The sequence below is a fragment of the Pristiophorus japonicus genome, chromosome 23 (genome assembly GCF_044704955.1).
Source record: "Pristiophorus japonicus isolate sPriJap1 chromosome 23, sPriJap1.hap1, whole genome shotgun sequence".
NCBI lineage: Eukaryota > Metazoa > Chordata > Chondrichthyes > Pristiophoridae > Pristiophorus > Pristiophorus japonicus.
The window spans coordinates 13,661,947-13,734,035 of record NC_091999.1 but is presented as its reverse complement, the minus strand read 5'-3'; positions in this window follow the sequence as shown (position 1 = coordinate 13,734,035).

The window sequence follows — 72,089 nt, the reverse complement described above, 5'->3', positions numbered from 1 at the left end:
CAGTGTGTGTGTGTGTGTGTGTACATCACCAGGTCAGTGTATGTGTCCATATCACCAGATCAGTGTGTGTGTGTAAATCATCATGTCAGTGTGTGTATAAATCACCAGGTCAGTGTGTGTGTGTGTGTAAATCACCAGGTCAGTGTGTGTGAATGTTTGTGTGTGATTGAATCACCAGGAAAGTCTATGTGCGTGCAAATCACTAGGTCAGTGTGTGTGTTTAAATCATCAGGTCAGTGTGTGTGTGTAAATCACCATGTCAGTGTGTATATAAATCCCCTGGTCAGTTTGCGCGTGTGTAAATCACCAGATCAGTGTCTGTATAAATCACCAGGTTAATGTGTGTGTGTAAATCACCAGGTCAGTGTGTGTAAATCACCAGGTCAGTGTGTGTGTGTGCCTGTGCGTGTGTTCATCACCAGGTCCGTGTGTGTGTGTGCATAAATCACCAGGTCAGTGTGTCTGCGTATAAATCACCAGATCAGTGTGTGTGTGTGTGCAATTCACCAGCTCAGTGTGTGTGTAAATCCCCAGGTCAGTGTGCGCGTGTGTAAATCACCAGGTTAGTGTGTGTATGTGTCTGTAAATCACCAGGTCAGTGTATATGTGTGCATATCACCAGATCAGTGTGTGTGTAAATCACCAGGTCAGTGTGTGTGTGTGTACATCACCAGCTCAGTGTGTGTGTGTACATCACCAGGTCAGTGTGTGTGTGTAAATCACCAGGTCAGTGTGTGTGTAAATCACCAGGTCAGTGTGTGTGTGTGTAAATCACCATGTCAGTGTGTATATAAATCCGCTGGTCAGTTTGCGCGTGTGTAAATCACCAGGTCAGTGTGTGTGAGTGTTTGTGTGTGATTGAATCACCAGGAAAGTCTATGTGCGTGCAAATCACTAGGTCAGTGTGTGTGTAAATCACCAGGTCAGTGTGTGTAAATCACCAGGTCAGTGTGTGTGTGTGTGTGCGTGTGTTCATCACCAGGTCCGTGTGTGTGTGCATAAATCACCAGGTCAGTGTGTGTGTAAATTCCCAGGTCAGTGTGTGTGTGTGTGTTTGAAAAATCACCAGATCAGTGTGTGTGTGTGTGTGTGTACATCACCAGGTCAGTGTATGTGTCCATATCACCAGATCTCAGTGTGTGTGTGTAAATCACCATGTCAGTGTGTGTATAAATCACCAGGTCAGTGTGTGTGTGTGTGTAAATCACCAGGTCAGTGTGTGTGATTGTTTGTGTGTGATTGAATCACCAGGAAAGTCTATGTGCGTGCAAATCACTAGGTCAGTGTGTGTGTTTAAATCATCAGGTCAGTGTGTGTGTGTGTAAATCACCATGTCAGTGTGTATATAAATCCCCTGGTCAGTTTGCGCGTGTGTAAATCACCAGATCAGTGTCTGTATAAATCACCAGGTTAATGTGTGTGTGTAAATCACCAGGTCAGTGTGTGTAAATCACCAGGTCAGTGTGTGTGTGTGCCTGTGCGTGTGTTCATCACCAGGTCCGTGTGTGTGTGCACAAATCACCAGGTCAATGTGTGTGTAAATCACCAAGTCAAAGTGAGTGAGTGTGTGTGTGTGTGTGTGTGTGTGTAAATCACCAGGTGTGTGTGTGTGTACATCATCTGATCAGTGCGAATGTAAATCACCATGTCAGTGTGTGTGTAAATGACCAGCTCAGTGTGTGTGTGTGTGTGTGTAAATCACCAGGTTAGTGTATATGTGTGTAAATCACCAGGTTAGTGTGTGTCTCTGTCTGTACATCACCAGGTCAGTGCATGTGTAAATCACCAGGTCAGTGTACGTGTGCATATCACCAGATCAGTGTGTGTGTAAATCACCAGGTCAGTGCGTGTGTACATCACCAGGTCAGTGCGTGTGTAAATCACCAGGTCAGTGCGTGTGTGGAAATCACCAGGTCAGTGTGCGTGTGTGTGTAAATCACCATGTCAGTGTGTGTTTAAATCACCAGGTCAATGTGTGTGTAAGTAAATCACCAGATCCGTGTGTGTGTGCGTAAATCACCATGTCAGTGTGCATGTAAATCCCCTGGTCATTTTGCGCGTGTGTAAATCACCAGATCAGTGTGTTTATAAATCACCAGGTCAGTGTGTGTGTGTGTGTGTACATCATCTGATCAGTGCGCATGTAAATCACCATGTCAGTGTGTGTGTAAATGACCAGCTCAGTGTGTGTGTGTGTAAATCACCAGGTTAGTGTGTGTCTGTATCTGTACATCACCAGGTCGGTGTGTGTGTAAATCACCAGGTCAGTGTGTGTGTATAAATCACCCTGTCAGTGTGTGTTTAAATCACCAGGTCAGTGTGTGTGTGAGTAAATCACCAGGTCAGTGTCTGTGTAAATCACCAGGTCAGCGTGTGTGTGTAAATCACCAGGTCAATGTGTGTGTAAGTAAATCACCAGGTTAGTGCGTGTGTAAATCACCAGGTCAGTGTGCGTGTGTAAATCACCATGTCAGTGTGTATGTAAATCCCCTGGTCAGTTTGCGCGTGTGTAAATCACCAGATCAGTGTGTGTATAAATCACTAGGTCAGTGTGTGTGTGTAAATCACCAGGTCAGTGTGTGTGTGTGTATAAATTACTGGTCAGTGGTATGTGTGTGTAAATCACCACGTCAATGTTTGTGTTAATCGGCAGGTCAGTGTGCGCATGTAAATCACAATGTCAGTGTGTGTGTGTAAATCACCAGGTCAGTGTGTGTGTGTAAATCACCAGGTTAGTGTGTGTCTCTGTCTGTATATCACCAGGTCAGTGCATGTGTAAATCACCAGGTCAGTGTGTGTGTGCATATCACCAGGTCAGTGTGTGTGTGTAAATCACCAGGTCTGTGTGTGTGTGTGTGTCTGTAAATCACCAGGTCAGTGTCTGTGTAAATCACCAGGTCAGCGTGTGTGTGTAAATCACCAGGTCAATGTGTGTGTAAGTAAATCACCAGGTTAGTGCGTGTGTAAATCACCAGGTCAGTGTGCGTGTGTAAATCACCATGTCAGTGTGTATGTAAATCCCCTGGTCAGTTTGCGCGTGTGTAAATCACCAGATCAGTGTGTGTATAAATCACTAGGTCAGTGTGTGTGTGTAAATCACCAGGTCAGTGTGTGTGTGTGTATAAATTACTGGTCAGTGGTATGTGTGTGTAAATCACCACGTCAATGTTTGTGTTAATCGGCAGGTCAGTGTGCGCATGTAAATCACAATGTCAGTGTGTGTGTGTAAATCACCAGGTCAGTGTGTGTGTGTAAATCACCAGGTTAGTGTGTGTCTCTGTCTGTATATCACCAGGTCAGTGCATGTGTAAATCACCAGGTCAGTGTGTGTGTGCATATCACCAGGTCAGTGTGTGTGTGTAAATCACCAGGTCTGTGTGTGTGTGTGTGTCTGTAAATCACCAGGTCAGTGCATGTGTAAATCACCAGGTCAGTGTGTTTGTGTATATCACCAGGCCAGTGTGTCTGTGTAAATCACCAGGTTAGTGTGTGTCTGTGTCTATACATCACCAGGTCAGTGTTTGTGTATATCACCAGGTGTGTGTGTGTGTGTAAATCACCAGTTCAGTGTGTGTGTAAATGACCAGGCACTTTGTGTGTGTGTAAATCACCAGGCTGTGTGTGTGTGTAAATCACCAGGTCAGTGTGTGTATATGTTAATCACCAGGTCCGTGTGTGTGTGCATAAATCCCCAGGTCAGTGTGTGAGTAAATCGCCAGGTCAGTGTGTGTGTAAAACACCAGGTTAGTGTATGTCTCTGTCTGTACATCACCAGGTCCGTGTGTGTGTGCATAAATCCCCAGGTCAGTGTGTGAGTAAATCGCCAGGACAGTGTGTGTGTAAATCACCAGGTCAGTGTGTGTGTGTGTGTGTACATCACCAGGTCAGTGTGTGTGTACATCACCAGATCAATGTGTGTGTAAGTAAATCATCACGCCACTGTGTGTGTGTAAATTAGCAGGTCAGTGTGTGTGTGTAAATCACCAGGTCTGTGTGTGTGTGTGTAAATCACGAGCTCAATGTGTGTCTAAGTGAATCACCAGGTCAGTGTGTGTGTGTGTGTGTACATCACCAGGTCAGTGCGTGTGTAAATCACCAGGTCAGTGTGCGTGTGTAAATCACCATGTCAGTGTGTATGTAAATCCCCTGGTCAGTTTGCGCGTGTGTAAATCACCAGATCAGTGTGTGTATAAATCACTAGGTCAGTGTGTGTATGTAAATCACCAGGTCAGTGCGTGTGTGTGTATTAATTACTGGTCAGTGGTATGTGTGTGTAAATCACCACGTCAATGTTTGTGTTAATCGGCAGGTCAGTGTGCGCATGTAAATCACAATGTCAGTGTGTGTGTGTAAATCACCAGGTTAGTGTGTGTCTCTGTCTGTATATCACCAGGTCAGTGCATGTGTAAATCACCAGGTCAGTGTGTGTGTGCATATCACCAGATCAGTGTGTGTGTAAATCACCAGGTCAGTGTGTGTGTGTACATCACCAGGTCAGTGTGTGTGTGTAAATCACCAGGTCTGTGTGTGTGTGTGTGTCTGTAAATCACCAGGTCAGTGCATGTGTAAATCACCAGGTCAGTGTGTTTGTGTATATCACCAGGCCAGTGTGTCTGTGTAAATCACCAGGTTAGTGTGTGTCTGTGTCTATACATCACCAGGTCAGTTCGTGTGTAAATCACCAGGTCAGTGTAGGTGTGTACATCACCAGGTCAGTGTTTGTGTATATCACCAGGTGTGTGTGTGTGTGTAAATCACCAGTTCAGTGTGTGTGTAAATGACCAGGCACTTTGTGTGTGTGTAAATCACCAGGCTGTGTGTGTGTGTTAATCACCAGGTCCGTTTGTGTGTGCATAAATCCCCAGGTCAGTGTGTGAGTAAATCGCCAGGTCAGTATGTGTGTAAATCACCAGGTTAGTGTATGTCTCTGTCTGTACATCACCAGGTCCGTGTGTGTGTGCATAAATCCCCGGGTCAGTGTGTGAGTAAATCGCCAGGACAGTGTGTGTGTAAATTAGCAGGTCAGTGTGTGTGTGTAAATCACCAGGTCTGTGTGTGTGTGTGTAAATCACGAGATCAATGTGTGTCTAAGTGAATCACCAGGTCAGTGTGTGTGTGTGTAAATCACCAGGTCTGTGTGTGTGTGTGTAAATCACCAGGTGAGTGTGTGTGTGCGATTAAATCACCAAGAAAGTCTATGTGCGTGCAAATCACTCGGTCAGTGTGTGTGTGTAAATCACCAGGTCAGTGTGTGTAAATCACCAGGTCAGTGTGTGCGTGTGTTCATCACCAGGTCAGTGTGTGTGTAAATCACCAGGTCAGTGTATGTGTGCATATCACCAGATCAGTGTGTGTGTAAATCACCAGGTCAGTGTGTGTGTGTGTGTGTGTACATCAACACGCCACTGTGTGTGTGTAAATCACCAGATCTGTGTGTGTGTGTGTAAATCACCAGGAAGTCTATGTGCGTGCAAATCACTAGGTCAGTGTGTGTGTGTAAATCACCAGGTCAGTGTGTGTGTGTGTGTGTGTACATCACCAGGTCAGTGTGTGTGTGTGTACATCACCAGGTCTGTGTGTGTGTGTGTAAATCACCATGTCAGTGTGTGTTTAAATCACAACGCCACTGTGTGTGTGTAAATTAGCAGGTCAGTGTGTGTGTTTAAATCACCAGGTCAGTGTGTGTGTGTAAATCACCAGGTCTGTGTGTGTGTGTGTAAATCACCAGGTCAGTGTGTATGTAAATCCCCAGGTCAGTTTGCGCGTGTGTAAATCACCAGATCTGTGTGTGTGTGTAAATCACCAGGTGAGTGTGTGTGTGCGATTAAATCACCAAGAAAGTCTATGTGCGTGCAAATCACTCGGTCAGTGAGTGTGTGTAAATCATCAGGTCAGTGTGTGTGTGTAAATCACCAGATCAGTGTGTGCATAAATCACCAGGTCAGTGTGTGTGTATATTACCAGATCAGTGTGTGTGTGTGTAAATCACAAGTTTAGTGTGTGTCTCTGTCTATACATCACCAGGTCAGTGCATGTGTAAATCACCAGATCTGTGTGTGTGTGTGTGTGTGTGTGTGTGTAAATCACCAGGAAGTCTATGTGCGTGCAAATCACTAGGTCAGTGTGTGTGTGTGTAAATCACCATGTCAGTGTGTGTTTAAATCACCACGCCACTGTGTGTGTGTAAATCACCAGGTCAGTGTGTGTGTGTGTAAATCACGAGATCAATGTGTGTGTTTGTGTTAATCACCAGGTCAGTGTGTGTGTGTGTAAATCACCAGGTCAGTGTGTGTTTGTAAATCACCAGGTCAGTGTGTGTAAATCACCAGGTCAGTGTATGTGTGCATATCACCCGATCAGTGTGTGTGTAAATCACCAGGTCAGTGTGTGTGTGTGTGTACATCACCACGCCACTGTGTGTGTAAATCACCAGGTCTGTGTGTGTGTGTGTGTAAATCACCAGGAAGTCTGTGCGTGCAAATCACTAGGTCAGTGTGTGTGTGTAAATCACCAGGTCTGTGTGTGTGTGTGTGTGTTTCCACAAACTGGGGATTTCGTTCTTCAAACTGAGGATTTAGTTCCACAAACTGGGATTTAGTTCTTCAAACTGGGGATTTAGTTCCACAAACTGGGGATTTAGTTCCACAAACTGGGGATTTAGTTCCAAAAATTGGGGATTTAGTTCCAGAAACTGTGGATTTTGTTCCACAAACTGAGGATTTAGTTCCACAAATTGATGATTTCGTTCCAGAAACATAGGATTGATTTCCACAAACTGAGGATTTAGTTCCAGAAACTGGAGATGTAGATCCAGAAACTGAAGATTTAGTTACACAAACTGAGGATTTACTTCCACAAACTGGGGATTTAGTTCGATAAACTGGGGATTTAGTTCCGTAAACTGGGGATTTAGTTCTTCAAACTGAGGATTTAGTTCAATAAACTGTGGATTCAGTTCCATAAACTGAGGATTTAGTTCCACTAACTGAGGATTTGGTTCCACAAACTGAGGATTTAGTTCCACATACTGGGGATTTAGTTCCATAAACTGGGGATTTGGTTCCACAAATTGAAAATTTAGTTTCACAAACTGAGGATTTAGTTCCACAAACTGGGTATTTAGTTCCACAAACTGAGAATTTAGTTCCACAAACTGAAGATTTAGTTCCACAACCTTGGGATTTAGTTCCACAAATTGAGGATTTAGTTGGAGAAACTGAGGATTTAGTTCCATAAACTGAGGATTTAGTTCCACATACTGGGGATTTAGTTCCACAAACTGAGGATTTAGTTCCACAAACTGTGGATTTAGTTCCATAAACTGGATATTTAGTTCCACAAACTGTGGATTTAGTTCCACATACTGGGGATTTAGTTCCATTAACTGGGGATTTGGTTCCACAAACTGAGGATTTAGTTCAATAAATTGTGGATTCAGTTCCATAAACTGAGGATTTAGTTCCACAAACTGCGGATTTAGTTCCACATACTGGGGATTTAGTTCCACATACTGGGGATTTAGTTCCACAAACTGGGATTTAGTTCTTCAAACTGAGGATTTCGTTCCACAAACTGAGGATTTAGTTCCAGAAACTGAGGATTTAGTTCCAGAAACTGGAGATGTAGATCCAGAAACTGAGGATTTGGTTCCACAAACTGAAGATTTAGTTCCACAACCTTGGGATTTAGTTCCACAAACTGGGGATTTAGTTTCACAAACTGAGGATTTAGTTCCACAAACTGAGGATTTAGTTCGAGAAACTGTGAATTTAGTTCCATAAACTGAGGATTTAGTTGCAAAAATTGGGGATTTAGTTCCAGAAACTGGGGATTTAGTTTTTCAAACTGAGGATTTAGTTCAATAAACTGGGGATTCAGTTCCATAAACTGAGGATTTAGTTCCAGAAACTGAGGATTTAGTTCCATAAACTGAGGATTTAGTTCCATAAACTGAGGATTTAGTTCCACAACCTTGGGATTTAGTTCCACAAACTGGGGATTTAGTACCACAAACTGAGGATATAGTTCCAGAAACTGGAGATTTGGTTCCACTAACTGTGGATTTAGTTCGTCAAACTGAGGATTTAGTTCCACAAACTGAGGATTTGGTTCCACAAACTGAGGATTTAGTTCCACAAACTGAGGATTTAGTTCCCCATACTGGGGATTCAGTTCCATACACTGGGGATTCAGTCCCACAAACTGAGGATTTAGTACCACAAAGTGGGGATTTAGTTCGAGAAACTGGAGATTTGGTTCCATTAACTGAGGATTTAGTTCTACATACTTGTGATTTAGTTCCACAAACTGAGGATTTAGTTCCACAAACTAAGGATTTAGTTCCACAAACTGAATATTTAGTTCCAGAAACTGAGGATTTAGTTCCACAAACTGAGGATTTAGTTCCATAAACTGAGGATTTAGTTCCACAAACTGGGGATTTATTTCGACAAAATGTGGATTTAGTTCCACAAACTGTGGATTTAGTTCCAAAAATTGGGGATTTAGTTCCAGAAACTGGGGATTTAGTTCCAGAAACTGGGGATTTAGTTCCACAAACTGGATTTAGTTCCAGAAACTGTGGATTTAGTTCCACAAATTGATGATTTAGTTCCAGAAACTGAGGATTTACTTCCACAAACTGAGGATTTAGTTCCACAAACTGAAGATTTAGTTCCACAACCTTGGGATTTAGTTCCACAAACTGGGGATTTAGTTCCACAAACTGGGGATTTAGTTCCACAAACTGGAGATTTAGTTCCATAAACTGAGGATTTAGTTCCACAAACTGAGGATTTAGGTTCCATAAACTGAGGATTTAGTTGCAAAAATTGGGGATTTAGTTCCAGAAACTGGGGATTTAGTTCTTCAAACTGAGGATTTAGTTCAATAAACTGGGGATTCAGTTCGAGAAACTGTGGATTTAGTTCCACATACTGGGGATTTAGTTCCACATACTGGGGATTTAGTTCCATAAACTGAGGATTTAGTTCCATAAACTGAGGATTTAGTTCCAGAAACTGGGGACTTAGGTTCCATAAACTGAGGATTTAGTTGCAAAAATTGGGGATTTAGTTCCAGAAACTGGGGATTTAGTTCTTCAAACTGAGGATTTAGTTCAATAAACTGGGGATTCAGTTCCATAAACTGAGGATTTAGTTCCCGAAACTGAGGATTTAGTTCCATAAACTGAGGATTTAGTTCCACAAACTGCGGATTTAGTTCCACAAACTGAGGATTTAGTACCACAAAGTGGGGATTTAGTTCCAGAAACTGGAGATTTGGTTCCACTAACTGAGGATGTGGTTCTACATACTGGGGATTTAGTTCCACAAACTAAGGATTTAGTTCCACAAACTGAAGATTTAGTACCACAAACTGAGGATATAGTTCCAGAAACTGAGGATTTAGTTCCACAACCTTGGGATTTAGTTCCACAAACTGGGGATTTAATTCCACAAACTGGGGATTTAGTTTCACAAACTGAGGATTTAGTACCACAAACTGAGGATATAGTTCCAGAAACTGGAGATTTGGTTCCACTAACTGTGGATTTAGTTCGTCAAACTGAGGATTTAGTTCCACAAACTGAGGATTTAGTTCCACAAACTGAGGATTTAGTTCCACATACTGGGGATTTAGTTCCACAAACTGGGATTTCGTTCCAGAAACTGAGGATTTCGTTCCAGAAACTGAGGATTTAGTTCCAGAAACTGAGGATTTAGTTCCACAAACTGAGGATTTAGTTCCATAAACTGAGAATTTAGTTCCACAAACTGGGGATTTATTTCGACAAACTGTGGATTTAGTTCCAAAATTTGGGGATTTAGTTCCAGAAACTGGGGATTTAGTTCCAGAAACTGTGGATTTAGTTCCACAAATTGATGATTTAGTTCCAGAAACTGAGGATTTAGTTCCAGAAACTGGAGATGTAGATCCAGAAACTGAGGATTTGGTTCCACAAACTGAAGATTTAGTTCCACAACCTTGGGATTTAGTTCCACAAACTGGGGATTTAGTTTCACAAACTGAGGATTTAGTTCCACAAACTGAGGATTTAGTTCGAGAAACTGTGAATTTAGTTCCATAAACTGAGGATTTAGTTGCAAAAATTGGGGATTTAGTTCCAGAAACTGGGGATTTAGTTTTTCAAACTGAGGATTTAGTTCAATAAACTGGGGATTCAGTTCCATAAACTGAGGATTTAGTTCCAGAAACTGAGGATTTAGTTCCATAAACTGAGGATTTAGTTCCATAAACTGAGGATTTAGTTCCACAACCTTGGGATTTAGTACCACAAACTGAGGATATAGTTCCAGAAACTGGAGATTTGGTTCCACTAACTGAGGATTTAGTTCCCCATACTGGGGATTCAGTTCCATACACTGGGGATTCAGTCCCACAAACTGAGGATTTAGTACCACAAAGTGGGGATTTAGTTCGAGAAACTGGAGATTTGGTTCCATTAACTGAGGATTTAGTTCTACATACTTGTGATTTAGTTCCACAAACTGAGGATTTAGTTCCACAAACTAAGGATTTAGTTCCACAAACTGAATATTTAGTTCCAGAAACTGAGGATTTAGTTCCACAAACTGAGGATTTAGTTCCATAAACTGAGGATTTAGTTCCACAAACTGGGGATTTATTTCGACAAAATGTGGATTTAGTTCCACAAACTGTGGATTTAGTTCCAAAAATTGGGGATTTAGTTCCAGAAACTGGGGATTTAGTTCCAGAAACTTAGGATTTAGTTCCACAAACTGGATTTAGTTCCAGAAACTGTGGATTTAGTTCCACAAATTGATGATTTAGTTCCAGAAACTGAGGATTTAGTTCCAGAAACTGAGGATTTAGTTCCACAAACTGAAGATTTAGTTCCACAACCTTGGGATTTAGTTCCACAAACTGGGGATTTAGTTCCACAAACTGGGGATTTAGTTCCACAAACTGGGGATTTAGTTCCACAAACTGGGGATTTAGTTCCACAAACTGGGGATTTAGTTCCACAAACTGAGGATTTAGGTTCCATAAACTGAGGATTTAGTTGCAAAAATTGGGGATTTAGTTCCAGAAACTGGGGATTTAGTTCCAGAAACTGGGGATTTAGTTCAATAAACTGGGGATTCAGTTCCATAAACTGAGGATTTAGTTCGAGAAACTGTGGATTTAGTTCCACATACTGGGGATTTAGTTCTTCAAACTGAGGATTTCGTTCCACAAACTGAGGATTTAGTTCCAGTAACTGAGGATTTAGTTCGAGAAACTGTGGATTTAGTTCCACATACTGGGGATTTAGTTCTTCAAACTGAGGATTTCGTTCCACAAACTGAGGATTTAGTTCCAGTAACTGAGGATTTAGTTCCAGAAACTGAGGATTTAGTTCCACAAACTGAGGATTTAGTTCCATAAACTGAGAATTTAGTTCCACAAACTGGGGATTTATTTCGACAAACTGTGGATTTAGTTCCAAAATTTGGGGATTTAGTTCCAGAAACTGGGGATTTAGTTCCAGAAACTGGGGATTTAGTTCCAGAAACTGAGGATTTAGTTCCACAAACTGAGGATTTAGTTCCATAAACTGAGAATTTAGTTCCACAAACTGGGGATTTATTTCGACAAACTGTGGATTTAGTTCCAAAATTTGGGGATTTAGTTCCAGAAACTGGGGATTTAGTTCCAGAAACTGTGGATTTAGTTCCACAAATTGATGATTTAGTTCCAGAAACTGAGGATTTAGTTCCAGAAACTGGAGATGTAGATCCAGAAACTGAGGATTTGGTTCCACAAACTGAAGATTTAGTTCCACAACCTTGGGATTTAGTTCCACAAACTGGGGATTTAGTTTCACAAACTGAGGATTTAGTTCCACAAACTGAGGATTTAGTTCGAGAAACTGTGAATTTAGTTCCATAAACTGAGGATTTAGTTGCAAAAATTGGGGATTTAGTTCCAGAAACTGGGGATTTAGTTTTTCAAACTGAGGATTTAGTTCAATAAACTGGGGATTCAGTTCCATAAACTGAGGATTTAGTTCCAGAAACTGAGGATTTAGTTCCATAAACTGAGGATTTAGTTCCATAAACTGAGGATTTAGTTCCACAACCTTGGGATTTAGTTCCACAAACTGGGGATTTAGTACCACAAACTGAGGATATAGTTCCAGAAACTGGAGATTTGGTTCCACTAACTGTGGATTTAGTTCGTCAAACTGAGGATTTAGTTCCACAAACTGAGGATTTTGTTCCACAAACTGAGGATTTTGTTCCACAAACTGAGGATTTAGTTCCCCATACTGGGGATTCAGTTCCATACACTGGGGATTCAGTCCCACAAACTGAGGATTTAGTACCACAAAGTGGGGATTTAGTTCGAGAAACTGGAGATTTGGTTCCATTAACTGAGGATTTAGTTCTACATACTTGTGATTTAGTTCCACAAACTGAGGATTTAGTTCCACAAACTAAGGATTTAGTTCCACAAACTGAATATTTAGTTCCAGAAACTGAGGATTTAGTTCCATAAACTGAGGATTTAGTTCCACAAACTGGGGATTTATTTCGACAAAATGTGGATTTAGTTCCACAAACTGTGGATTTAGTTCCAAAAATTGGGGATTTAGTTCCAGAAACTGGGGATTTAGTTCCAGAAACTTGGGATTTAGTTCCACAAACTGGATTTAGTTCCAGAAACTGTGGATTTAGTTCCACAAATTGATGATTTAGTTCCAGAAACTGAGGATTTACTTCCACAAACTGAGGATTTAGTTCCACAAACTGAAGATTTAGTTCCACAACCTTGGGATTTAGTTCCACAAACTGGGGATTTAGTTCCACAAACTGGGGATTTAGTTCCACAAACTGGGGATTTAGTTCCACAAACTGGGGATTTAGTTCCACAAACTGAGGATTTAGTTCCACAAACTGAGGATTTAGGTTCCATAAACTGAGGATTTAGTTGCAAAAATTGGGGATTTAGTTCCAGAAACTGGGGATTTAGTTCTTCAAACTGAGGATTTAGTTCAATAAACTGGGGATTCAGTTCCATAAACTGAGGATTTAGTTCGAGAAACTGTGGATTTAGTTCCACATACTGGGGATTTAGTTCTTCAAACTGAGGATTTCGTTCCACAAACTGAGGATTTAGTTCCAGAAACTGAGGATTTAGTTCCACAAACTGAGGATTTAGTTCCATAAACTGAGAATTTAGTGCCACAAACTGGGGATTTATTTCGACAAACTGTGGATTTAGTTCCAAAATTTGGGGATTTAGTTCCAGAAACTGGGGATTTAGTTCCAGAAACTGGGGATTTAGTTCCAGAAACTGTGGATTTAGTTCCACAAATTGATGATTTAGTTCCAGAAACTGAGGATTTAGTTCCAGAAACTGGAGATGTAGATCCAGAAACTGAGGATTTGGTTCCACAAACTGAAGATTTAGTTCCACAACCTTGGGATTTAGTTCCACAAACTGGGGATTTAGTTCCACAAACTGAGGATTTAGTTCCACAAACTGAGGATTTAGGTTCCATAAACTGAGGATTTAGTTGCAAAAATTGGGGATTTAGTTCCAGAAACTGGGGATTTAGTTCTTCAAACTGAGGATTTAGTTCAATAAACTGGGGATTCAGTTCCATAAACTGAGGATTTAGTTCGAGAAACTGTGGATTTAGTTCCACATACTGGGGATTTAGTTCTTCAAACTGAGGATTTCGTTCCACAAACTGAGGATTTAGTTCCAGAAACTGAGGATTTAGTTCCACAAACTGAGGATTTAGTTCCATAAACTGAGAATTTAGTGCCACAAACTGGGGATTTATTTCGACAAACTGTGGATTTAGTTCCAAAATTTGGGGATTTAGTTCCAGAAACTGGGGATTTAGTTCCAGAAACTGGGGATTTAGTTCCAGAAACTGTGGATTTAGTTCCACAAATTGATGATTTAGTTCCAGAAACTGAGGATTTAGTTCCAGAAACTGGAGATGTAGATCCAGAAACTGAGGATTTGGTTCCACAAACTGAAGATTTAGTTCCACAACCTTGGGATTTAGTTCCACAAACTGGGGATTTAGTTTCACAAACTGAGGATTTAGTTCCACAAACTGAGGATTTAGTTCGAGAAACTGTGAATTTAGTTCCATAAACTGAGGATTTAGTTGCAAAAATTGGGGATTTAGTTCCAGAAACTGGGGATTTAGTTTTTCAAACTGAGGATTTAGTTCAATAAACTGGGGATTCAGTTCCATAAACTGAGGATTTAGTTCCAGAAACTGAGGATTTAGGTTCCATAAACTGAGGATTTAGTTCCAAAAATTGGGGATTTAGTTCCAGAAACTGGGGATTTAGTACCACAAACTGAGGATATAGTTCCAGAAACTGAGGATTTAGTTCCACAAACTGGGGATTTAGTACCACAAACTGAGGATATAGTTCCAGAAACTGAGGATTTAGTTCCCCATACTGGGGATTCAGTTCCATACACTGGGGATTCAGTCCCACAAACTGAGGATTTAGTACCACAAAGTGGGGATTTAGTTCGAGAAACTGGAGATTTGGTTCCATTAACTGAGGATTTAGTTCTACATACTTGTGATTTAGTTCCACAAACTGAGGATTTAGTTCCACAAACTAAGGATTTAGTTCCACAAACTGAATATTTAGTTCCAGAAACTGAGGATTTAGTTCCACAAACTGAGGATTTAGTTCCATAAACTGAGGATTTAGTTCCACAAACTGGGGATTTATTTCGACAAAATGTGGATTTAGTTCCACAAACTGTGGATTTAGTTCCAAAAATTGGGGATTTAGTTCCAGAAACTGGGGATTTAGTTCCAGAAACTTAGGATTTAGTTCCACAAACTGTGGATTTAGTTCCAGAAACTGTGGATTTAGTTCCACAAATTGATGATTTAGTTCCAGAAACTGAGGATTTACTTCCACAAACTGAGGATTTAGTTCCACAAACTGAAGATTTAGTTCCACAACCTTGGGATTTAGTTCCACAAACTGGGGATTTAGTTCCACAAACTGGGGATTTAGTTCCACAAACTGGGGATTTAGTTCCATAAACTGAGGATTTAGTTCCACAAACTGAGGATTTAGGTTCCATAAACTGAGGATTTAGTTGCAAAAATTGGGGATTTAGTTCCAGAAACTGGGGATTTAGTTCTTCAAACTGAGGATTTAGTTCAATAAACTGGGGATTCAGTTCCATAAACTGAGGATTTAGTTCGAGAAACTGTGGATTTAGTTCCACATACTGGGGATTTAGTTCCACATACTGGGGATTTAGTTCCATAAACTGAGGATTTAGTTCCATAAACTGAGGATTTAGTTCCAGAAACTGGGGACTTAGGTTCCATAAACTGAGGATTTAGTTGCAAAAATTGGGGATTTAGTTCCAGAAACTGGGGATTTAGTTCTTCAAACTGAGGATTTAGTTCAATAAACTGGGGATTCAGTTCCATAAACTGAGGATTTAGTTCCCGAAACTGAGGATTTAGTTCCATAAACTGAGGATTTAGTTCCAGAAACTGGGGATTTGGTTCCACTAACTGGGGATTTCGTTCCACAAACTGGGATTTAGTTCTTCAAACTGAGGATTTCGTTCCACAAACTGAACATTTCGTTCCACAATCTGAGGATTTAGTTCCACAAACTGACGATTTAGTTCCATAAACTGGGGATTTAGTTCTTCAAACTGAGGATTTAGTTCCACAAACTGAGGATTTACTTCCACAAACTGAAGATTTAGTTCAATAAACTGGGGATTCAGTTCCATAAACTGAGGATTTAGTTCCACAAACTGAGGATTTAGTTCCAGAAACTGAATAATTAGTTCCACAAACTGGGATTTAGTTCTTCAAACTGAGGATTTAGTTCCACAAACTGGGGATTTAGTTCCATACACTGGGGATTTAGTTCCATAAACTGGAGATTTAGTTACACAAACTGAAGATTTAGTTCCACAAACTGGGATTTAGTTCATCAAACTGAGGATTTCGTTCCATAAACTGGGATTTAGTTCCACAAACTGAGGATTTAGTTCCACAAACTGGGGATTTAGTTCTACAAACTGTGGATTTAGTTCCAAAAATTGGGATTTAGTTCCAGAAACTGAGGATTTAGTTCCACGAACTGAGGATTTAGTTCCACGAACTGAGGATTTAGTTCCAGAAACTGAGGATTTAGTTCCACAAACTGAAGATTTGGTTCCACAAACTGGGGATTTGGTTCCACAAACTAGGGATTTAGTTCCACAAACTGGGGATTTAGTTCCACAAACTGGGGATTTAGTTTCACAAACTGAGGATTTAGTTCCACAAACTGAGGATTTAGTTCGAGAAACTGTGAATTTAGTTCCATAAACTGAGGATTTAGTTGCAAAAATTGGGGATTTAGTTCCAGAAACTGGGGATTTAGTTTTTCAAACTGAGGATTTAGTTCAATAAACTGGGGATTCAGTTCCATAAACTGAGGATTTAGTTCCAGAAACTGAGGATTTAGGTTCCATAAACTGAGGATTTAGTTCCAAAAATTGGGGATTTAGTTCCAGAAACTGGGGATTTAGTACCACAAACTGAGGATATAGTTCCAGAAACTGAGGATTTAGTTCCACAAACTGGGGATTTAGTACCACAAACTGAGGATATAGTTCCAGAAACTGAGGATTTAGTTCCCCATACTGGGGATTCAGTTCCATACACTGGGGATTCAGTCCCACAAACTGAGGATTTAGTACCACAAAGTGGGGATTTAGTTCGAGAAACTGGAGATTTGGTTCCATTAACTGAGGATTTAGTTCTACATACTTGTGATTTAGTTCCACAAACTGAGGATTTAGTTCCACAAACTAAGGATTTAGTTCCACAAACTGAATATTTAGTTCCAGAAACTGAGGATTTAGTTCCACAAACTGAGGATTTAGTTCCATAAACTGAGGATTTAGTTCCACAAACTGGGGATTTATTTCGACAAAATGTGGATTTAGTTCCACAAACTGTGGATTTAGTTCCAAAAATTGGGGATTTAGTTCCAGAAACTGGGGATTTAGTTCCAGAAACTTAGGATTTAGTTCCACAAACTGTGGATTTAGTTCCAGAAACTGTGGATTTAGTTCCACAAATTGATGATTTAGTTCCAGAAACTGAGGATTTACTTCCACAAACTGAGGATTTAGTTCCACAAACTGAAGATTTAGTTCCACAACCTTGGGATTTAGTTCCACAAACTGGGGATTTAGTTCCACAAACTGGGGATTTAGTTCCACAAACTGGGGATTTAGTTCCATAAACTGAGGATTTAGTTCCACAAACTGAGGATTTAGGTTCCATAAACTGAGGATTTAGTTGCAAAAATTGGGGATTTAGTTCCAGAAACTGGGGATTTAGTTCTTCAAACTGAGGATTTAGTTCAATAAACTGGGGATTCAGTTCCATAAACTGAGGATTTAGTTCGAGAAACTGTGGATTTAGTTCCACATACTGGGGATTTAGTTCCACATACTGGGGATTTAGTTCCATAAACTGAGGATTTAGTTCCATAAACTGAGGATTTAGTTCCAGAAACTGGGGACTTAGGTTCCATAAACTGAGGATTTAGTTGCAAAAATTGGGGATTTAGTTCCAGAAACTGGGGATTTAGTTCTTCAAACTGAGGATTTAGTTCAATAAACTGGGGATTCAGTTCCATAAACTGAGGATTTAGTTCCCGAAACTGAGGATTTAGTTCCATAAACTGAGGATTTAGTTCCAGAAACTGGGGATTTGGTTCCACTAACTGGGGATTTCGTTCCACAAACTGGGATTTAGTTCTTCAAACTGAGGATTTCGTTCCACAAACTGAACATTTCGTTCCACAATCTGAGGATTTAGTTCCACAAACTGACGATTTAGTTCCATAAACTGGGGATTTAGTTCTTCAAACTGAGGATTTAGTTCCACAAACTGAGGATTTACTTCCACAAACTGAAGATTTAGTTCAATAAACTGGGGATTCAGTTCCATAAACTGAGGATTTAGTTCCACAAACTGAGGATTTAGTTCCAGAAACTGAATAATTAGTTCCACAAACTGGGATTTAGTTCTTCAAACTGAGGATTTAGTTCCACAAACTGGGGATTTAGTTCCATACACTGGGGATTTAGTTCCATAAACTGGAGATTTAGTTACACAAACTGAAGATTTAGTTCCACAAACTGGGATTTAGTTCATCAAACTGAGGATTTCGTTCCATAAACTGGGATTTAGTTCCACAAACTGAGGATTTAGTTCCACAAACTGGGGATTTAGTTCTACAAACTGTGGATTTAGTTCCAAAAATTGGGATTTAGTTCCAGAAACTGAGGATTTAGTTCCACGAACTGAGGATTTAGTTCCACGAACTGAGGATTTAGTTCCAGAAACTGAGGATTTAGTTCCACAAACTGAAGATTTGGTTCCACAAACTGGGGATTTGGTTCCACAAACTAGGGATTTAGTTCCACAAACTGGGGATTTAGTTCCACAAACTGGGGATTTAGTTCCACAAACTGAGGATTTAGTTCCACAACCTTGGGATTTAGTTCCACTAACTGTGGATTTAGTTCGTCAAACTGAGGATTTAGTTCCACAAACTGAGGATTTAGTTCCACAAACTAAGGATTTAGTTCCACAAACTGAAGATTTAGTTCCAGAAACTGGGGATTTAGTACCACAAACTGAGGATATAGTTCCACAAACTGAGGATTTAGTTCCAGAAACTGGAGATTTGGTTCCACTAACTGTGGATTTAATTCCACAAACTGGGGATTTAGTTTCACAAACTGAGGATTTAGTACCACAAACTGAGGATATAGTTCCAGAAACTGGAGATTTGGTTCCACTAACTGTGGATTTAGTTCGTCAAACTGAGGATTTAGTTCCACAAACTGAGGATTTAGTTCCACAAACTGAGGATTTAGTTCCACATACTGGGGATTTAGTTCCACAAACTGGGATTTAGTTCTTCAAACTGAGGATTTCGTTCCACAAACTGAGGATTTAGTTCGAGAAACTGTGGATTTAGTTCCACATACTGGGGATTTAGTTCTTCAAACTGAGGATTTCGTTCCACAAACTGAGGATTTAGTTCCAGTAACTGAGGATTTAGTTCCAGAAACTGAGGATTTAGTTCCACAAACTGAGGATTTAGTTCCATAAACTGAGAATTTAGTTCCACAAACTGGGGATTTATTTCGACAAACTGTGGATTTAGTTCCAAAATTTGGGGATTTAGTTCCAGAAACTGGGGATTTAGTTCCAGAAACTGGGGATTTAGTTCCAGAAACTGAGGATTTAGTTCCACAAACTGAGGATTTAGTTCCATAAACTGAGAATTTAGTTCCACAAACTGGGGATTTATTTCGACAAACTGTGGATTTAGTTCCAAAATTTGGGGATTTAGTTCCAGAAACTGGGGATTTAGTTCCAGAAACTGTGGATTTAGTTCCACAAATTGATGATTTAGTTCCAGAAACTGAGGATTTAGTTCCAGAAACTGGAGATGTAGATCCAGAAACTGAGGATTTGGTTCCACAAACTGAAGATTTAGTTCCACAACCTTGGGATTTAGTTCCACAAACTGGGGATTTAGTTTCACAAACTGAGGATTTAGTTCCACAAACTGAGGATTTAGTTCGAGAAACTGTGAATTTAGTTCCATAAACTGAGGATTTAGTTGCAAAAATTGGGGATTTAGTTCCAGAAACTGGGGATTTAGTTTTTCAAACTGAGGATTTAGTTCAATAAACTGGGGATTCAGTTCCATAAACTGAGGATTTAGTTCCAGAAACTGAGGATTTAGGTTCCATAAACTGAGGATTTAGTTCCAAAAATTGGGGATTTAGTTCCAGAAACTGGGGATTTAGTACCACAAACTGAGGATATAGTTCCAGAAACTGAGGATTTAGTTCCACAAACTGGGGATTTAGTACCACAAACTGAGGATATAGTTCCAGAAACTGAGGATTTAGTTCCCCATACTGGGGATTCAGTTCCATACACTGGGGATTCAGTCCCACAAACTGAGGATTTAGTACCACAAAGTGGGGATTTAGTTCGAGAAACTGGAGATTTGGTTCCATTAACTGAGGATTTAGTTCTACATACTTGTGATTTAGTTCCACAAACTGAGGATTTAGTTCCACAAACTAAGGATTTAGTTCCACAAACTGAATATTTAGTTCCAGAAACTGAGGATTTAGTTCCACAAACTGAGGATTTAGTTCCATAAACTGAGGATTTAGTTCCACAAACTGGGGATTTATTTCGACAAAATGTGGATTTAGTTCCACAAACTGTGGATTTAGTTCCAAAAATTGGGGATTTAGTTCCAGAAACTGGGGATTTAGTTCCAGAAACTTAGGATTTAGTTCCACAAACTGTGGATTTAGTTCCAGAAACTGTGGATTTAGTTCCACAAATTGATGATTTAGTTCCAGAAACTGAGGATTTACTTCCACAAACTGAGGATTTAGTTCCACAAACTGAAGATTTAGTTCCACAACCTTGGGATTTAGTTCCACAAACTGGGGATTTAGTTCCACAAACTGGGGATTTAGTTCCACAAACTGGGGATTTAGTTCCATAAACTGAGGATTTAGTTCCACAAACTGAGGATTTAGGTTCCATAAACTGAGGATTTAGTTGCAAAAATTGGGGATTTAGTTCCAGAAACTGGGGATTTAGTTCTTCAAACTGAGGATTTAGTTCAATAAACTGGGGATTCAGTTCCATAAACTGAGGATTTAGTTCGAGAAACTGTGGATTTAGTTCCACATACTGGGGATTTAGTTCCACATACTGGGGATTTAGTTCCATAAACTGAGGATTTAGTTCCATAAACTGAGGATTTAGTTCCAGAAACTGGGGACTTAGGTTCCATAAACTGAGGATTTAGTTGCAAAAATTGGGGATTTAGTTCCAGAAACTGGGGATTTAGTTCTTCAAACTGAGGATTTAGTTCAATAAACTGGGGATTCAGTTCCATAAACTGAGGATTTAGTTCCCGAAACTGAGGATTTAGTTCCATAAACTGAGGATTTAGTTCCAGAAACTGGGGATTTGGTTCCACTAACTGGGGATTTCGTTCCACAAACTGGGATTTAGTTCTTCAAACTGAGGATTTCGTTCCACAAACTGAACATTTCGTTCCACAATCTGAGGATTTAGTTCCACAAACTGACGATTTAGTTCCATAAACTGGGGATTTAGTTCTTCAAACTGAGGATTTAGTTCCACAAACTGAGGATTTACTTCCACAAACTGAAGATTTAGTTCAATAAACTGGGGATTCAGTTCCATAAACTGAGGATTTAGTTCCACAAACTGAGGATTTAGTTCCAGAAACTGAATAATTAGTTCCACAAACTGGGATTTAGTTCTTCAAACTGAGGATTTAGTTCCACAAACTGGGGATTTAGTTCCATACACTGGGGATTTAGTTCCATAAACTGGAGATTTAGTTACACAAACTGAAGATTTAGTTCCACAAACTGGGATTTAGTTCATCAAACTGAGGATTTCGTTCCATAAACTGGGATTTAGTTCCACAAACTGAGGATTTAGTTCCACAAACTGGGGATTTAGTTCTACAAACTGTGGATTTAGTTCCAAAAATTGGGATTTAGTTCCAGAAACTGAGGATTTAGTTCCACGAACTGAGGATTTAGTTCCACGAACTGAGGATTTAGTTCCAGAAACTGAGGATTTAGTTCCACAAACTGAAGATTTGGTTCCACAAACTGGGGATTTGGTTCCACAAACTAGGGATTTAGTTCCACAAACTGGGGATTTAGTTCCACAAACTGGGGATTTAGTTCCACAAACTGAGGATTTAGTTCCACAACCTTGGGATTTAGTTCCACTAACTGTGGATTTAGTTCGTCAAACTGAGGATTTAGTTCCACAAACTGAGGATTTAGTTCCACAAACTAAGGATTTAGTTCCACAAACTGAAGATTTAGTTCCAGAAACTGGGGATTTAGTACCACAAACTGAGGATATAGTTCCACAAACTGAGGATTTAGTTCCAGAAACTGGAGATTTGGTTCCACTAACTGTGGATTTAATTCCACAAACTGGGGATTTAGTTTCACAAACTGAGGATTTAGTACCACAAACTGAGGATATAGTTCCAGAAACTGGAGATTTGGTTCCACTAACTGTGGATTTAGTTCGTCAAACTGAGGATTTAGTTCCACAAACTGAGGATTTAGTTCCACAAACTGAGGATTTAGTTCCACATACTGGGGATTTAGTTCCACAAACTGGGATTTAGTTCTTCAAACTGAGGATTTCGTTCCACAAACTGAGGATTTAGTTCCAGAAACTGAGGATTTAGTTCCACAAACTGAGGATTTAGTTCCATAAACTGAGAATTTAGTTCCACAAACTGGGGATTTATTTCGACAAACTGTGGATTTAGTTCCAAAATTTGGGGATTTAGTTCCAGAAACTGGGGATTTAGTTCCAGAAACTGTGGATTTAGTTCCACAAATTGATGATTTAGTTCCAGAAACTGAGGATTTAGTTCCAGAAACTGGAGATGTAGATCCAGAAACTGAGGATTTGGTTCCACAAACTGAAGATTTAGTTCCACAACCTTGGGATTTAGTTCCACAAACTGGGGATTTAGTTTCACAAACTGAGGATTTAGTTCCACAAACTGAGGATTTAGTTCGAGAAACTGTGAATTTAGTTCCATAAACTGAGGATTTAGTTGCAAAAATTGGGGATTTAGTTCCAGAAACTGGGGATTTAGTTTTTCAAACTGAGGATTTAGTTCAATAAACTGGGGATTCAGTTCCATAAACTGAGGATTTAGTTCCAGAAACTGAGGATTTAGTTCCATAAACTGAGGATTTAGTTCCATAAACTGCGGATTTAGTTCCACAACCTTGGGATTTAATTCCACAAACTGGGGATTTAGTACCACAAACTGAGGATATAGTTCCAGAAACTGGAGATTTGGTTCCACTAACTGTGGATTTAGTTCCACAAACTGAGGATTTGGTTCCACAAACTGAGGATTTAGTTCCACAAACTGAGGATTTAGTTCCCCATACTGGGGATTCAGTTCCATACACTGGGGATTCAGTCCCACAAACTGAGGATTTAGTACCACAAAGTGGGGATTTAGTTCGAGAAACTGGAGATTTGGTTCCATTAACTGAGGATTTAGTTCTACATACTTGTGATTTAGTTCCACAAACTAAGGATTTAGTTCCACAAACTGAATATTTAGTTCCAGAAACTGAGGATTTAGTTCCACAAACTGAGGATTTAGTCCCAGCTGTTTACATTGTACATTAATGATTTAGACGAGGGGATTAAATGCAGTATCTCCAAATTTGCGGATGATACTAAGTTGGGTGGCAGTGTGAGCTGCGAGGAGGATGCTATTAGGCTGCAGAGTGACTTGGATAGGTTAGGTGAGTGGGCAAATGCATGGCAGATGAAGTATAATGTGGATAAATGTGAGGTTATCCACTTTGGTGGTAAAAACAGAGAGACAGACTATTATCTGAATGGTGACAGATTAGGAAAAGGGAAGGTGCAACGAGACCTGGGTGTCATGGTACATCAGTCATTGAAGGTTGGCATGCAGGTACAGCAGGCGGTTAAGAAAGCAAATGGCATGTTGGCCTTCATAGCGAGGGGATTTGAATACAGGGGCAGGGAGGTGTTGCTACAGTTGTACAGGGCCTTGGTGAGGCCACACCTGGAGTATTGTGTACAGTTTTGGTCTCCTAACTTGAGGAAGGACATTCTTGCTATTGAGGGAGTGCAGCGAAGGTTCACCAGACTGATTCCCGGGATGGCGGGACTGACCTATCAAGAAAGATTGGATCAATTGGGCTTGTATTCACTGGAGTTCAGAAGAATGAGAGGGGACCTCATAGAAACGTTTAAAATTCTGACGGGTTTAGACAGGTTAGATGCAGAAAGAATGTTCCCAATGTTGGGGAAGTCCAGAACCAGGGGTCACAGTCTGAGGATAAGGGGTAAGCCATTTAGGACCGAGATGAGGAGAAACTTCTTCACCCAGAGAGTGGTGAACCTGTGGAATTCTCTACCACAGAAAGTAGTTGAGGCCAATTCACTAAATATATTCAAAAGGGAGTTAGATGAAGTCCTTACTACTCGGGGGATCAAGGGTTATGGCGAGAAAGCAGGAAGGGGGTACTGAAGTTTCATGTTCAGCCATGAACTCATTGAATGGCGGTGCAGGCTAGAAGGGCTGAATGGCCTGCTCCTGCACCTATTTTCTATGTTTCTATGTTTCTATTTAGTTCCACAAACTGGGGATTTATTTCGACAAAATGTGGATTTAGTTCCACAAACTGTGGATTTAGTTCCAAAAATTGGGGATTTAGTTCCAGAAACTGGGGATTTAGTTCCAGAAACTTAGGATTTAGTTCCACAAACTGGATTTAGTTCCAGAAACTGTGGATTTAGTTCCACAAATTGATGATTTAGTTCCAGAAACTGAGGATTTACTTCCACAAACTGAGGATTTAGTTCCACAAACTGGGGATTTAGTTCCACAAACTGGGGATTTAGTTCCACAAACTGGGGATTTAGTTCCACAAACTGGGGATTTAGTTCCATAAACTGAGGATTTAGTTCCACAAACTGAGGATTTAGGTTCCATAAACTGAGGATTTAGTTGCAAAAATTGGGGATTTAGTTCCAGAAACTGGGGATTTAGTTCTTCAAACTGAGGATTTAGTTCAATAAACTGGGGATTCAGTTCCATAAACTGAGGATTTAGTTCGAGAAACTGTGGATTTAGTTCCACATACTGGGGATTTAGTTCCACATACTGGGGATTTAGTTCCATAAACTGAGGATTTAGTTCCATAAACTGAGGATTTAGTTCCAGAAACTGGGGACTTAGGTTCCATAAACTGAGGATTTAGTTGCAAAAATTGGGGATTTAGTTCCAGAAACTGGGGATTTAGTTCTTCAAACTGAGGATTTAGTTCAATAAACTGGGGATTCAGTTCCATAAACTGAGGATTTAGTTCCCGAAACTGAGGATTTAGTTCCATAAACTGAGGATTTAGTTCCACAAACTGCGGATTTAGTTCCACATACTGGGGATTTAGTTCCATAAACTGGGATTTAGTTCCACAAACTGGGATTTAGTTCTTCAAACTGAAGATTTCGTTCCACAAACTGAGGATTCAGTCCCACAAACTGAGGATTTAGTACCACAAAGTGGGGATTTAGTTCCAGAAACTGGAGATTTGGTTCCACTAACTGAGGATGTGGTTCTACATACTGGGGATTTAGTTCCACAAACTAAGGATTTAGTTCCACAAACTGAAGATTTAGTACCACAAACTGAGGATATAGTTCCAGAAACTGAGGATTTAGTTCCACAACCTTGGGATTTAGTTCCACAAACTGGGGATTTAATTCCACAAACTGGGGATTTAGTTTCACAAACTGAGGATTTAGTTCCATAAACTGAGGATTTAGTTCCACAAACTGGGGATTTGGTTCCACAAACTAGGGATTTAGTTCCACAAACTGGGGATTTAGTTCCACAAACTGGGGATTTAGTTCCACAAACTGGGGATTTAGTTCCACAAACTGGGGATTTAGTTCCACAAACTGAGGATTTAGTTCCACAACCTTGGGATTTAGTTCCACTAACTGTGGATTTAGTTCGTCAAACTGAGGATTTAGTTCCACAAACTGAGGATTTAGTTCCACAAACTAAGGATTTAGTTCCACAAACTGAAGATTTAGTTCCAGAAACTGGGGATTTAGTACCACAAACTGAGGATATAGTTCCACAAACTGAGGATTTAGTTCCAGAAACTGGAGATTTGGTTCCACTAACTGTGGATTTAATTCCACAAACTGGGGATTTAGTTTCACAAACTGAGGATTTAGTACCACAAACTGAGGATATAGTTCCAGAAACTGGAGATTTGGTTCCACTAACTGTGGATTTAGTTCGTCAAACTGAGGATTTAGTTCCACAAACTGAGGATTTAGTTCCACAAACTGAGGATTTAGTTCCACATACTGGGGATTTAGTTCCACAAACTGGGATTTAGTTCTTCAAACTGAGGATTTCGTTCCACAAACTGAGGATTTAGTTCCAGAAACTGAGGATTTAGTTCCACAAACTGAGGATTTAGTTCCATAAACTGAGAATTTAGTTCCACAAACTGGGGATTTATTTCGACAAACTGTGGATTTAGTTCCAAAATTTGGGGATTTAGTTCCAGAAACTGGGGATTTAGTTCCAGAAACTGTGGATTTAGTTCCACAAATTGATGATTTAGTTCCAGAAACTGAGGATTTAGTTCCAGAAACTGGAGATGTAGATCCAGAAACTGAGGATTTGGTTCCACAAACTGAAGATTTAGTTCCACAACCTTGGGATTTAGTTCCACAAACTGGGGATTTAGTTTCACAAACTGAGGATTTAGTTCCACAAACTGAGGATTTAGTTCGAGAAACTGTGAATTTAGTTCCATAAACTGAGGATTTAGTTGCAAAAATTGGGGATTTAGTTCCAGAAACTGGGGATTTAGTTTTTCAAACTGAGGATTTAGTTCAATAAACTGGGGATTTAGTTCCAGAAACTGAGGATTTAGTTCCATAAACTGAGGATTTAGTTCCATAAACTGAGGATTTAGTTCCACAACCTTGGGATTTAGTTCCACAAACTGGGGATTTAGTACCACAAACTGAGGATATAGTTCCAGAAACTGGAGATTTGGTTCCACTAACTGTGGATTTAGTTCGTCAAACTGAGGATTTAGTTCCACAAACTGAGGATTTGGTTCCACAAACTGAGGATTTAGTTCCACAAACTGAGGATTTAGTTCCCCATACTGGGGATTCAGTTCCATACACTGGGGATTCAGTCCCACAAACTGAGGATTTAGTACCACAAAGTGGGGATTTAGTTCGAGAAACTGGAGATTTGGTTCCATTAACTGAGGATTTAGTTCTACATACTTGTGATTTAGTTCCACAAACTGAGGATTTAGTTCCACAAACTAAGGATTTAGTTCCACAAACTGAATATTTAGTTCCAGAAACTGAGGATTTAGTTCCACAAACTGAGGATTTAGTTCCATAAACTGAGGATTTAGTTCCACAAACTGGGGATTTATTTCGACAAAATGTGGATTTAGTTCCACAAACTGTGGATTTAGTTCCAAAAATTGGGGATTTAGTTCCAGAAACTGGGGATTTAGTTCCAGAAACTTAGGATTTAGTTCCACAAACTGGATTTAGTTCCAGAAACTGTGGATTTAGTTCCACAAATTGATGATTTAGTTCCAGAAACTGAGGATTTACTTCCACAAACTGAGGATTTAGTTCCACAAACTGAAGATTTAGTTCCACAACCTTGGGATTTAGTTCCACAAACTGGGGATTTAGTTCCACAAACTGGGGATTTAGTTCCACAAACTGGGGATTTAGTTCCATAAACTGAGGATTTAGTTCCACAAACTGAGGATTTAGGTTCCATAAACTGAGGATTTAGTTGCAAAAATTGGGGATTTAGTTCCAGAAACTGGGGATTTAGTTCTTCAAACTGAGGATTTAGTTCAATAAACTGGGGATTCAGTTCCATAAACTGAGGATTTAGTTCGAGAAACTGTGGATTTAGTTCCACATACTGGGGATTTAGTTCTTCATACTGAGGATTTCGTTCCACAAACTGAGGATTTAGTTCCAGAAACTGAGGATTTAGTTCCACAAACTGAGGATTTAGTTCCATAAACTGAGAATTTAGTTCCACAAACTGGGGATTTATTTCGACAAACTGTGGATTTAGTTCCAAAATTTGGGGATTTAGTTCCAGAAACTGGGGATTTAGTTCCAGAAACTGGGGATTTAGTTCCAGAAACTGTGGATTTAGTTCCACAAATTGATGATTTAGTTCCAGAAACTGAGGATTTAGTTCCAGAAACTGGAGATGTAGATCCAGAAACTGAGGATTTGGTTCCACAAACTGAGGATTTAGTTCCACAAACTGGGGATTTATTTCGACAAACTGTGGATTTAGTTCCAAAATTTGGGGATTTAGTTCCAGAAACTGAGGATTTAGTTCCAGAAACTGGAGATGTAGATCCAGAAACTGAGGATTTGGTTCCACAGACTGAAGATTTAGTTCCACAACCTTGGGATTTAGTTCCACAAACTGGGGATTTAGTTTCACAAACTGAGGATTTAGTTCCACAAACTGAGGATTTAGTTCGAGAAACTGTGAATTTAGTTCCATAAACTGAGGATTTAGTTGCAAAAATTGGGGATTTAGTTCCAGAAACTGGGGATTTAGTTTTTCAAACTGAGGATTTAGTTCAATAAACTGGGGATTCAGTTCCATAAACTGAGGATTTAGTTCCAGAAACTGAGGATTTAGTTCCATAAACTGAGGATTTAGTTCCAGAAACTGAGGATTTAGGTTCCATAAACTGAGGATTTAGTTCCAAAAATTGGGGATTTAGTTCCAGAAACTGGGGATTTAGTACCACAAACTGAGGATATAGTTCCAGAAACTGAGGATTTAGTTCCACAACCTTGGGATTTAGTTCCACAAACTGGGGATTTAGTACCACAAACTGAGGATATAGTTCCAGAAACTGAGGATTTAGTTCCCCATACTGGGGATTCAGTTCCATACACTGGGGATTCAGTCCCACAAACTGAGGATTTAGTACCACAAAGTGGGGATTTAGTTCGAGAAACTGGAGATTTGGTTCCATTAACTGAGGATTTAGTTCTACATACTTGTGATTTAGTTCCACAAACTGAGGATTTAGTTCCACAAACTAAGGATTTAGTTCCACAAACTGAATATTTAGTTCCAGAAACTGAGGATTTAGTTCCACAAACTGAGGATTTAGTTCCATAAACTGAGGATTTAGTTCCACAAACTGGGGATTTATTTCGACAAAATGTGGATTTAGTTCCACAAACTGTGGATTTAGTTCCAAAAATTGGGGATTTAGTTCCAGAAACTGGGGATTTAGTTCCAGAAACTTAGGATTTAGTTCCACAAACTGTGGATTTAGTTCCAGAAACTGTGGATTTAGTTCCACAAATTGATGATTTAGTTCCAGAAACTGAGGATTTACTTCCACAAACTGAGGATTTAGTTCCACAAACTGAAGATTTAGTTCCACAACCTTGGGATTTAGTTCCACAAACTGGGGATTTAGTTCCACAAACTGGGGATTTAGTTCCACAAACTGGGGATTTAGTTCCACAAACTGGGGATTTAGTTCCATAAACTGGGGATTTAGTTCCATAAACTGAGGATTTAGTTCCACAAACTGAGGATTTAGGTTCCATAAACTGAGGATTTAGTTGCAAAAATTGGGGATTTAGTTCCAGAAACTGGGGATTCAGTTCCATAAACTGAGGATTTAGTTCGAGAAACTGTGGATTTAGTTCCACATACTGGGGATTTAGTTCCATAAACTGAGGATTTAGTTCCATAAACTGAGGATTTAGTTCCAGAAACTGGGGACTTAGGTTCCATAAACTGAGGATTTAGTTGCAAAAATTGGGGATTTAGTTCCAGAAACTGGGGATTTAGTTCTTCAAACTGAGGATTTAGTTCAATAAACTGGGGATTCAGTTCCATAAACTGAGGATTTAGTTCCCGAAACTGAGGATTTAGTTCCATAAACTGAGGATTTAGTTCCAGAAACTGGGGATTTGGTTCCAATAACTGGGGATTTAGTTCCACAAACTGGGATTTAGTTCTTCAAACTGAGGATTTCGTTCCACAAACTGAACATTTCGTTCCACAATCTGAGGATTTAGTTCCACAAACTGGGGATTTAGTTCCAGAAACTGAGGATTTAGTTCCAGAAACTGAGGATTTAGTTCCAGAAACTGGGGATTTGGTTCCACTAACTGGGGATTTCGTTCCACAAACTGGGATTTAGTTCTTCAAACTGAGGATTTCGTTCCACAAACTGAACATTTCGTTCCACAATCTGAGGATTTAGTTCCACAAACTGACGATTTAGTTCCATAAACTGGGGATTTAGTTCTTCAAACTGAGGATTTAGTTCCACAAACTGAGGATTTACTTCCACAAACTGAAGATTTAGTTCAATAAACTGGGGATTCAGTTCCATAAACTGAGGATTTAGTTCCACAAACTGAGGATTTAGTTCCAGAAACTGAATAATTAGTTCCACAAACTGGGATTTAGTTCTTCAAACTGAGGATTTAGTTCCACAAACTGGGGATTTAGTTCCATACACTGGGGATTTAGTTCCATAAACTGGAGATTTAGTTACACAAACTGAAGATTTAGTTCCACAAACTGGGATTTAGTTCATCAAACTGAGGATTTCGTTCCATAAACTGGGATTTAGTTCCACAAACTGAGGATTTAGTTCCACAAACTGGGGATTTAGTTCCACAAACTGGGGATTTAGTTCTACAAACTGTGGATTTAGTTCCAAAAATTGGGATTTAGTTCCAGAAACTGAGGATTTAGTTCCACGAACTGAGGATTTAGTTCCACGAACTGAGGATTTAGTTCCAGAAACTGAGGATTTAGTTCCACAAACTGAAGATTTGGTTCCACAAACTGGGGATTTGGTTCCACAAACTAGGGATTTAGTTCCACAAACTGGGGATTTAGTTCCACAAACTGGGGATTTAGTTCCACAAACTGGGGATTTAGTTCCACAAACTGAGGATTTAGTTCCACAACCTTGGGATTTAGTTCCACTAACTGTGGATTTAGTTCGTCAAACTGAGGATTTAGTTCCACAAACTGAGGATTTAGTTCCACAAACTAAGGATTTAGTTCCACAAACTGAAGATTTAGTTCCAGAAACTGGGGATTTAGTACCACAAACTGAGGATATAGTTCCACAAACTGAGGATTTAGTTCCACAAACTGAGGATTTAGTTCCACAAACTGAGGATTTAGTTCCACAAACTGAGGATTTAGTTCCACAAAGTGGTATTTAGTTCATCAAACTGAGGATTTCGTTCCACAAACTGAGGATTCAGTTCCACAAACTGGGGATTTATTTTGACAAAATGTGGATTTAGTTCCACAAACTGTGGATTTAGTTCCAGAAACTGGGGATTTAGTTCCAGAAACTGGGGATTTAGTTCCAGAAACTGGGGATTTAGTTCCAGAAACTTAGGATTTATTTCCACAAACTGTGGATTTAGTTCCAGAAACTGTGGATTTAGTTCCACAAATTGATGATTTAGTTCCAGAAACTTAGGATTTAGTTCCAGAAACTGAGGATTTGGTTCCAGAAACTGAAGATTTAGTTCCACAACCTTGGGATTTAGTTCCACAAACTGGGGATTTAGTTCCACAAACTGAGGATTTAGTTCGAGAAACTGTGAATTTAGTTCCATAAACTGAGGATTTAGTTCCACATACTGGGGATTTAGTTCCACAATCTGAGGATTTAGTTCCACAAACTGGGGATTTAGTTCCAAAAATTGGGGATTTAGTTCCATAAACTGGATATTTAGTTCCACAAACTGAAGTTTTAGTTCCACATACTGGGGATTTAGTTCCATAAACTGGGATTTAGTTCCACAAACTGGGATTTCGTTCTTCAAACTGAGGATTGCGTTCCACAAACTGGAGATTTAGTTCCATACACTGGGGATTCAGTCCCAGAAACTGAGGATTTAGTACCACAAAGTGGGGATTTAGTTCGAGAAACTGGAGATTTGGTTCTTCAAACTGAGGATTTCGTTCCACAAACTGAGGATTCAGTTCCACAAACTGGAGATTTAGTTCCATACATTGGGGATTCAGTTCCACTAACTGAGGATTTAGTTTGTCAAACTGAGGATTTACACACACACACACTGATCTGGTGATTTACACATACACACACTGATCTGGTGATTTACACAGACAAACACGGACCTGGTGATTTACACACACACACACTGACCTGGTGATTACACACACACATACTGACCTGGTGATTTACTTACACACTCATTGACCTGGTGATTTACACACACACGCTGACCTGGTGATTTACACAGACACACACACTGACATGGTGATTTAAACACACACTGACATGGTGATTTACACACACACAGACGCGGTGATTTACAATCACAGTCACCTGGTGATTGACACACACTTTGAACTGGTGATTTAAACACACACACACATAAGGACCTGGTGATTTATACACACACTCACTGACCTGGTGATTTTCACGCACACTGACCTGGTGATTTACACAGACACACAAACACACTGACCTGGTGATTTACACACACACACACTGACCTGGTGATTTACACACACGCACACTGACTGGTGATTTACACACACGCACACTGACTGGTGATTTACACACACACACTGACCTAGTGATTTATACACACACTGATCTGGTGATGTACAGATACAGACACACACTAACCTGGTGATTTACACACACACACACACACACACACTGACCTGGTGATTTACTTACACACACATTGACCTGGTGATTTACACACACACGCTGACCTGGTGATTTATACACACACACTGACCTGGTGATTTACACACACACTGACCTGGTGATGTACAGATACAGACACACACTAACCTGGTGATTTACACACACACACACACTGAGCTGGTCATTTACACACACACTGACATGGTGATTTACATGCGCACTGATTAGATGATGTACACACACACACACACTGACCTGTTGATTTGCACACACACACTGACCTGGTGATTTACACATACACACACTGAACTTGTGATTTACACACACACTAACCTGGTGATTTACACACACACTAACCTGGTGATTTACACATACACACACTGAACTTGTGATTTACACACACACTAACCTGGTGATTTACACACACACTAACCTGGTGATTTACACATACACACTGACATCGTGATTTACACACACACCCACACACTGACCTGGTGACTTACACACACACTGACCTGGTGATTTCCACATACACAATGACCTGGTGATTCATACACACACTGAGCTGGTGATTTACACACCCACTGAACTGATGATTTACAGACACACACACACACACACTGACCTGGTGATTTCCACATACACACTGACCTGGTGATTCACACATGCACACTGACCTGGTGATTCATACACCCACCGAACTGATGATTTACAGACACACACACACACACACACTGACCTGGTGATTTACATGCACACACACACTGAGCTGGTGATTTACACACACTCTCTGACCTGGTGATTTGCACACACACGCTGACCTGGTGATTTAAATGCACACACACACTGAGCTGGTGATTTACACACACACACTGACCTGGTGATTTGCACACACACAGACCTGGTGATTTACACACACACACAGACCTGGTGATTTACACACACACACTGACCTGGTGATTTACACACACACTGACCTGGTGATTTACACAAACACTGACCTGTTGATTTACAGACACAAACAGACACTAACCTGGTGATTTATACACACACACACTGACCTGTTGATTTGCACATGCACTGACCTGGTGATGTACAGACAGAGACACACACTAACCTGGTGATTTACACACACACACACTGACCTGGTGATGTACACACACACACTGACCTGGTGATGTACACACACACACTGACCTGGTGATTTACACACGAACTGACCTGGTGATGTAGAGACACAGACACACACTAACCTGGTGATTTACACAGACACACACAGACACACTGACCTGGTGATTTACACACACACACTGACCTGGTGATTTACACACACACACTGACCTGGTGATGTACACACACACACTGACCTGGTGATTTACACACACACACTGACCTGGTGATTTACAGACGCGCACACTGACCTGGGGATTTACACACACACTGAGCTCGTGATTAACACACACACACACTGACCTGGTCATTTACACGCACACACACTAACCTGGTGAATTGCACACACACACACTGACCTGGTGATTTCAACACACACACTCTGACCTGGTGATTTACGCACACACTGACCCACTGATTTACACACACACACTGATCTGGTGATGTACAAACACACACACACACTGATCTGGTGATTTACACATACACACACTGACCTGGTCATTTACACGCACACACTGACCTGGAGATTTACATGCGCACTGATCAGATGATGTACACACACACACACACTGACCTGGTGATTTATACACACACACTGACCTGGTGATTTACACATACACACACTGAACTTGTGACTTACACACACACTGACCTGGTGATTTCCACATACACACTGACCTGGTGATTCACACATGCACACTGACCTGGTGATTTACACACCCACCGAACTGATGATTTACGGACACACACACACACACACTGACCTGGTGATTTCCACATACACACTGACCTGGTGATTCACACATGCACACTGACCTGGTGATTCATACACCCACCGAACTGATGATTTACAGACACACACACACACACACTGACCTGGTGATTTACACACGCACACTGATCTGGTGATTTACATGCACACACACACAGACCTGGTGATTTGCACACACACAGACCTGGTGATTTACACACACACTGACCTGGTGATTTATACACACACTGATCTGGTAATGTACACACACTGATCTGGTGATGTACACACACACACTGGCTTGGTGATTTACACGCATACACTGACCTGGTGATTTACACATACACACGCTGACCTCGTGATTTACACACACACTGATTTGGCGATTTACACATGTACTGACCCAGTGAATTACACACACACACTGATTTGGTGAGTTACACACTCACTGACACGGATATTTACACACACACTCACCTGGTGATTTACAGAATTACATTTGACCTGGTGATTTAAACACACACACACTGACCTGGTGATTTACATGCGCACACTGACCTGTTGATTAACACAAACATTGACGTGGTGATTTACACACACATACCACTGACCGGTAATTTATACACACACACACACTGACCTGGTGATTTACACACACACACACACACACACACAAACTGACCTAGTGATTTAATTACACACACACTAATCTGGTGATGTACACAAACACACACACACTGATCTGGTGATGTACACACACACACACTGACCTGGTGATTTACACATACACTGACCTGGTGATGTATAGACACACACTGACCTGGTGATTTACACACACACTGATCTGGTGATATGCACACATACACTGACCTGGTGATGTACACATGCACTGACCTGGTGATTTACACAGACACACACACACACACTGACCTAGTGATTTGCACGCACATAGACTTTCCTGGTGATTTAATCACACACACAGACTCACACACTGACCTGGTGATTTAGACACACAAACTGACCTGGTGATTTATACACACACACACTAACCTGGTCATTTACACACACACACACTAACCTGGTGAATTACACACACACACACACTAACCTGGTGATTTACACACACACACTGACCTGGTGATTTACACAAACACTGACCTGGTGATTTACAGACACAAACAGACACTAACCTGGTGATTTATACACACACACACTGACCTGTTGATTTGCACATGCACTGACCTGGTGATTTACACACACACACACTGACCTGGTGATGTACACACACACACTGACCTGGTGATGTACACACACACACTGACCTGGTGATTTACACACGAACTGACCTGGTGATGTAGAGACACAGACATACACTAACCTGGTGATTTACACAGACACACACAGACACACTGACCTGGTGATTTACACACACACACTGACCTGGTGATTTACACACACACACTGACCTGGTGATGTACACACACACACTGACCTGGTGATTTACACACGAACTGACCTGGTGATGTAGAGACACAGACACACACTAACCTGGTGATTTACACAGACACACACAGACACACTGACCTGGTGATTTACACACACACACTGACCTGGTGATTTACACACACACACTGACCTGGTGATGTACACACACACACTGACCTGGTGATTTACACACACACTGACCTGGTGATTTACACACACACTGACCTGGCGATTTACTCACACACTGACCTGGGGATTGATGCACACACACACGGACCTGGTGATTAACACACACGGACCTGCTGATTAACATATACACACACTGACCTGGTGATTTACACACACACAAAGTGCCTGGTCATTTACACACACACTGAACTGGTGATTTACACACACACACACACACACACACGCACACTGACCTGGTCATTTCCACACACACACTGACATGGTGATTTACATGCGCACACTGACCTGCCGATTAACACAAACATTGACGTGGTGATTTACACACACATACCACTGACCGGTAATTTATACACACACACACACTGACCTGGTGATTTACACACACACACACAGACCTGGTGATATACACACACACTGACCTGGTGATGTACACACACACACTGACCTGGTGATTTATACACAATCTCTGACCTGGTGATTTACATGCACATACTGGCCTGGTGATTTACACACACACTGACCTGGTGATGTATAGACACAGACACACACTAACCTGGTGATTTACACAGACACACACACCTGGTGATATACACACACACACTGATCTGGTGATTTACACACGCACTGACCTGGTGATGTACACACACGCACTGACCTGGTGATGTACACACACACACTGACCTGGTGATGTACACACACATACACTGACCTGGTGATGTACACACACACTGATCTGGTGATTTACACACACACACTGACCTGGTGATTTTTCAAACACACACACACACTGACCTGGGAATTTACACACACACTGACCTGGTGATTTATGCACACACACACGGACCTGGTGATTTACACACACTGACCTGGTGATTTACACACACACATAGACTTTCCTGGTGATTCAATCACACACAAACACTCACACACACTGACCTGATGATTTACACACACACACTGACCTGATGATTTACACACACACACTGACCTGGTGATTTACACACACACACTGACCTGGTGATATGCACACATACACTGACCTGGTGATTTACACATGCACTGACCTGGTGATGTACAGACAGAGACACGCACTAACCTGGTGATTTACACACACACACACTGACCTGGTGATTTACACACACACTGACCTGGTAATATACACATATACACTGACCTGGTGATTTACACGCAGACACACTGACCTGGTGATTTATACGCAGACACACTGACCTGGTGATTTACACACACACACATGTGTGGTGATTTACACACACACACTGACCTGGTGATATGCACACATACACTGACCTGGTGATTTACACATGCACTGACCTGGTAATGTACAGACACACACACACACTGACCTGGTCATTTACACGCACACACTAACCTGGTGAATTGCACACACACACACTGATCTGGTGATTTACACACAGACACACTGACCTGGTGATTTACACGCAGACACACTGACCTGGTGATTTATACGCAGACACACTGACCTGGTGATTTACACACACACACAGGTGTGGTGATTTACACACACACACTGATCTGGTGATTTACACATACACACACTGACCTGGTGATTTACACGCACACAAACACTGACCTGGTGATTTACACACACACAAACACTGACCTGGTGATTTAATCACACACAACACACACACACTGATCTGGTGATTTACACACGCGCACACTGACCTGGTCATTTACACGCACACACACTAACCTGGTGAATTGCACACACACACACTGACCTGGAGATTTACATACACACTGACCCACTGATTTACACACACACACACACACACACACACACACACACTGATCTGTTGATTTACACAGACAAACACGGACCTGGTGATTTACACACACACACACTGACCTGGTGATTACACACACACATACTGACCTGGTGATTTACTTACACACTCATTGACCTGGTGATTTACACACACACGCTGACCTGGTGACACGCTGACCTGGTGATTTACTCACACACACACACACACACACTGACCTGGTGATTTAAACACACACTGACATGGTGATTTACACACACACACACACACACACACACACACACACACACTGACCTGGTGATTTAAACACACACTGACCTGGTGATTTACAATCACAGTCACCTGGTGATTGACACACACATTGAACTGGTGATTTACACACACACACATATAAGGACCTGGTGATTTACACACACACACTGATCTGGTGATTTACACACACGCACACTGACTGGTGATTTACACACACACACACACACACACTGACATGGTGATTTACACACACACACACTGACCTGCTGATTTACACACACACACTGACCTGGCGATTTACACACACACACTCTGACCAGGTGATTTACACACACACAGTGGCATGGTGATTTACACACACACACTGACCTGGCGATTTACACACACGCACTGACCTGGCGATTTACACACACGCACTGACCTGGTGATTCACACACACACACACACACACACACACACACACAGACCTGGTGATTTACACAGACACACTGACCTGGTGATTTACACACACGCGCACACACACTGATCTGGTAATTTACACCCACACACTGACCTGGTGATTTACACAAACACACCGAAGTGATGATTTACACACACACAGACATGGTGATTTACACACACACACACTGACCTAGTGATTTACACACACACTGACCTGGTGATTTACAAACGCACACACTGACTGGTGATTTACACACACACACACTGACCTGGTGATTTACACACACACACTGACCTGGTGATTTATACACAATCTCTGACCTGGTGATTTACATGCACATACTGGCCTGGTGATTTACACACACACATACACAGTATGACCAGGTGATTTACACACACACTGACCTGGTGATGTACACACACACACACTGACCTGGTGATTTACACACACACTGACCTGGTGATGTATAGACACAGACACACACTAACCTGGTGATTTACACAGACACACACACCTGGTGATATACACACACACACTGATCTGGTGATTTACACACGCACTGACCTGGTGATGTACACACACGCACTGACCTGGTGATGTACACACACGCACTGACCTGGTGATGTACACACACATACACTGACCTGGTGATGTACACACACATACACTGACCTGGTGATGTACACACACACTGATCTGGTGATTTACACACACACACTGACCTGGTGATTTTTCAAACACACACACACACTGACCTGGGAATTTACACACACACTGACCTGGTGATTTATGCACACACACACGGACCTGGTGATGAACACACGCACACGCACACACACACACTGACCTGGTGATTTACACACACTGACCTGGTGATTTACACACACACATAGACTTTCCTGGTGATTCAATCACACACAAACACTCACACACACTGACCTGGTGATTTACACACACACATTAACCTGGTGATTTACACACACACACTGACCTGGTGATTTACACACACACACTGACCTGGTGATATGCACACATACACTGACCTGGTGATGTACAGACAGAGACGCGCACTAACCTGGTGATTTACACACACACACACTGACCTGGTGATTTACACACACACTGACCTGGTAATATCCACATATACACTGACCTGGTGATTTACAGACACACACACACAGTGACCTGGTCATTTACACGCACACACTAACCTGGTGAATTGCACACACACACACTGATCTGGTGATTTACACACAGACACACTGACCTGGTGATTTACACACACACACTGACCTGGTGATTTACACACACACACTGACCTGGTGATGTACACACACACACTGACCTGGTGATTTACACACAAACTGACCTGGTGATGTAGAGACACAGACACACACTAACCTGGTGATTTACACAGACACACACAGACACACTGACCTGGTGATTTACACACACACACTGACCTGGTGATGTACACACACACACTGACCTGGTGATTTACACACACACACTGACCTGGTGATTTACACACACACTGACCTGGCGATTTACTCACACACTGACCTGGGGATTGATGCACACACACACGGACCTGGTGATTAACACACACGGACCTGGTGATTAACATATACACACACTGACCTGGTGATTTACACACACACAAAGTGCCTGGTCATTTACACACACACTGAACTGGTGATTTACACACACACACACACGCACACTGACCTGGTCATTTCCACACACACACTGACATGGTGATTTACATGCGCACACTGACCTGCCGATTAACACAAACATTGACGTGGTGATTTACACACACATACCACTGACCGGTAATTTATACACACACACACACTGACCTGGTGATTTACACACACACACACAGACCTGGTGATATACACACACACTGACCTGGTGATGTACACACAAACACACTGACCTGGTGATTTACACACACACTGACCTGGTGATGTATAGACACAGACACACACTAACCTGGTGATTTACACAGACACACACACCTGGTGATATACACACACACACTGATCTGGTGATTTACACACGCACTGACCTGGTGATGTACACACACGCACTGACCTGGTGATGTACACACACACACTGACCTGGTGATGTACACACACATACACTGACCTGGTGATGTACACACACACTGATCTGGTGATTTACACACACACACTGACCTGGTGATTTTTCAAACACACACACACACTGACCTGGGAATTTACACACACACTGACCTGGTGATTTATGCACACACACACGGACCTGGTGATTTACACACACTGACCTGGTGATTTACACACATACATAGACTTTCCTGGTGATTCAATCACACACAAACACTCACACACACTGACCTGATGATTTACACACACACACTGACCTGGTGATTTACACACACACACTGACCTGGTGATATGCACACATACACTGACCTGGTGATTTACACATGCACTGACCTGGTGATGTACAGACAGAGACACGCACTAACCTGGTGATTTACACACACACACACTGACCTGGTGATTTACACACACACTGACCTGGTAATATACACATATACACTGACCTGGTGATTTACACGCAGACACACTGACCTGGTGATTTATACGCAGACACACTGACCTGGTGATTTACACACACACACATGTGTGGTGATTTACACACACACACTGACCTGGTGATATGCACACATACACTGACCTGGTGATTTACACATGCACTGACCTGGTGATGTACAGACACACACACACACTGACCTGGTCATTTACACGCACACACTAACCTGGTGAATTGCACACACACACACACTGATCTGGTGATTTACACACAGACACACTGACCTGGTGATTTACACGCAGACACACTGACCTGGTGATTTATACGCAGACACACTGACCTGGTGATTTACACACACACACAGGCGTGGTGATTTACACACACACACACTGATCTGGTGATTTACACATACACACACTGACCTGGTGATTTACACGCACACAAACACTGACCTGGTGATTTACACACACACAAACACTGACCTGGTGATTTAATCACACACAACACACACACACTGATCTGGTGATTTACACACGCGCACACTGACCTGGTCATTTACACGCACACACACTAACCTGGTGAATTGCACACACACACACTGACCTGGAGATTTACATACACACTGACCCACTGATTTACACACACACACACACACACACACACACACACACTGATCTGTTGATTTACACAGACAAACACGGACCTGGTGATTTACACACACACACACTGACCTGGTGATTACACACACACATACTGACCTGGTGATTTAATTACACACTCATTGACCTGGTGATTTACACACACACGCTGACCTGGTGACACGCTGACCTGGTGATTTACTCACACACACACACACACACACACACACTGACCTGGTGATTTAAACACACACTGACATGGTGATTTACACACACACACACACACACACACACACTGACCTGGTGATTTAAACACACACTGACCTGGTGATTTACAATCAGTCACCTGGTGATTGACACACACATTGAACTGGTGATTTACACACACACACATATAAGGACCTGGTGATTTACACACACACACTGACCTGGTGATTTACACACACGCACACTGACTGGTGATTTACACACACACACACACACACACACACTGACATGGTGATTTACACACACACACACTGACCTGGCGATTTACACACACACACTCTGACCAGGTGATTTACACACACACAGTGGCATGGTGATTTACACACACACACTGACCTGGCGATTGACACACACGCACTGACCTGGCGATTTACACACACGCACTGACCTGGTGATTCTCACACACACACACACACACACAGACCTGGTGATTTACACAGACACACTGACCTGGTGATTTACACACACGCGCACACACACTGATCTGGTAATTTACACCCACACACTGACCTGGTGATTTACACAAACACACCGAAGTGATGATTTACACACACACAGACATGGTGATTTACACACACACACACTGACCTAGTGATTTACACACACACTGACCTGGTGATTTACAAACGCACACACTGACTGGTGATTTACACACACACACACTGACCTGGTGATTTACACACACACACTGACCTGGTGATTTATACACAATCTCTGACCTGGTGATTTACATGCACATACTGGCCTGGTGATTTACACACACACTGACCTGGTGATGTATAGACACAGACACACACTAACCTGGTGATTTACACAGACACACACACCTGGTGATATACACACACACACTGATCTGGTGATTTACACACGCACTGACCTGGTGATGTACACACACGCACTGACCTGGTGATGTACACACACACACTGACCTGGTGATTTATACACAATCTCTGACCTGGTGATTTACATGCACATACTGGCCTGGTGATTTACACACACACTGACCTGGTGATGTATAGACACAGACACACACTAACCTGGTGATTTACACAGACACACACACCTGGTGATATACACACACACACTGATCTGGTGATTTACACACGCACTGACCTGGTGATGTACACACACGCACTGACCTGGTGATGTACACACACACACTGACCTGGTGATGTACACACACATACACTGACCTGGTGATGTACACACACACTGATCTGGTGATTTACACACACACACTGACCTGGTGATTTTTCAAACACACACACACACTGACCTGGGAATTTACACACACACTGACCTGGTGATTTATGCACACACACACGGACCTGGTGATTTACACACACTGACCTGGTGATTTACACACACACATAGACTTTCCTGGTGATTCAATCACACACAAACACTCACACACACTGACCTGATGATTTACACACACACACTGACCTGATGATTTACACACACACACTGACCTGGTGATTTACACACACACACTGACCTGGTGATATGCACACATACACTGACCTGGTGATTTACACATGCACTGACCTGGTGATGTACAGACAGAGACACGCACTAACCTGGTGATTTACACACACACACACTGACCTGGTGATTTACACACACACTGACCTGGTGATTTACACACAAACTGACCTGGTGATGTAGAGACACAGACACACACTAACCTGGTGATTTACACAGACACACACAGACACACTGACCTGGTGATTTACACACACACACTGACCTGGTGATGTACACACACACACTGACCTGGTGATTTACACACACACTGACCTGGCGATTTACTCACACACTGACCTGGGGATTGATGCACACACACACGGACCTGGTGATTAACACACACGGACCTGGTGATTAACATATACACACACTGACCTGGTGATTTACACACACACAAAGTGCCTGGTCATTTACACACACACTGAACTGGTGATTTACACACACACACACACGCACACTGACCTGGTCATTTCCACACACACACTGACATGGTGATTTACATGCGCACACTGACCTGCCGATTAACACAAACATTGACGTGGTGATTTACACACACATACCACTGACCGGTAATTTATACACACACACACACTGACCTGGTGATTTACACACACACACACAGACCTGGTGATATACACACACACTGACCTGGTGATGTACACACAAACACACTGACCTGGTGATTTACACACACACTGACCTGGTGATGTATAGACACAGACACACACTAACCTGGTGATTTACACAGACACACACACCTGGTGATATACACACACACACTGATCTGGTGATTTACACACGCACTGACCTGGTGATGTACACACACGCACTGACCTGGTGATGTACACACACACACTGACCTGGTGATGTACACACACATACACTGACCTGGTGATGTACACACACACTGATCTGGTGATTTACACACACACACTGACCTGGTGATTTTTCAAACACACACACACACTGACCTGGGAATTTACACACACACTGACCTGGTGATTTATGCACACACACACGGACCTGGTGATTTACACACACTGACCTGGTGATTTACACACATACATAGACTTTCCTGGTGATTCAATCACACACAAACACTCACACACACTGACCTGATGATTTACACACACACACTGACCTGGTGATTTACACACACACACTGACCTGGTGATATGCACACATACACTGACCTGGTGATTTACACATGCACTGACCTGGTGATGTACAGACAGAGACACGCACTAACCTGGTGATTTACACACACACACACTGACCTGGTGATTTACACACACACTGACCTGGTAATATACACATATACACTGACCTGGTGATTTACACGCAGACACACTGACCTGGTGATTTATACGCAGACACACTGACCTGGTGATTTACACACACACACATGTGTGGTGATTTACACACACACACTGACCTGGTGATATGCACACATACACTGACCTGGTGATTTACACATGCACTGACCTGGTGATGTACAGACACACACACACACTGACCTGGTCATTTACACGCACACACTAACCTGGTGAATTGCACACACACACACACTGATCTGGTGATTTACACACAGACACACTGACCTGGTGATTTACACGCAGACACACTGACCTGGTGATTTATACGCAGACACACTGACCTGGTGATTTACACACACACACAGGCGTGGTGATTTACACACACACACACTGATCTGGTGATTTACACATACACACACTGACCTGGTGATTTACACGCACACAAACACTGACCTGGTGATTTACACACACACAAACACTGACCTGGTGATTTAATCACACACAACACACACACACTGATCTGGTGATTTACACACGCGCACACTGACCTGGTCATTTACACGCACACACACTAACCTGGTGAATTGCACACACACACACTGACCTGGAGATTTACATACACACTGACCCGGAGATTTACATACACACTGACCCACTGATTTACACACACACACACACACACACACACACACACACACACACTGATCTGTTGATTTACACAGACAAACACGGACCTGGTGATTTACACACACACACACTGACCTGGTGATTACACACACACATACTGACCTGGTGATTTAATTACACACTCATTGACCTGGTGATTTACACACACACGCTGACCTGGTGACACGCTGACATGGTGATTTACTCACACACACACACACACACACTGACCTGGTGATTTAAACACACACTGACATGGTGATTTACACACACACACACACACACACACACACTGACCTGGTGATTTAAACACACACTGACCTGGTGATTTACAATCAGTCACCTGGTGATTGACACACACATTGAACTGGTGATTTACACACACACACATATAAGGACCTGGTGATTTACACACACACACTGACCTGGTGATTTACACACACGCACACTGACTGGTGATTTACACACACACACACACACACACACTGACATGGTGATTTACACACACACACACTGACCTGGCGATTTACACACACACACTCTGACCAGGTGATTTACACACACACAGTGGCATGGTGATTTACACACACACACTGACCTGGCGATTGACACACACGCACTGACCTGGCGATTTACACACACGCACTGACCTGGTGATTCTCACACACACACACACACACACAGACCTGGTGATTTACACAGACACACTGACCTGGTGATTTACACACACGCGCACACACACTGATCTGGTAATTTACACCCACACACTGACCTGGTGATTTACACAAACACACCGAAGTGATGATTTACACACACACAGACATGGTGATTTACACACACACACACTGACCTAGTGATTTACACACACACTGACCTGGTGATTTACAAACGCACACACTGACTGGTGATTTACACACACACACACTGACCTGGTGATTTACACACACACACACTGACCTGGTGATTTACACACACACACTGACCTGGTGATTTATACACAATCTCTGACCTGGTGATTTACATGCACATACTGGCCTGGTGATTTACACACACACTGACCTGGTGATGTATAGACACAGACACACACTAACCTGGTGATTTACACAGACACACACACCTGGTGATATACACACACACACTGATCTGGTGATTTACACACGCACTGACCTGGTGATGTACACACACGCACTGACCTGGTGATGTACACACACACACTGACCTGGTGATGTACACACACATACACTGACCTGGTGATGTACACACACACTGATCTGGTGATTTACACACACACACTGACCTGGTGATTTTTCAAACACACACACACACTGACCTGGGAATTTACACACACACTGACCTGGTGATTTATGCACACACACACGGACCTGGTGATGAACACACGCACACGCACACACACACACTGACCTGGTGATTTACACACACTGACCTGGTGATTTACACACACACATAGACTTTCCTGGTGATTCAATCACACACAAACACTCACACACACTGACCTGGTGATTTTTCAAACACACACATTAACCTGGTGATTTACACACACACACTGACCTGGTGATTTACACACACACACTGACCTGGTGATATGCACACATACACTGACCTGGTGATTTACACATGCACTGACCTGGTGATGTACAGACAGAGACGCGCACTAACCTGGTGATTTACACACACACACACTGACCTGGTGATTTACACACACACTGACCTGGTAATATCCACATATACACTGACCTGGTGATTTACAGACACACACACACACTGACCTGGTCATTTACACGCACACACTAACCTGGTGAATTGCACACACACACACTGATCTGGTGATTTACACACAGACACACTGACCTGGTGATTTACACACACACACAGGTGTGGTGATTTACACACACACACTGATCTGGTGATTTACACATACACACACTGACCTGGTGATTTACACGCACACAAACACTGACCTGGTGATTTAATCACACACAACACACACACACTCACCTGGTGATTTACACACACACTGATCTGGTGATTTACACACGCGCACACTGACCTGGTCATTTACACGCACACACACTAACCTGGTGAATTGCACACACACACACTGACCTGGTGATTTAAACACACACTGACATGGTGATTTACACACACACACACTGACCTGGAGATTTACGCACACACTGACCCACTGATTTACACACACACACTGATCTGGTGATGTATACACGCACACACTGACCTGGAGATTTACATACACACACTGACCTGGTGATTTACACACACACACACACACACACACACTGACCTAGTGATTTACACACACACTGACCTGGTGATTTACAAACGCACACACTGACTGGTGATTTACACACACACACTGACCAGGTGATTTACACACACACACTGACCTGGTGATTTATACACAATCTCTGACCTGGTGATTTACATGCACATACTGGCCTGGTGATTTACACACACACATACACACTATGACCAGGTGATTTACACACACACACACTGACCAGGTGATTTACACACACACACACACACACTGAGCTGGTGATTTGCACACACACTGACATGGTGATTTACACACACACACACACACTGACCTGGTAATTTACACACACACACACACACACTGACCTGGTGATTTACACACACACATTGACCAGGTGATTTACACAAACACACACATGCACATTGACATGGTGATTTACACACGCACACTGATCTGGTGATTTGCACGCACACACTGACATGGTGATTTACACACACACACACACACTGACCTGGTAATTTACACACACACACACTCACACTGACCCGGTGATTTACACACACACACACACACTGACCTGGTGATTTACACACACACACACACTGACCAGGTGATTTACACACACACACACACTCTGACCAGGTGATTTACACACACACACACACAGTGGCGTGGTGATTTACACACATACACTGACCTGGTGATTTACACATACACACACTGAACTTGTGATTTACACATACACTGACCTGGTGATTTAAATGCACACACACACTGACCTGGTAATTTACACACACACACTCACACTGACCCGGTGATTTACACACACACACACACACTGACCTGGTGATTTACACACACACACACTCTGACCAGGTGATTTATACACACACACACACACAGTGGCGTGGTGATTTACACACATACACACACTGAACTTGTGATTTACACATACACTGACCTGGTGATTTAAATGCACACACACACTGATCTGGTGATGTACACACACACACACTGGCTTGGTGATTTACACGCAGACACTGACCTGGTGATTTACACACACACACGCTGACCTCGTGATTTACACACACACTGATTTGGCGATTTACACATACACTGACCCAGTGAATTACACACACACACTGATCTGGTGAGTCCCAACAAATACTCCCAGGGCAGGTACAGCGCGGGTTAGATACCAAATAAAGCTCCCTCTGCACTGTCCTCATAAACACTCCCAGCGCAAGTACAACATATGTTAGACACAGACTAAAGCTCCCTCTGCACTGACACATCAACCACTCACAGGGCAGGTACAAAAGATGATAGTTACCAAGTAAAGTTCCCTCTACTCTCCTGCATCAAACACTAAGGTGAAGTACAGCACAGTTTAAACACAGAGTAAATCTCTCTCTACACAGTCCCAGGGCAGGTACAGTACGGGTTATATACAGAGTAATGCTCCTTCTGCACTGTCCTAAAGAATCCCAGGGCAGGTACAGCAAGGGTTCATCACAATTTAAAGCTCCCTGAAGTCTGACCCATTAAACACTCCCAGGGCAGGACAGCACAGGTTAAATACACAGTGAGGATCCCTCTGCACTGTCCCACCAGACATTCCCAGCGCATGCACAGCACAGGTTAGATGAAGAGTAAAGCCCCCTCAGCATTGTCCCATCAAACAGTGCCAGGACCAGTACAGCACAGGATAGACACGGTGTATATCTTCCCGAAACACTCCACGGCAGGAACAGAATGGTATAAATAGAGAGTAATTTCTCCGTCTTTACTTTACCAACAAACCCTGGGAAGATACAGGACGGGTTACCTAAAGATTTAATCTCTCTCCAACCTGTCCCAAACGCTCCCAGGTTAGGTACTGCATTGGTTAGATACAGAGTTAATCTCCCTGTACGCTGTCCCATCAAACACTGCAGAACAGGTACAGAGTAAAGTTCCCCCTAGACTGTCCAGTCAAATGTTATTGAATGGGGAGCAGGCTCGAGGGGGTGGAGGAGTCCGAGTGGCCCACTCCTGCTCCTATTTCTCATGGTCTTCTGTACCCAGCATGCCCCGTGATGGAGAATGTGCCGCACCCAGACTGCAGGAGCTCAGTACGCAGGCGCGGGCCCTGGCTGTGTTTGGAGCATGCGCGGTGCGTGTAATGGCGGAGAAGACATGTTTTAGACAGGCTCCTCAGAAGTGCCCTTTTCAGTGGGACGGTGCGGAATAATGTACCAGCGGGGAGCCGGGCAGGCTTCATAAACAACCGGTGCCCGCCGCAAGCCCGGAATATTAACCGGAATATCGGCGGTTGCAGCTTCAGGGCTTTCTCCCGTCACAGCCCCAGGCTAACGGCGGCCATCTTGGTACAGGAAGGCAGGTTCAGCGCTCCGCCATTTTCCGCGGCCATCTTCGTACAGGAATAAAGTGAATGATGTCGGTGTCTGGAACTGAGCCGAGCCAGAGTCAGTACCTTCAGGGGAGGGGAACCAGTGAGTAGAACTGAACCCAGCCAGAGTCAGCACCTTCAGGGGAGGGGAACCAGTGAGTGTAGAACTGATGTTATATCTGTAACTAACTGTTACACACCCACCCCCCACACACACAACCTAACCGAGATCCCCCCCCATACACAACCTAACCGAGCCCCCCCCACACACGTGACCCCCGCTCCACACACACAACCTAACCGAGACCCCCCCCCTCACACACACAACCTAACCGAGATTCCCCCACACACACACAACCTAACCGAGGCCTCCCCACACACACAACCTAACCGAGACCCCCCCCCACACACACACAAAACCTAACCGAGACCCCCCCACACACACACAACCTAACCGAGGCCTCCCCCACACAGACTACCTAACCGTGACACCACCCCCACACACACAAACTAAACATGACCATCTCCCCCCATTCAACCTAACCGAGACCCCCCCACACACAACCTAACCGAGAAACCCCCACGCACACAACCTAACCACGATTACCCCACACACACAACCTAACCGAGACCCCCCACACACAACCGAACCGAGACCCCCCCATACACACAACCTAACCGAGAACCCCCCCCCCCACACACAACCTAACCGAGACACACACACACACACAACCTAACCGAGACACACACACACGCACACTGACCTGGTGATTCACTTAGACACACATTGATCTCGTGATTTACACACACACACACACAGACCTGGTGATTTACACACACACAGTGGCGTGGTGATTTAAAGACACACTGACCTGGTGATTTATGCACACACACACGGACCTGGTGATGAACACACGCACACACACACACACTGACCTGGTGATTTACACACACTGACCTGGTGATTTACACACACACACTGACCTGGTGATTTACACACACACACTGACCTGGTGATTTACACACACACACTGACCTGGTGATTTACACACACACACTGACCTGGTGATGTACACACACACACTGAGCTGGTGATGTACACACACACACACTGACCTGGTGATTTACACACACACTGATCTGGTGATATGCACACATACACTGACCTGGTGATTTACACATGCACTGACCTGGTGATGTACAGACAGAGACACACACTAAACTGGTGATTTACACACACACACACACACACACTGACCTGGTGATTTACATACACACTGACCTGGTAATATACACACACACTGACCTGGTGATTTATGCACACATACACTGACCTGGTGATTTACACATGCACTGACCTGGTGATGTACAGACAGAGACACACACTAAACTGGTGATTTACACACACACACACTGACCTGGTGATTTACATACACACTGACCTGGTAATATACACACACACTGACCTGGTGATTTACACACACACATTAACCTGGTGATTTATACAGACACTGATCTGGTGATTTACACACACACACTGACCGAGTGATTTACACACGCACTGACCTGGTGATATGCACACATACACTGACCTGGTGATTTACACATGCACTGACCTGGTGATGTACAGACAGAGACACGCACTAACCTGGTGATTTACACACACACACACTGACCTGGTGATTTACACACACGCTGACCTGGTAATATACACATATACACTGACCTGGTGATTTACAGACACATACACACACTAACCTGGTGATTTACACACGCGCACACAGACCTGGTGATTAACACACACACACACTGACCTGGTCATTTACACGCACACACACTAACCTGGTGAATTGCACACACACACACTGATCTGGTGATTTACACACAGACACACTGACCTGGTGATTTACACACACACATTAACCTGGTGATTTATACAGACACTGATCTGGTGATTTACACACACACACTGACCTGATGATTTACACACACACACTGACCTAGTGATTTGCACGCACATAGACTTTCCTGGTGATTCAATCACACACAAACACTCACACACACTGACCTGGTGATTTACACACACACACACACTGACCTGGTGATTTACACACGCACTGACCTGGTGATGTACACACACACACTGACCTGGTGATTTACACACACACTGATCTGGTGATATGCACACATACACTGACCTGGTGATGTACACACACACACACACACACAAACACACTGACCTGGTGATTTACACACGCACTGACCTGATGATATGCACACATACACTGCCCTGGTGATTTACACATGCACTGACCTGGTGATGTACAGACAGAGACACACACTAACCTGGTGATTTACACACACACACACTGACCTGGTGATTTACACACACACACTGACCTGGTAATATACACATATACACTGACCTGGTGATTTACAGACACACTGACCTGGTGATTTACATGCACACTGACCTGGTGATTTACACACACACACAGGCGTGGTGATTTACACACACACACACTGATCTGGTGATTTACACGCAGACACACTGACCTGGTGATTTATACGCAGACACACTGACCTGGTGATTCACACACACACTGACCTGGTGATTTACATGCACACTGACCTGGTGATTTACACACACACACAGGCGTGGTGATTTACACACACACACACTGATCTGGTGATTTACACATACACACACTGACCTGGTGATTTACACGCACACAAACACTGACCTGGTGATTTACACACACACAAACACTGACCTGGTGATTTAATCACACACACACTGACCTGGTGATTTACACACACACTGATCTGGTGATTTACACACGCGCACACTGACCTGGGGATTTACACACACACTGAGCTGGTGATTAACACACACACACACTGACCTGGTCATTTACACGCACACACACTGACCTGGTCATTTACACGCACACACACTAACCTGGTGAATTGCACACACACACACTGAACTGGTGATTTAAACACACACTGACATGGTGATTTACACATACACACACTGACCTGGTGATTTACACGCACACACTGACATTGTGATTTACATGCGCACACTGACCTGCCGATTAACACAAACATTGACGTGGTGATTTACACACACATACCACTGACCGGTAATTTATACACACACACACACTGACCTGGTGATTTACACACACACACTGACCTAGTGATTTATACACACACTGATCTGGTGATTTACACACGCACACTGACCTGGTGATTAACACACACTGACCTGGTGATTTGCACACACATAAACACACACTAACACACACACTCTGACCTGGTGATTTATATGCGCACTGATCTGGTGATTTACACACACACACTGATCTGGTGATTTACACACGCACTGACCTGGTGATGTACACACGCACACTGACCTGGTGATGTACAGATACAGACACACACTAACCTGGTGATTTACACACACACACACTGAGCTGGTCATTTACACACACACTGACATGGTGATTTGCACACACACACTGACCTGGTGATTTATAAACACACTGATCTGGTGATTTACACACGCGCAAAATGACCAGGGGATTTACATACACACTGACATGGTGATTTACGCACACACACACGGATCTGGTGATTTACTTACACACACATTGACCTGGTGATTTAAACACACACTGACATGGTGATTTACACACACACACAAACTGAGCTTGTGATTTACACACACACACACACACTGACCTGGTGATTTCCACACACACACTGACCTGGTGATTTACACACGCACTGACCTGGTGATGTACACACACACACTGACCTGGTGATTTACACACATACTGATCTGGTGATATGCACACATACACTGACCTGGTGATGTACAGACAGAGACACACACTAACCTGGTGATTTACACACATATACACTAACCTGGTGATTTACACACACACACACACACACACACACACTGAGCTGGTCATTTACACACACACTGACATGGTGATTTACATTCGCACTGATCAGATGATGTACACACACACACACACTGACCTGGTGATTTGCACACACACACACACACACTGATCTGGTGATTTACACACACACACTGATCTGGTGATTTACACACACACACTGACCTGGTGATTTACACACACACGCTGACCTGGTGATTTACACAGACACTGACCTGGTGATTTACACACACACACACACTGGCTTGGTGATTTACACGCAGACACTGACCTGGTGATTTACACACACACACACACACACACACACACTGAGCTGGTCATTTACACACACACTAACATGGTGATTTACATTCGCACTGATCAGATGATGTACACACACACACACACTGACCTGGTGATTTGCACACACACACACACACACTGATCTGGTGATTTACACACACACACACACACACACACACTGATCTGGTGATTTACACACACACACTGACCTGGTGATTTACACACACACGCTGACCTGGTGATTTACACAGACACTGACCTGGTGATTTACACACACACACACACACTGGCTTGGTGATTTACACGCAGACACTGACCTGGTGATTTACACACACACACGCTGACCTCGTGATTTACACACACACTGATTTGGCGATTTACACATACACTGACCCAGTGAATTACACACACACACTGATCTGGTGAGTCCCAACAAATACTCCCAGGGCAGGTACAGCGCGGGTTAGATACCAAATAAAGCTCCCTCTGCACTGTCCCCATAAACACTCCCAGCGCAAGTACAACATATGTTAGACACAGACTAAAGCTCCCTCTGCACTGACACATCAAACACTCACAGGGCAGGTACAAAAGATGGTAGTTACCAAGTAAAGTTCCCTCTACTCTCCTGCATCAAACACTAAGGTGAAGTACAGCACAGTTTAAACACAGAGTAAATCTCTCTCTACACAGTCCCAGGGCAGATACAGTACGGGTTATATACAGAGTAAAGCTCCTTCTGCACTGTCCTAAAGAATCCCAGGGCAGGTACAGCAAGGGTTCATCACAATTTAAAGCTCCCTGAAGTCTGACCCATTAAACACTCCCAGGGCAGGACAGCACAGGTTAAATACACAGTGAGGATCCCTCTGCACTGTCCCACCAGACATTCCCAGCGCATGCACAGCACAGGTTAGATGAAGAGTAAAGCCCCCTCAGCATTGTCCCATCAAACAGTGCCAGGACCAGTACAGCACAGGATAGACACGGTGTATATCTTCCCGTAACACTCCACAGCAGGAACAGAATGATATAAATAGAGAGTAATTTCTCCGTCTTTACTTTACCAACAAACCCTGGGAAGATACAGGACGGGTTACCTAAAGATTTAATCTCTCTCCAACCTGTCCCAAACGCTCCCAGGTTAGGTACTGCATTGGTTAGATACAGAGTTAATCTCCCTGTACGCTGTCCCATCAAACACTGCAGAACAGGTACAGAGTAAAGTTCCCCCTAGACTGTCCAGTCAAATGTTATTGAATGGGGAGCAGGCTCGAGGGGGTGGAGGAGTCCGAGTGGCCCACTCCTGCTCCTATTTCTCATGGTCTTCTGTACCCAGCATGCCCCGTGATGGAGAATGTGCCGCACCCAGACTGCAGGAGCTCAGTACGCAGGCGCGGGCCCTGGCTGTGTTTGGAGCATGCGCGGTGCGTGTAATGGCGGAGAAGACATGTTTTAGACAGGCTCCTCAGAAGTGCCCTTTTCAGTGGGACGGAGCGGAATAATGTACCAGCGGGGAGCCGGGCAGGCTTCATAAACAACCGGTGCCCGCCGCAAGCCCGGAATAATAACCGGAATATCGGCGGTTGCAGCTTCAGGGCTTTCTCCCGTCACAGCCCCAGGCTAACGGCGGCCATCTTGGTATAGGAAGGCAGGTTCAGCGCTCCGCCATTTTCCGCGGCCATCTTCGTACAGGAATAAAGTGAATGATGTCGGTGTCTGGAACTGAGCCGAGCCAGAGTCAGTACCTTCAGGGGAGGGGAACCAGTGAGTAGAACTGAACCCAGCCAGAGTCAGCACCTTCAGGGGAGGGGAACCAGTGAGTGTAGAACTGATGTTATATCTGTAACTAACTGTTACACACCCACCCCCCACACACACACAACCTAACCGAGATCCCCCCCCCCCATACACAACCTAACCGAGACCCCCCCCCACACACACAACCTAACCGAGCCCCCCCCACACACGTGACCCCCGCTCCACACACACAACCTAACCGAGCCCCCCCTACACACGTGACCCCCGCTCCACACACACAACCTAACCGAGACCCCCCCCCACACACACAACCTAACCGAGATCCCCCCCCATACACAACCTAACCGAGACCCCCCCACACACACACAACCTAACCGAGCCCCCCCCACACACGTGACCCCCGCTCCACACACACAACCTAACCGAGCCCCCCCCACACACGTGACCCCCGCTCCACACACACAACCTAACCGAGACCCCCCCCCACACACACAACCTAACCGTGACCCCCGCCCCACACACACAACCTAACCGAGACCCCCCCCCACACACACAACCTAACCGAGACCCCCCCACACACCCACAACCTAACCGAGGCCTCCCCATACACACAACCTAACCGAGGCCTCCCCCACACAGACAACCTAACCGTGACACCACCCCCACACACACAAACTAAACATGACCATCTCCCCCCATTCAACCTAACCGAGACCCCCCCACACACAACCTAACTGAGACCCCCCCGCACGCAACCTAACCGAGAAACCCCCACGCACACAACCTAACCACGATTACCCCACACACACAATCTAACCGAGACCCCCCCACACACCACCGAACCGAGACCCCCCCATACACACAAACTAACCGAGACCCCCCCCCCCACACAGAACCTAACCGAGACACACACACACACACGCACACTGACCTGGTCATTTACACACACACAGTGGCGTGGTGATTTAAACACACACTGACCTGGTGATTTATGCACACATACGGACCTGGTGATGAACACACGCACACACACACTGACCTGGTGATTTACACACACACTGATCTGGTGATATGCACACATACACTGACCTGGTGATTTACACATGCACTGACCTGGTGATGTACAGACAGAAACACACACTAAACTGGTGATTTACACACACACACACTGACCTGGTGATTTACATACACACTGACCTGGTAATATACACACACACTGACCTGATGATTTATGCACACACACACGGACCTGGTGATGAACACACGCACACACTGACCTGGTGATTTACACACACACATTAACCTGGTGATTTATACAGACACTGATCTGGTGATTTACACACACACACTGACCTGATGATTTACACACACACACACTGACCTAGTGATTTGCACGCACATAGACTTTCCTGGTGATTCAATCACACACAAACACTCACACACACTGACCTGGTGATTTACACACACACACTGACCTGGTGATTTATACACACACTGATCTGGTGATTTACACACGTGCAAACTGACCAGCGGATTTATATACACACTGACATGGTGATTTACATACACACACTGACCTGGTGATTTACACACACACACTGACCTGGTGATATGCACACATACACTGACCTGGTGATTTACACATGCACTGACCTGGTGATGTACAGACAGAGACACGCACTAACCTGGTGATTTACTTACACACACATTGACCTGGTGATTTACACACACACGCTGACCTGGTGATTTACACAGACACTGACCTGGTGATTTACTCACACACACACTGACCTGGTAATATACACATATACACTGACCTGGTGATTTACAGACACATACACACACTTACCTGGTGATTTACACACGCGCACACTGACCTGGGGATTTACACACACACTGAGCTGGTGATTAACACACACACACACACTGACCTGGTCATTTACACGCACACACACTAACCTGGTGAATTGCACACACAAACACTGATCTGGTGATTTACACACAGACACACTGACATGGTGATTTACACACACACATTAACCTGGTGATTTATACAGACACTGACCTGGTGATTTGCACACACACAAACACACACACTCTGACCTGGTGATTAACATATACACACACTGACCTGGTGATTTACACACACTGACCTGGTGATTTACACACACACACAGTGCCTGGTCATTTACACACACACACAGTGCCTGGTCATTTACACACACACTGAACTGGTGATTTACACACACACACACACACACACACACACACTGACCTGGTCATTTACACACACACACTGACATTGTGATTTACATGCGCACACTGACCTGCCAATTAACACAAACATTGACGTGGTGATTTACACACACATACCACTGACCGGTAATTTCTACACACACACACACTGACCTGGTGATTTACACACACACACTGACCTAGTGATTTATACACACACTGATCTGGTGATTTACACACGCGCAAACTGACCAGGGGATTTACATACACACTAACATGGTGATTTACACACACACACAGTGCCTGGTCATTTACACACACACACAGTGCCTGGTCATTTACACACACACTGAACTGGTCATTTACACACACACACACACACACACTGACCTGGTGATTTACACACACACACACACACACACTGACCTGGTGATTTACTTACACACACATTGACCTGGTGATTTACACACACACGCTGACCTGGTGATTTACACAGACACTGACCTGGTGATTTACTCACACACACACTGACCTGGTGATTTAAACACACACTGACCTGGTGATGTACAGATACAGACACACACTAACCTGGTGATTTACACACACACACACTGAGCTGGTCATTTACACACACACTGACATGGTGATTTACATGCACACTGATCAGATGATGTACACACACACTGACCTGGTGATTTGCACACACACACTGACCTGGTGATTTATACACACACTGATCTGGTGATTTACACACGCGCAAAATGCCCAGGGGATTTACATACACACTGACATGGTGATTTACGCACACACACACGGATCTGGTGATTTACTTACACACACACGGATCTGGTGATTTACTTTCACACACATTGACCTGGTGATTTAAACACACACTGACATGGTGAGTTACAAACACACGCACACTGAGCTTGTGATTTACACACACACACACACACACACACTGACCTGGTGATTTCCACACACACACTGACCTGGTGATTTACACACGCACTGACCTGGTGATGTACACACACACACTGACCTGGTGATTTACACACACACTGATCTGGTGATATGCACACGTACACTGACCTGGTGATGTACAGACAGAGACACACACTAACCTGGTGATTTACACACATATACACTAACCTGGTGATTTACACACACACACACACACTGAGCTGGTCATTTACACACACACTGAATTGGTGATTTACATTCACACTGATCAGATGATGTACACACACACACACACACACACTGACCTGGTGATTTGCACACACACACACACACACACTCACTCACTTTGACTTGGTGATTTACACACACACTGACCTGGTGATTTATGCACACACACACGGACCTGGTGATGAACACACGCACACACACACACTGACCTGGTGATTTACACACACTAACCTGGTGATTTACACACACACATTAACCTGGTGATTTATACAGACACTGATCTGGTGATTTACACACACACACTGACCTGATGATTTACACACACACACTGACCTAGTGATTTGCACGCACATAGACTTTCCTGGTGATTCAATCACACACAAACACTCACACACACTGACCTGGTGATTTACACACACACACTGACCTGGTGATTTATACACACACTGATCTGGTGATTTACACACGCGCAAACTGACCAGGGGATTTATATACACACTGACATGGTGATTTACACACACACACTGACCTGGTGATTTACACACACACACTGACCTGGTGATTTACACACACACTGATCTGGTGATTTACACACACACACTGATCTGGTGATGTACACACACACACTGATCTGGTGATGTACACACACACACTGATCTGGTGATGTACACACACACAGATCTGGTGATGTACACACACACACACACTGACCTGGTGATTTTTCAAACACACACACACACACTGACCTGGGAATTTACACACACACTGACCAGGTGATTTATGCACACACACACGGACCTGGTGATGAACACACGCACACACACACACACACTGACCTGGTGATTTACACACACTGACCTGGTGATTTACACACACACATTAACCTGGTGATTTATACAGACACTGATCTGGTGATTTACACACACACACTGACCTGATGATTTGCACGCACATAGACTTTCCTGGTGATTCAATCACACACAAACACTCACACACACTGACCTGGTGATTTACACACACACACTGACCTGGTGATTGAGACACACACTGATCTGGTGATTTACACAAACACTGACCTGGTGATTTTCAATCACAGTCACCTGGTGATTGACACACACATTGAACTGGTGATTTACACACACACACACACATAAGGACCTGGTGATTTATACACACACTCACTGACCTGGTGATTTTCACGCACACTGACCTGGTGGTTTACACAGACACACAAACACACTGACCTGGTGATTTACACACACACACACACACTGACCTGGTGATTTACACACACACACACTGATCTGGTAATTTACACCCACACACTGACCTGGTGATTTACACACACACACCGAAGTGATGATTTACACACACACACAGACATGGTGATTTACACACACACAAACTGACCTGGTAATTTACACACACACACACACACACACAGACCTTGTGATTTACACACACACTGACCTGGTGATTTAAACACACACACACTGACCTGGTGATTTACACACACACACATTGACCAGGTGATTTACACACACACACACACACACACACACACATGCACATTGACATGGTGATTTACACACGCACACTGATCTGGTGATTTACATGCACACACACACTGAGCTGGTGATTTGCACACACACAGTGACCTGGTGATTTACACACACGCACACACACACACACACACACTGACCTGATGATTTACACACACACAATGACCAGGTGATTTACACACACACACACACTCACACTGACCCGGTGATTTACACACACACACTCTGACCAGGTGATTTACACACATACACTGACCTGGTGATTTACACATACACACACTGAACTTGTGATTTACACACACACTAACCTGGTGATTTACACACACGCACTTACCTGGTGATTTACACATACACACTGACCTGGCGATTTACACAGACACACACTGACATCGTGATTTACACACACAAAAACACACTGACATCGTGATTTACACACACAAACACACACTGACCTGGTGATTTCCACAAACACACTGACCTGGTGATTTCCACATACACACTGACCTGGTGATTCACACATGCACACTGACCTGGTGATTCATACACACACACTGAGCTGGTGATTTACACACCCACCGAACTGATGATTTACAGACACACACACACACACACTGACCTGGTGATTTAAATGCACACACACACTGAGCTGGTGATTTACACACACACACTGACCTGGTGATTTACACACACACAGACCTGGTGATTTGCACACACACAGACCTGGTGATTTACACACATACACTGACCTGGTGATTTACACACATACACTGACCTGGTGATTTACACATACACACACTGAACTTGTGATTTACACACACACTAACCTGGTGATTTACACACACGCACTTACCTGGTGATTTACACATACACACTGACCTGGCAATTTACACACACACACTGACATCGTGATTTACACACACAAAAACACACTGACATCGTGATTTACACACACACCCACACACTGACCTGGTGATTTCCACAAACACACTGACCTGGTGATTTCCACAAACACACTGACCTGATGATTCACACATGCACACTGACCTGGTGATTCATACAAACACACTGACCTGATGATTCACACATGCACACTGACCTGGTGATTCATACAAACACACTGACCTGATGATTCACACATGCACACTGACCTGGTGATTCATACACACACACTGAGCTGGTGATTTACACACCCACCGAACTGATGATTTACAGACACACTGACCTGGTGATTTATATGCACACACACACTGAGCTGGTGATTTACACACACACAGACCTGGTGATTTGCACACACACAGACCTGGTGATTTACACACATACACTGACCTGGTGATTTACACAAACACACACTGATCTGGTGATGTACACACACTGATCTGGTGATGTACACACACACACTGGCTTGGTGATTTACACGCATACACTGACCTGGTGATTTACACATACACACGCTGACCTCGTGATTTACACACACACTGATCTGGTGAGTTACACACTCACTGACCCGGATATTTACACACACACTCACCTGGTGATTTACAGAATTATATTTGACCTGGTGATTTAAACACACACACACTGACCTGGTGATTTATACACACACTGATCTGGTAATGTACACACACACACACTGATATGGTGATGTACACACACACTGGCTTGGTGATTTACACGCAGACACTGACCTGGTGATTTACACACACACACGCTGACCTCGTGATTTACACACACACAGATTTGGCGATTTACACATACACTGACCCAGTGAATTACACACACACACTGATCTGGTGAGTCCCAACAAATACTCCCAGGGCAGGTACAGCACGGGTTAGATACCAAATAAAGCTCCCTCTGCACTGTCCTCATAAACACTCCCAGCGCAAGTACAACATATGTTAGACACAGACTAAAGCTCCCTCTGCACTGACACATCAAACACTCACAGGGCAGGTACAAAAGATGGTAGTTACCAAGTAAAGTTCCCTCTACTCTCCTGCATCAAACACTAAGGTGAAGTACAGCACAGTTTAAACACAGAGTAAATCTCTCTCTACACAGTCCCAGGGCAGGTACAGTACGGGTTATATACAGAGTAATGCTCCTTCTGCACTGTCCTAAAGAATCCCAGGGCAGGTACAGCAAAGGTTCATCACAATTTAAAGCTCCCTGAAGTCTGACCCATTAAACACTCCCAGGGCAGGACAGCACAGGTTAAATACACAGTGAGGATCCCTCTGCACTGTCCCACCAGACATTCCCAGCGCATGCACAGCACAGGTTAGATGAAGAGTAAAGCCCCCTCAGCATTGTCCCATCAAACAGTGCCAGGGCCAGTACAGCACAGGATAGACACGGTGTATATCTTCCCGAAACACTCCACGGCAGGAACAGAATGGTATAAATAGAGAGTAATTTCTCCGTCTTTACTTTACCAACAAACCCTGGGAAGATACAGGACGGGTTACCTAAAGATTTAATCTCTCTCCAACCTGTCCCAAACGCTCCCAGGTTAGGTACTGCATTGGTTAGATACAGAGTTAATCTCCCTGTACGCTGTCCCATCAAACACTGCAGAACAGGTACAGAGTAAAGTTCCCCCTAGACTGTCCAGTCAAATGTTATTGAATGGGGAGCAGGCTCGAGGGGGTGGAGGAGTCCGAGTGGCCCACTCCTGCTCCTATTTCTCATGGTCTTCTGTACCCAGCATGCCCTGTGATGGAGAATGTGCCGCACCCAGACTGCAGGAGCTCAGTACGCAGGCGCGGGCCCTGGCTGTGTTTGGAGCATGCGCGGTGCGTGTAATGGCGGAGAAGACATGTTTTAGACAGGCTCCTCAGAAGTGCCCTTTTCAGTGGGACGGAGCGGAATAATGTACCAGCGGGGAGCCGGGCAGGCTTCATAAACAACCGGTGCCCGCCGCAAGCCCGGAATATTAACCGGAATATCGGCGGTTGCAGCTTCAGGGCTTTCTCCCGTCACAGCCCCAGGCTAACGGCGGCCATCTTGGTACAGGAAGGCAGGTTCAGCGCTCCGCCATTTTCCGCGGCCATCTTCGTACAGGAATAAAGTGAATGATGTCGGTGTCTGGAACTGAGCCGAGCCAGAGTCAGTACCTTCAGGGGAGGGGAACCAGTGAGTAGAACTGAACCCAGCCAGAGTCAGCACCTTCAGGGGAGGGGAACCAGTGAGTGTGGAACTGATGTTATATCTGTAACTAACTGTTACACACCCACCCCCCACACACACAACCTAACCGAGATCCCCCCCCACACACAACCTAACCGAGATCCCCCCCCATACACAACTTAACCGAGACCCCCCCCCCACACACACAACCTAACCGAGCCCCCCCCACACACGTGACCCCCGCTCCACACACACAACCTAACCGAGACCCCCCCCCACACACACAACCTAACCGAGATTCCCCCACATACACAACCTAACCGAGCCCGCCCCACACACACAACCTAACCGTGACCCCCGCCCCACACACACAACCTAACCGAGACCCCCCCACACACCCACAACCTAACCGAGGCCTCCCCATACACACAACCTAACCGAGGCCTCCCCCACACAGACAACCTAACCGTGACACCACCCCCACACACACAAACTAAACATGACCATCTCCCCCCATTCAACCTAACCGAGACCCCCCCACACACAACCTAACCGAGAAACCCCCACGCACACAACCTAACCACGATTACCCCACACACACAATCTAACCGAGACCCCCCCACACACCACCGAACCGAGACCCCCCCATACACACAAACTAACCGAGACCCCCCCCCCACACAGAACCTAACCGAGACACACACACACACACGCACACTGACCTGGTGATTCACTTAGACACACATTGATCTCGTGATTTACACACACACACACACAGACCTGGTGATTTACACACACACAGTGGCGTGGTGATTTAAACACACACTGACCTGGTGATTTATGAACACACACACGGACCTGGTGATGAACACACGCACACACACACTGACCTGGTGATTTACACACACTGACCTTGTGATTTACACACACACACTGAGCTGGTGATGTACACACACACACACTGACCTGGTGATTTACACACACACTGATCTGGTGATATGCACACATACACTGACCTGGTGATTTACACATGCACTGACCTGGTGATGTACAGACAGAGACACACACTAAACTGGTGATTTACACACACACACACTGACCTGGTGATTTACATACACACTGACCTGGTAATATACACACACACTGACCTGATGATTTATGCACACACACACGGACCTGGTGATGAACACACGCACACACTGACCTGGTGATTTACACACACACATTAACCTGGTGATTTATACAGACACTGATCTGGTGATTTACACACACACACTGACCTGATGATTTACACACACACACTGACCTAGTGATTTGCACGCACATAGACTTTCCTGGTGATTCAATCACACACAAACACTCACACACACTGACCTGGTGATTTACACACACACACTGATCTGGTGATTTACACACGTGCAAACTGACCAGCGGATTTATATACACACTGACATGGTGATTTACACACACACACTGACCTGGTGATTTACACACACACACTGACCTGGTGATATGCACACATACACTGACCTGGTGATTTACACATGCACTGACCTGGTGATGTAGAGACAGAGACACGCACTAACCTGGTGATTTACTTACACACACATTGACCTGGTGATTTACACACACACGCTGACCTGGTGATTTACACAGACACTGACCTGGTGATTTACTCACACACACACTGACCTGGTAATATACACATATACACTGACCTGGTGATTTACAGACACATACACACACTTACCTGGTGATTTACACACGCGCACACTGACCTGGGGATTTACACACACACTGAGCTGGTGATTAACACACACACACACACTGACCTGGTCATTTAAACGCACACACACTAACCTGGTGAATTGCACACACAAACACTGATCTGGTGATTTACACACAGACACACTGACATGGTGATTTACACACACACACACAGACCTGGTGATATACACACACACTGACCTGGTGATGTACACACAAACACTGACCTGGTGATTTACACACACACTGACCTGGTGATGTACACACACACACACTGACCTGGTGATTTACACACACACTGACCTGGTGATGTATAGACACAGACACACACTAACCTGGTGATTTACACAGACACACACACTGATCTGGTGATTTACACACGCACTGACCTGGTGATGTACACACACGCACTGACCTGGTGATGTACACACACGCACTGACCTGGTGATGTACACACACACACTGACCTGGTGATGTACACACACATACACTGACCTGGTGATGTACACACACACTGATCTGGTGATTTACACACACACACTGACCTGGTGATTTTTCAAACACACACACACACTGACCTGGGAATTTACACACACACTGACCTGGTGATTTATGCACACACACACGGACCTGGTGATTTACACACACTGACCTGGTGATTTACACACACACATAGACTTTCCTGGTGATTCAATCACACACAAACACTCACACACACTGACCTGATGATTTACACACACACACTGACCTGGTGATTTACACACACACACTGACCTGGTGATATGCACACATACACTGACCTGGTGATTTACACATGCACTGACCTGGTGATGTACAGACAGAGACACGCACTAACCTGGTGATTTACACACACACACACTGACCTGGTGATTTACACACACACTGACCTGGTAATATACACATATACACTGACCTGGTGATTTACACGCAGACACACTGACCTGGTGATTTATACGCAGACACACTGACCTGGTGATTTACACACACACACATGTGTGGTGATTTACACACACACACTGACCTGGTGATATGCACACATACACTGACCTGGTGATTTACACGCACACAAACACTGACCTGGTGATTTACACACACACAAACACTGACCTGGTGATTTAATCACACACAACACACACACACTGATCTGGTGATTTACACACGCGCACACTGACCTGGTCATTTACATGCACACACACTAACCTGGTGAATTGCACACACACACACTGACCTGGAGATTTACACACAGACACACTGACCTGGTGATTTACACGCAGACACACTGACCTGGTGATTTATACGCAGACACACTGACCTGGTGATTTACACACACACACAGGTGTGGTGATTTACACACACACACTGATCTGGTGATTTACACATACACACACTGACCTGGTGATTTACACGCACACAAACACTGACCTGGTGATTTACACACACACAAACACTGACCTGGTGATTTAATCACACACAACACACACACACTGATCTGGTGATTTACACACGCGCACACTGACCTGGTCATTTACACGCACACACACTAACCTGGTGAATTGCACACACACACACTGACCTGGAGATTTACATACACACTGACCCACTGATTTACACACACACACACACACACACACACACACACACACACACTGATCTGTTGATTTACACAGACAAACACGGACCTGGTGATTTACACACACACACACTGACCTGGTGATTACACACACACATACTGACCTGGTGATTTACTTACACACTCATTGACCTGGTGATTTACACACACACGCTGACCTGGTGACACGCTGACCTGGTGATTTACTCACACACACACACACACACACTGACCTGGTGATTTAAACACACACTGACATGGTGATTTACACACACACACACACACACACACACACACACACTGACCTGGTGATTTAAACACACACTGACCTGGTGATTTACAATCACAGTCACCTGGTGATTGACACACACATTGAACTGGTGATTTACACACACACACATATAAGGACCTGGTGATTTACACACACACACTGACCTGGTGATTTACACACACGCACACTGACTGGTGATTTACACACACACACACACACACACACTGACATGGTGATTTACACACACACACACTGACCTGCTGATTTACACACACACACTGACCTGGCGATTTACACACACACACTCTGACCAGGTGATTTACACACACACAGTGGCATGGTGATTTACACACACACACTGACCTGGCGATTTACACACACGCACTGACCTGGCGATTTACACACACGCACTGACCTGGTGATTCTCACACACACACACACACACACAGACCTGGTGATTTACACAGACACACTGACCTGGTGATTTACACACACGCGCACACACACTGATCTGGTAATTTACACCCACACACTGACCTGGTGATTTACACAAACACACCGAAGTGATGATTTACACACACACAGACATGGTGATTTACACACACACACACTGACCTAGTGATTTACACACACACTGACCTGGTGATTTACAAACGCACACACTGACTGGTGATTTACACACACACACACTGACCTGGTGATTTACACACACACACTGACCTGGTGATTTATACACAATCTCTGACCTGGTGATTTACATGCACATACTGGCCTGGTGATTTACACACACACATACACAGTATGACCAGGTGATTTACACACACACTGACCTGGTGATGTACACACACACACACTGACCTGGTGATTTACACACACACTGTCCTGGTGATGTATAGACACAGACACACACTAACCTGGTGATTTACACAGACACACACACCTGGTGATATACACACACACACTGATCTGGTGATTTACACACGCACTGACCTGGTGATGTACACACACGCACTGACCTGGTGATGTACACACACACACTGACCTGGTGATGTACACACACATACACTGACCTGGTGATGTACACACACACTGATCTGGTGATTTACACACACACACTGACCTGGTGATTTTTCAAACACACACACACACTGACCTGGGAATTTACACACACACTGACCTGGTGATTTATGCACACACACACGGACCTGGTGATGAACACACGCACACGCACACACACACACTGACCTGGTGATTTACACACACTGACCTGGTGATTTACACACACACATAGACTTTCCTGGTGATTCAATCACACACAAACACTCACACACACTGACCTGGTGATTTACACACACACATTAACCTGGTGATTTACACACACACACTGACCTGGTGATTTACACACACACACTGACCTGGTGATATGCACACATACACTGACCTGGTGATTTACACATGCACTGACCTGGTGATGTACAGACAGAGACGCGCACTAACCTGGTGATTTACACACACACACACTGACCTGGTGATTTACACACACACTGACCTGGTAATATCCACATATACACTGACCTGGTGATTTACAGACACACACACACACTGACCTGGTCATTTACACGCACACACTAACCTGGTGAATTGCACACACACACACTGATCTGGTGATTTACACACAGACACACTGACCTGGTGATTTACACGCAGACACACTGACCTGGTGATTTATACGCAGACACACTGACCTGGTGATTTACACACACACACAGGTGTGGTGATTTACACACACACACTGATCTGGTGATTTACACATACACACACTGACCTGGTGATTTACACGCACACAAACACTGACCTGGTGATTTACACACACACAAACACTGACCTGGTGATTTAATCACACACAACACACACACACTCACCTGGTGATTTACACACACACTGATCTGGTGATTTACACACGCGCACACTGACCTGGTCATTTACACGCACACACACTAACCTGGTGAATTGCACACACACACACTGACCTGGTGATTTAAACACACACTGACATGGTGATTTACACACACACACACTGACCTGGTGATTTACGCACACACTGACCCACTGATTTACACACACACACTGATCTGGTGATGTACACACACACACACTGACCTGGTCATTTACACGCACACACTGACCTGGAGATTTACATACACACTGACCCACTGATTTACACACACACACACACACACACACACACACACACACACACACACACACTGATCTGGTGATTTACACATACACACACTGATCTGGTGATTTACACAGACAAACACGGACCTGGTGATTTACACACACACACACTGACCTGGTGATTACACACACACATACTGACCTGGTGATTTACTTACACACTCATTGACCTGGTGATTTACACACACACGCTGACCTGGTGACACGCTGACCTGTGATTTACTCTCACACACACACTGACATGGTGATTTACACACACACACACTGACCTGGCGATTTACACACACACACTCTGACCAGGTGATTTACACACACGCACTGACCTGGCGATTTACACACACGCACTGACCTGGTGATTCTCACACACACACACACACACACACACACACACACGGTGATTTACACACCCACCGAACTGATGATTTACAGACACACACTGGCCCGGTGATTTACACACACACACTGACCTGGTGATTTACACACACACACACACACAGACCTGGTGATTTACACACACACACTGACCTGGTGATTTACACACACGCGCACACACACTGATCTGGTAATTTACACCCACACACTGACCTGGTGATTTACACAAACACACCGAAGTGATGATTTACACACACACAGACATGGTGATTTACACACACACACACACACACACTGACCTAGTGATTTACACACACACTGACCTGGTGATTTACAAACGCACACACTGACTGGTGATTTACACACACACACTGACCTGGTGATTTACACACACACACTGACCTGGTGATTTATACACAATCTCTGACCTGGTGATTTACATGCACATACTGGCCTGGTGATTTACACACACACATACACACTATGACCAGGTGATTTACACACACACACACACTGACCAGGTGATTTACACACACACACACTGAGCTGGTGATTTGCACACACACTGACATGGTGATTTACACACACACACACACATACTGACCTGGTAATTTACACACACACACACACACACTGACCTGGTGATTTAAACACACACACACTGACCTGGTGATTTACACACACACATTGACCAGGTGATTTACACAAACACACACACACACACACATGCACATTGACATGGTGATTTACACACGCACACTGATCTGGTGATTTACACACACACACACACACTGACCTGGTAATTTACACACACACACTCACACTGACCCGGTGATTTACACACACACACACACTGACCTGGTGATTTACACACACACACACACTGACCAGGTGATTTACACACACACACACACACACACACTCTGACCAGGTGATTTACACACACACACACACACAGTGGCGTGGTGATTTACACACATACACTGACCTGGTGATTTACACATACACACACTGAACTTGTGATTTACACATACACTGACCTGGTGATTTAAATGCACACACACACTGACCTGGTAATTTACACACACACACTCACACTGACCCGGTGATTTACACACACACACACACACTGACCTGGTGATTTACACACACACACACTCTGACCAGGTGATTTATACACACACACACACACAGTGGCGTGGTGATTTACACACATACACACACTGAACTTGTGATTTACACATACACTGACCTGGTGATTTAAATGCACACACACACTGATCTGGTGATGTACACACACACACACTGGCTTGGTGATTTACACGCAGACACTGACCTGGTGATTTACACACACACACGCTGACCTCGTGATTTACACACACACTGATTTGGCGATTTACACATACACTGA